This window comes from Bremia lactucae, assembly GCF_004359215.1.
Source record: "Bremia lactucae strain SF5 chromosome Unknown BlacSF5_NotPlaced_200_SHOA01000120.1_2678225bp, whole genome shotgun sequence".
Taxonomy (NCBI): Eukaryota; Oomycota; class Peronosporomycetes; order Peronosporales; family Peronosporaceae; genus Bremia; species Bremia lactucae.
This window is the reverse complement of record NW_027152213.1, coordinates 286,451-340,969: the sequence shown is the minus strand read 5'-3', so window position 1 is coordinate 340,969 and position 54,519 is coordinate 286,451. Positions and strand designations below refer to the sequence as shown.

General features: G+C 45.9%; 2 protein-coding genes across 2 annotated transcripts; one reads left to right on the top strand and one right to left on the bottom strand.

Annotated features, from left to right (window-relative positions):
• Window positions 1-158: 158 nt before the first annotated feature.
• On the top strand, window positions 159-974 carry CCR75_005635 (uncharacterized protein; the record flags this gene model as incomplete). The annotated part of the gene is made up of 3 exons (XM_067963714.1): window positions 159-276; window positions 321-339; window positions 458-974. The coding sequence occupies 3 exons, from the start codon at window positions 159-161 to the stop codon at window positions 972-974; spliced, it is 654 nt and encodes a 217-aa protein (XP_067814406.1).
• A 27,739-nt stretch (window positions 975-28,713) lies between these two features.
• CCR75_005637 (uncharacterized protein) lies at window positions 28,714-29,961 on the bottom strand (the record flags this gene model as incomplete). Its single annotated transcript, XM_067963715.1, has 1 exon — window positions 28,714-29,961. One exon carries the CDS (start codon window positions 29,959-29,961, stop codon window positions 28,714-28,716), a length of 1,248 nt encoding a protein of 415 aa, XP_067814535.1.
• Between the last annotated feature and the right edge of the window lie 24,558 nt (window positions 29,962-54,519).

The window sequence follows — 54,519 nt, the reverse complement described above, 5'->3', positions numbered from 1 at the left end:
ACTGCACGCAAGAGAAGCAGGTGCAAACCGCTTCCTCGCTGTGCTAGGGTGTATGCTAAGTAGAGCGTGGCCGCATTACGACGTGCCCGCCTACATCATGAAGTGGCACGATGCTAGCCTTGGTGAAATGCTGACGTCGCTGCATAAGGACGCTCTTTATGGAGCTGCTGCGTGGAAGAGCGCTGCTGGAAGATCCATCCTTCTCATCCAACAGCGGCTGCGGCGGGAGCACTAGGAGAAACAATTTGTCGGCGACCAGTGTATACAACGCCGAACGTGTGATCTTGAGGCTGCATGAATCGTCATTTTAATATCGGCAGCAAATTCGAGGAGCACAAGGTAATTTACCGCGTGGCTCACAGGGAACTGCGTGCGGATTAAGTCCAGAAGCTGTTCAAGTTTCTTATAAAAAAAGTCGCGGGTGGAGCTGAAATCCAACGTGTTGAATTGAAACCAGCGGCCATCTCACGGTGTTCAACGGGCTCTCGAGGCCGGCGTTCTTTCGGAAGCAAGCGGCAAACAAGCAAGTTGCGAAAGGCTCGGCGAAGATAGCATACTATTTTGCTGCAGTTCACTTACGACACGAAGAGGACAACGAAAATGACGGACTGAAAGAAGGTGAGCAGCCAGAAGAGGAGGAAGACGAGGTCGACGAGGAGACCGAACTTACGGGAAACGATACCCTTGCTGCAATTAAGTGCGACCTTATCGCTGCCCAGAAGGAACACACGGACAACGTGACCCTTCTACGTTTAAAAGCGCTGACATGTTATTTTAACATGATTGGAATGCAGTTTAGGCGCTTGAAGGCCGCTGCCGCCAATTCTGCTAGCTGTGAACTTGGCGTTTTTTTTTGCACGGTGCCTTCGACGATGGGCGGCGGGTTTTGCGAAGTCTTGTGTCGTACCGTACCCGTGAGTCCTAAATTCAAGTCGTTACATATTTGCTACTTCTCCACCTTACAGTACTCTTAGTCAAATCGTTCCAGGTTATTTATCGCGGGAAGCATATCAAAACCAGCTCCTTGATCGAAGACGTGGATATTTTTCTGCAGATAAAGTCCTATCGTCGCCTACACAAGTTGAAGATGTCGTCGAAGAACTTTTCAGATTTTTCAACCCAACCATCGCTCCAGGTAAGCCAAGGTGCAAACGCACAAACTGAGACTGACATTTGCTGCGAAGGTCTAAGATTTGACCCCGCTCCTCAATACCATGTAACGCTGCCGGAAAGTACATGGTCAAGAAATTTAATATTTGCATTCGGGGGTGAAAAAAGGCGTTTACGTCGATGGCTATGAGCGTGTGGATCTGGTGCAATATCGCCGGGACGTCTTCCTCCCAAAAATAGAGGAATTGGAACGGCTTATGCCAGATTACGAAGGTGGTTGTGCAGGATAGTCATCGCACAACAAGAGGTGCTCCTATTCACACACTTCTTGTACTTTTTTTCCTCGAAGGGATTTGCGTGATACTCTTTGGCTCACCGCGCAAGCCTGGGTCGGAATGGTCCGTGGGGATGACCATCTGCTGCAATTTGCCTCCAAAGTTAGTGGCGCGCATTTTAGATTGCTTTCTTGCTGGTTTGATATTCATGCGCGGGGCAACCAGTGCATCTTTCGCAAAGGCTGCGTGGCTGTTTGCATAATCAAACGCAAATACAGCGATAAATTCGGGGTGTCGCGCCTCGATGATGGGGATAGCTCGCTCTCACATCTCCATTTTGTCGAGAAGACTTCCTTGTCCAGAAATGCCAGCTCGAGGAAGTCATTCACGCCGCGAGAGACAAAACGATTTTTTGATCAAAGTTGTTTTGTGAGCTCAACTTCATTGAAAACTTCTGGGGCGCAGCCAAGGTGTACTTGCGGGCAAACTGCAACTATACCTGGGACGTGTAACTACACCTGGGACGGACACGTGAGAGCAGTACCGAAGGCCCTCTAATCGGTGTCGTTGGCCACCATCAGCAGGTTCGCCCGTAAAGCCCTCCGATACATGGATATACCGAAAGAGTAACGGGGTGAATCGCTACATAAAATTAACACTGAAAGGTTGTTAAAAATATATTATCTAAAAGGTAGATAATATTTGGAGAATATTACTTTACATGGTAATACTCTAAAAGCTTATCCATTGGTAGATATAGACCGTTATATCTGATTTCTTCACGGTCCAGTCAGCGCTGAGCGTGCTAAAAGAGAAAGACAGATAAGACTTTTAGTACGTGTTCTGTATTAGTTTATAATTAAGTTACTATTAAGTAGATAGACAAGAAGAACTTATTTATACTAAATACAGTTTTTAATTAACCCTCTTTAAAGCAAGTCTTTTAAAGAGAGTCTTCCACTGCACGTACGAGTGTACGTGAAGTGACGTGAGGCACCACTTGCACTGAGGCAGTGCGAAGTGGACTTGTACTGAAGCAGTACAAGTCGGCAGTGCCCCGTTACACCTGGTAGCACTTTGTAGTCCGTCCAAGGACCACACTTCCATCATCTGACATGGACATGTTAGATGATAATGGATATACGCATCACGTTTCGCGTGATAGCTACACCTTTCTAAGCGACATAGAAAGGAGTGCGGTCGAACGAATGAGTTCGACCGTAGGGAGCGATGCCATCTTGGCCATGCTGTCCGGTTTGGACAGAGATGCTTTCCATTCAGCCATGACCAAGTTCATACAACCTGGACTTGACGAGGCGAAGGAGAAGGTAGCCTTGCCTAATCAGCAAGGCTCTCAACAGGCAGAACTGCTGAGGTTACAACAGATACGGACCTCTGTACCTGGGATGACGCACAAGCGTCGTCCCGAAAGCTTAAAGACTGACATCTCTAAGTATAGGAAAGTCGAAAAAGACTCCCTCTTAAGATGATTTGTCGAGTTGGACGATGCCATAAAGGCTCGTCGCATCGTCGACGAGCAAAATGCAAGTCGCATTTGCTCAGTCAAATTTGGCAGTTCGTGCCAAACCTTGAGCATTGGGCCTTAAGTTGCGCGAACCATCTGTCTTTGGGTCGCTAGAGGCTCTTAAAGCCCGGCTCAAACAGACGTTGAACTACCAAGGGCTGAGTCCAGAGCTCGATTAGAGCTTCTGAAACTTAAGCAAGGCAAGCGTGATGTTCACGCTTATGCCCAGCACATACGACTCTTAGCGAGTTGTATCACAAGCAACCCAGTTCATGAACACACGTTGATTACGGTGTTCATGCAAGGTCTTACGGATGGTCCCGTAAAGACCCACCTGTTCCGCTTGGAATTTGATACGCTTGAAGAAGCAATATCCGTTGCGGGACAGGAGGACTTTAGATTGAGACAGGCTCAAGCAAGTTCGTCATCATAACGTCCACCTAAACGACACGAATTAGGAGGTCCAGAACCCATGGACCTTTCCTACGTCGAAAGCGAGAGACCTCGCTTTTCAAACAATAAGCGATTGCATTTCTGCAATCGCTGTCAAAAGTTAGGACACTATGCTCATGAGTGTAGTGCTGTATTCCCAGTACCGAGAGGTACTGAACGTAATTATGGACCGAATGCCAAAAAGGGCAACGGTCGGGGGTCCGACGTTGTTGCGAAATCGCAACAGCGAGGCGGTCTGCCAAAAAACGGTTGAGGTCAGTAGGGGGCGCAACGCCCCACTGAACCAGCAACCTCAAGAGGGTCTGCAAATCTCTTGACTAAAGTTGCTCCAGACACACAATCATTATGTGTCTCTGCACCTGGTGATAAGGTATCCCTCATCACCTTAAAAAAAGTGACAAATGATTTGTCACTTAGAGCCCTAGTGGACTGTGGAGCGTCGAATAACTTTATTCGTCGCCAGTCGCTAGAGGGTCGTAGGCTCAAATATGTTGAGCGCGACATCCCTCCAACGAGGATGACGGTGCGTCTAGCGACAGGCGCATCGATAACAGTAATGAAACGCGTAGTGAAATTTCACTACACGTTAAAAGATTTACAGTACGATGATGATTTCATCGTACTGGATTTGGATGACAAATTTGATGTCATCCTGGGTTTACCTTGGCTCAGAAAATACGAGCCAAGGATCAGCTGGCAGCATCGATCCGTAAAGATGCCTGCCACTTGTTCATCAGATGGCCATCTGATGAACGTCTTGGAGCGTCCACAAGCGTGTGGATGTACTACGAGTGAGTGCGATGGCCTCACTTGTGGTACGGTCGTTAGTACAACCGCACAAGATCACAGTGTGATTACCAATCACAATGTGGAGTCAGCTGCCGGCGGCTGTGTTAATGCACAGGCAGCGCCGAAGGTCCACCACTCGAAAAGGTCGAGTGGATTGGGACATGAATGTACGCTTAGTGGGCGACATTCAAGGAGTATACCGGTTGCCCAGAAAGGACAACACGATGATCCAAGGTCGAGTAGAGAGTCGACCGTAGTGGACCCGACTGTGATAGCGCAATCACACTCGGAAGACGTTGAGGGAAGAGGTCCCCACGTATTTGAGGAGAAATCCCCTCAAATGGTAGAAGTTACTAGACTTCTAAATCCCGAGGGATTAATCCCCCGGCAGCCTGTGGATAAATCCCATGAAGAAACCGAGACATTAAATGTCTTGGATAATAACGGTTCAAGAGTAGGCGCTTATACTTTTGATCTGTATGCGCCTCCGAAGTTAACTTCGGAGATAACTCAAGTACCAACCCTAGAAGTTAAGCGGTTCTTGAGAGATCTGCATAGTGGTAAAATCAAGCAAATCTGCGTTCTCGTCACAGAGGACGAATACGTGAACGATATTTGGTCAGCGATTATTATTGCAGAGAACGAACGGGTTCTCAGCAGCTCATCGATGGACGAAAGTGTCCCCGATGTGAAGACTCGGATCGAGATATATATTAGTCAATACTGGGAGTATCGTAAGACAAATCCTTTATACACGGATTTGATTGAATTTAAGGATGTATTCCCTGAAACAGTTCCATGCGAGTTCCCTAAGGATAAAGGCACTCGACATGAGATCAAGCTCAATATGGACTCGAAGTACTGTGTCATGAAGCAGTGGTCACTGCCTCGTGAACAAGTACTTGCGATCGATAAAGAATTTATCGATCGATTGAAAGCGGGATATGTGAGGAAGTTAACCTCCCCACATAGCTCTCTGACCTTCTGTGTGCGAAAGGCCACAGGAGGGTGGCGGATAGTCCACGCATTCAATAAACTGAATGCTGCAACGGTACCGGCTTAAACACCGATACCTAGAAAATACGGAATCATAGATGGCATGTCTAAGAGTACCATCTTATCGTTTATGGATCTGATGGATGGATTTTATCAGATCCTTATGCGAGAACAAGACATCCCGTACACAGCAGTGAGCACTCCCAGTGGGATGCTCTGGGAATGGCTAGTAATGCCATATGGGGCTTAGTGCAACATTCGATAGATGCGTAACGAATCTGTTGAGACCGGTGCGAGAATTCGCTCTGAGTTATTAACGGTGTATTCGTCTATAGCCGGACTTATGACGGAAAGACGGACGTGGGAGTTCCTTAAAGTCACGTTTATTCTAAAGCATAAGTTGTACGCAAATCTCAAGAAGTTCATATTCGCTGCAAGCGAAATACCACTTCTTGGGTGCAACGTCGGTAAACACGGCGTGCGCCCTGATCCCGAAAAGATCAAGGCATTTACCGATGGTCAGTTCCAGTCGATGTCAAGGGACTTGGAAAGTTCCTGCGTATTTGCATAAGTACTTCCGCAATTATGCCGAGATGACAGTTCATCTCTCTTGTCTTTGAAAAAAAGACGATAAAACGCTATGGATCGCCGATTGTCGGCATTCCTTCGAAGGTATCAAGCAAAGCTTGATGCAATCGCCCATCTTCGCGATTGCAGATCAAGACAGACCATTCCATGCCGACCCGATTTCGAGCCGGCTGCGCGTTCCAACAGTGAAAATAATCCCACTGTTGCAACACTCATTTCAAGTGTTCTGTCATCAACCTTGTTTGATGACTTAAAAAAAAGCCTACGAAGAAGATAAGGGTCCGTTGCGTTTATTGGATTATCAGATAAATGCATCCGATAATACTTTTTTAATATTTACCGGCTTTATATCGATCGTCATCCGATCGATACACAACACGCAACGGCATATTGTATTTCACAGCCCTTGCAGGCGACACTCCATCCCAAATCCCAATGATTTGCGCTTGCGCATCATGTATGAGCGTCACGATGCACCAATAACTGGGCATCGTGGACGTGAGAAAACTTAACTCACAGTAAGTCGCGACTTTTATTGGCCCCGCCAGTATCAGTTTATGCGCAAGTACGTTCGTGCTTGCGAAGTATGTCAACGGGTGAAGCCCAGCCCTTCATCCCGTGCACCTCTCCAACCTCTACAACTTCCAGCAGAGTGTTGGCAGTCCGTATCTGTGGACTTCGTCTTCGGATTTCCCGAAAACGACCACAAAAATAATGGAATCCTTGTTTTTGTAGACAGATTCAGCAAGATGGTGCACCTTGCTGCGGTACCAGAGTCGATTACGGCTCCGGGTTGTGCCCGTGTCTTTATCGACACGGTATTCAAATTCCACGGTTTACTCCGTGAACTGGTCTCGGATAGAGATCCACCGTTATCGGCGGAGTTTGGCAATCCGTATTCTGATCTCTCGGAACACGGCTGACTATGTCAACATCCGATCACCCAGAAACGGATAATCAAACAGCGTCCTCGAAGAGATACTTCGAGGTTACGTCCAATCGTATCCGAATTGGAGCGAGTTTTTACCGATGGTCGAATTCGCCATCAATAATTCGGTGCATGCGTCTACAACGCATACACCGTTCTTTGTGAATGGCTTACGCCATCCTCGCATACCGACCCAATTAGAGGGATCCTCTAGTCTAAGGGGGGGGGACTCGCAGGAGCAAAACCAATTCTGGCTCATGCTCAACACGCGTCGAAAATAACAACGACGCGAGTGATGTCAATGTCGAAGAAAACGACATCGAAAATGAGATTGATCTCATGGCAGTACGCACTAAGCGTACTGAAAAAGACAAAACAAATGAGTTAGCGGAAGAGTTTCTGCTAACTCGAGAATCAATTATCCGTTTCGTTCAGGATTCTATTGCTAACGCAGTGGACCGACAGAAATGGAATGCAGACAAACATGGAAGAGCAAATGTTAATTCATTCAAATTAATGATCTAGTGCTACTCTCTACGGTAAACTTACCTAAACGATTAGTCACTAATGTGGGTAGCATTAAACTACTACCCAAGTTCATTGGGCCTTTCCGTGTACTGCATCGAAGAGGCAATGCGTACACAATAGAATTGCGACGTAGGATGCGAACGCATCCTACGTTTTACGTTGGTCGGCTCCGGCCGTACCATCAGTACGCGGCTTCTTCCGAGGACGGATTTGACCACTCTTTACAAGAATACCCAAAAGATTATTGTGATCGCGAACCAGATTTTCATGTTGAACCTGAAGTTTCTCAGGCCGGTTTCGAAGATCCTCGAAGCTACGATGAGCTGACGACAGCTCATCGCGGACAGCATGATACTTCCGCTCGTACTCCAACAAGGAGTACGCACTCTTCGAACGGTCTTCCAACCGCTCGATATGGTGAGCCTGCACCGTCTGCTCCAACGAGCGACGCTTACCGCGCTCGTGGTCAAGTCCCTCCTCCAAATCATGGAGGAAGCGATCGAGTTTGTCGACCATCGACACTAGATCCGACACATGGGTCGGATTTAATTTTCACTCCTCCGCCACAACCATTGGTGAATTTCCAAGGCTGTCAACGTTTCCTTGTGGAACGTATACTCCGTGATGTGAAGGGGTAGCGAACAAGTTATCTTGTTCGCTGGTGCGGTTTACAACCTTCACATGACAGCAGGGAGCCTCGTTCCCAGCTGGTTGTTGACGTTGAGAGCCTCGTCCGTCAGTATGACGAGACCCATCCAATGGATCATAAGGTCTATCAGAAAACACGCGCCTCTGGCGCCTGTAAATCGATGGCAAAACGTCAATCTCATCGCGCATCTCGATAGAGATGCGAGCCCTTCCCCTGGATCACTGGTGACCCGGCGAGGACGCCGGAGGAGATCGCTGCCCGCGACGCTCTTCATGAGCATTACCTTACGCCGAAGGTAATGACGCGAAGCCAGTATCTGACGCGTTTACGTGATCAAGCTTGTGGGGCTTCGGTGACCTGCATGAGAAAGATTCTGATCGTTTTGTTTCCAAACGAAACAAGGAGTGAAAACGAAGTCTCATTTGAGAACTGGGTTCACCGGGCCCGCAAACTCCGTAATATCTGGAATATCAGAGAGTCTGCGGATTAAGGTGAAGCTTCGCTTCGACTTCGCTAAGCTTTAGGCCAAAGGCCAGTTACGTTCAGCATTTATGCCACAAAACGAAGTAAGGCTAGCCGATATTTCAGTGCTACGGTTGACCGTACAACCAAGGATCGAAGCCGCACTGAGGCTTTAGATCCACCTAATCCCACGTTTAGTAGTGGGAAGCGACGTTTGACGCGAGTTGACCCTCAGCTTGGAGCTCAAAAATGTCAACGTTGTACGGGCAATCTTGCCGAAGAGGTACCTCGAACTCCCAAGAGTTTTTGGAAGAGGGTTACCCTAGCCACTTCACCAGATACTAGTATTGACCCTCACGACGACGTCGCTTTAAAAGTTTCTCCACATGAAACTGAAGGTTTCCCCGCGCATCAAGCGGTGCGGGAGGGGGCCGAAATTTCGGCGGAAGCATTTGATGCTCAACGACACGAGGTGCAACTTCTTCGTGAGGTCCTTGCTCGGGTTGGGAGCTCTTTTGAGGCGGTTCGGGCGTCTTTCGCCGAAATCGCTTTTACCACGTAAAGAGGGCCAGTTGGATATCCTGGTGAGGATGCAACAATCTGCGGCACGACCGCCTGTCTCGGCGCAAGCGCCTTCAAGTCCAAGTGGGAAGGGTCCCGATATGGCTAAAGCAAGCCAACGTAAAACACTGGATGTGTACGCAGCTTGTTGGGAAGGTTTAGCGTATAAGCTAGGCCCTTCTTGGCCACGAACGTAAATGGTCCAATAAAGCGCGGGCGAAATTTGGTCTTGAAGACCGCGGATACCAAGTTGGTAGGTAGGTTCTTAGCGTTTAGTAAAACTCGGTCTCCGACCATATACGAATTAATACAGTTTCTGCTTTTGGCATCTGCTTCTTGTTTTTGTTTGTCTTGGCTATCAGCCATCGTATCTCTTACATGTCTTAAGATACTAAATCGCGTCGCGAGAAACTCGCTTACTTGTTTCCGAACGGTAACAGGGCTGATATCAGCAAGCCTATCGGCCGATTCTCCCCCACCAAGCCCTTAACCCTGCAGTGGTATCGTTAATGGAACGCGCGGTTGGTAAGACCGTTTACATAGAACACAGTATAGCCTGTAGAGGCATGAACAGCGTCATTGAACGCAAACTCCACTACTGGGAGCATTGAGCTCCAGCGCTTTGGTGTCTGAGCACACACGCTGCGTTAAACGTCTTCAATGACGCGATTGACAAGTTCAGTTCGACCATCGGTCTGTGGATGGTCCGCAGTGGACATCTCCAATCTGGTTATAAGCACTCGGAAAATTGATTTCCAGATTTACCCGTAAAATCGGGGATCCCGATCAGAGATAATTGCCACTGGCAAACCATGTTTTCGAAACACGCGATCGATGAACAGCTTAGCTGTACCGTCTCCATCAATGGAATCTGGCACGGCTGCTTAGTAAGCCATTTTGCTCAAACGGTCAACAAAGACCACTATACCGGAGTTACCGGCTGAATCTTTCGGTAGCCCAAAGACGAAATCCATACTAATGGACTCCCACAATCCTATGGGGACGGGAAGACTCGCCAGTGGCGCAGCAGCATGTGTCGAGGGTTTAATCCGTTGGCACGTTTCGCATGTGCGAATATATGTGCTGACCCATTTTTAAAGTTTGGGCCACCGACTCTGGCCTATGAAGCCGTAGGTCTTTTCTCAAGCGAGATGACCACCAAGGACAGTATCGTGTGCCTCATATTGGATCCGGTACTTCACCTCCTCATCATGAGGAACAATGACACGCGGAGGGTCCGCGATGTTTGTGCAACAGGTTGTTATCGATAGAAATCGATGTAACCTTGCACGCAAACGTGCCGCCAATTTAATACCCAATTTGAGTCCTATAACGCTCGTAGCAGAGCTGCACACTGTTTATCCTTGGCGTAAGCCGAACTGATTAATTCAGGAATAGGTGACGAGATAGTCGTTGAATGAGAATCTCATAATCCGGCCTGCGTGATAACGCGTCGGCCAAAGCATTTTGCTTGCCGGGCTTATACTTCACCACGAAGTTGGATTCCGCAAAAAAAGATAGTTATCGGGCCATTTTCTGTGAGAGATGGGGCGACTTAGTCGCCGTGCGCAATGATGTGTGATCTGTAAAAATCACAAACGGCTTAGAGCCGAGTGGATGACCTCTGAATTTGACGAGAGCATACTTCATAACAAGGAACTCTTTGTCATGAACTGGGTAGTTCTTTTCCGCAGCTTTAAGCTTTTTAGACTCGAACGCAATAACACGTTGATGCCCATCAACATCTGTTTGTAACAGAGCACTGCCAATGGCAAAATCTGATGCGTCAAAGACGATACTGAAAGGCCAATTTGGGTTTGGCAGTACCAGAATCGGGGCATGGATAAGACTACCCTTAACTGCTCGAAAAGCATTATTTTCGGTGCTAGTCCAGCACCATTCTATATCTTTCTTTAGGAGTTTAGATAATGGCCTAGCCATATCAGCGTAATTTTTGCTATATTTGTGTAAATAATTGGCGAGACCCAACCACTTAAGCAAATCCTTTTGGTTTTTAGGAACCGGCCAATCTACTATGGCTTTTACCTTAGCGGAATCGCTCTAAGGCATCGCTTTCCAATGAAGTTTTCTAAAGAAGGAATTTCGTCTGCGCCAAAAATGCATTTAGATGCATTGGCATACAATTTTTTTGTGCGCATGCATTCGAGCACTGCTCGCAAATGGTCTAAATGGTTTTCCATATCCGACCGACCCTGCTCCGCACGACTATGGACAAAAATGTCATCGAAATAAGTCTGTGCATAACCTCGATGAGGGCGAAACAGTTGCGTCACTAGACGATTAAATGTTGCCGGGGCGTTGGAAAGCCATTGTGGAAAACCAGCCACTCCCATTACATGCCGCTTTGGGTGCTAACCGCTGTAAGCGGGATATCACTAGCTCGCATAAGCACTTGGTAGTAACCATTGACTAAGTCCAATGCACTGTACATTGTACATCCCACCATATTGTTCTAAAGAACATCTTTTCTAGGAATGGGGGTTTGGGCTGGTATAGTGGCAGCCTTAAGCTTATTATAAGCATGTACAATGCGCCATTTACCATTTGGCTTTTTGACACAAAAATGTCGGTGTCGAATGAGGAGATTTGTTCTCTCGTAACATTTCAGCCTCGTGCTTTGCATGGAAGAAATCGTCAATGACGTCACACTGCTCCTTTGGTAAAAGCCATTGTTCTTGTGACACAGTATTTGGTTCCCATTACTAAGTCAATTTCATGATGAACACTTCTATCCGGAGCTAAAACAGATGGTGGGTTATTACATACCTTATCTTGGAATTCCTTAATTAAGGAATAAAAAGGATCCGTAGGATCTTCCAGGATCGGTGACCCATTTCGCGCACAAAGTGCACCTTTTGTGTCATCCAGGACAGCTTCGTCTAGAAGTGACGATGAGTTTAACTCAACCATAGGTCGAATGACCATCATTTCAGATAAGTCACCAGTTTTTAAGACTCGACCGCACTCATCAATAGACATTTCGTCTAGCTCTAAAAGAGCATGTAACGAGAGGATTGCCGCAAGGCTTACTTCCCCCTCAATGTTACCGGTTACGCCATTTACAAGCGTATGTACTTGCTCACTCGTATCACTTTGTGAGGGTATACACGCTTCGTGTCCATCCTGTCTTGGAGTGAAGATGAAGACAATACGCCTTTTAGAGGCCGGGACATTCACGTCCCCAGGGTTTTCAGCCTGTATTGGTTCTATACAAGACATGGTGTCTAATTTGACATCCGATAAAGAGTTAAAAAACTCAACTTCCTTATCCAGCGAACGTTTACGTGTCGCCTCACGTGCATTAGGAGGATTTGACCCAAAATGCCCTGGCGAACCGCCAATAGTGTCACTATTGACACTTAGGATGGTGCCACCTCGGCCGACCATACTCGGTGGACTTAGACGTGCCACTCCACGTATCTCAGGGATATTGCACGCTGCTTTCAGCATTTAGTGAATCGTTAGTATAGCGAGTGTTACTCGACGAAGTACGTGCCGTTTTACTTATTTCTGCTCAGTCGGGCTCAAAATTAATGTTTTTAACATTAGAGTTTATTAACTCAGACATGCCAATGTCTAAAACAGTGACAGACTCATTCTTGGTATGGCCTGGCTAGAACATCATGAACCGAATTAGTAATATTTATTGTGAGGAGTAGCTTCTCCAGACAAGCTATTGATAAGCCTTTCTGGCAAAAGCCACGGCTTCTTTTCAGGGGCGAGATGAGACATTTTACTGTCTTCACTCCCCTGACCGTGGATCAATTGGAAGTCTAAGACCTTAGGCGCCACGCGCAATATTCCTAGCAAAGTTTTGGAGAGTCATGGACCCACCTTTGCTAGGCAACAAATGAGATCATATCTCGAATCCAAATCAAGGACGAGACAGCGTTCCATACTGTCAAAGTCCAGAAACTTTATACCTAAGTTCAATGGAACTTTGGGAACAGTGACCCGAGTCCCTGTCCCTAAGCAAACAGTGTTATTGTATTATCTCCATGCGCTCTAAGTACCTCCACGTATTGTTGATTTCCCTCAATAGAAAGGCGTCGAGCATAATTGCAAGACACTCCTGAGTCAATTAAAATTGACCACGGCTTACCAAAGCCCTTTACAATCGAAATGAGCACCAAGCTAATTGGGGCAAGGTTCTATTTATTCTCACCTCCTTGAGGTTTAACCGAGCCTAGGTCTTCCCCAGAAGGGCGCCCCGCATCTACTGGGTATCGACGTTTCCCCGCACCGTACCAGATCTCTGGTATAGGTCGGAGTTGGAGCTCTTTCGGGCTTTACGCAAATTTCGAAGTGGGCAGGCAGGGCGTAAATGTTTCGTGCATTCGCGCACATAACATCTACGGATGGTCTTATGCTGTTCCACAGCTTGAAGAGCCTCTTCTCCTTCCTCAACGAGGCTTATAAACATAGGTTCCGCTCTATTAGACGGAACCCATGTGCTCGAAGAGCTTGTTCGGTAAACAGGCGTGCTAACGCGGGCAGACTTAAAGTCAAAGTCGGCGCGTAGCGCTATGGCAACTGCCTCTTCGAACGTAGCCGGATGAGATCGGAACAATTCCGTCCGGGCAATGCCTTCATTGAGACCCCCCATAAAAAAGGTCACTACAATTGCCTCTTGCACCGGGTCTTGATGCATAGATGCAATGAGAGTTCTCAACTCCTGGACAAAGACCCCCAGGGTTCTTTTACCCTGCCGAGTCGCTAGGAGTCGTGCTCGCATGCAAAAAGCCTGATCAGGCGGTGCAAACATGCTGGTCACTTGCTGTTTCAGCGAATCCCATGAGGGGAAAGCGTCGTTTATGGATGTGCTGCACATTAATGCCCACTCTATGGCTCTACCTCCAAGTTTGGACATGGCCATAGCCACATTTGCCTTTCTGGTAAGAACAAGACGTAATCAATGGACATTTCCATTTGCTCAATTCAAAAAGGGAGATTTTCTCCCTCTTTTCCCTCATTTTTTTTTACATTTACAGTTAGAGGGCGAGCCCTCGGCTCTGAGTCAGGTACGGAGATGTACCGGGTAGGCATAGATGCCGCTAAAGGGTCCTGTACCTGACCGATCAGGGAGGCTTTGTACCGCATGAAAGCTTCAAGCCTTGCATGCAGGACCTCTGGTCCCTGGGAAATAATAAATTCCACGTGCTCAAGCCCGAATAAGATTTTGAGCTTGTCATAAGCGGCGCGTTGCGCTTCTGACAATTCTGGAACCTCTTTCACTGTCGTAAAAAATAAGTCTTGTAAAGACTCAGGCGTAGGTTGACTACGAGTGCTACCAGGTGTAGCGGAGCTATCACGCTCCTAAAGTCAGAGAAAGACTCTCAGACTCAGAGAGTCACTTAGTTCTATTGAGCTTATGGGTTTAACAACTCTGGGAGTCGTACATGCTATTAAAGCTTAAGGAATCCTAGTTCAAGGGATTCAGGGGTTCGTAAAGCCAAGTGGCAACTAGTGCCCAAGAGGATATACCTTAGAAAGGCTTCTATCTCTTACAAATCAATGCGCAAGCCTTAGGAAGGCACTTAACGCTTTAAGATCAATGAGGAACTGCACTTTATTTAATTATTTAAATCTAAAAACCTTACCCTAGCTAATTTAAAATAGATTTCGGCCCCAGATTTATATCTGGCGGCGACCACATAATTATTGCCCATATTTAATGGGATTTAAGCAACTAACTATTTTAAAATTAGATAAAGGGTATTTTACCCATTTAGTAAATGTACCACAACAACGGTTCTCCAACCGATGTGTGCCCCATTACACTATCAGCTTAAAGACATGAACTTTCCCTAGTGACCCTGCCAGTTTAGCAGTGGTCAATAAAACTACGTCCTATGACCGACCTCTCGGCGGTATCATAGGCGAGTTTGATGCTAAAAGCGTGAGCGAGGCTCAACGCTTTTTGATTAAGCGATTAGCCATCACACGAAAAGTCCGTGACGAGATGGCAAGCGCACAGGACAAGCAAAAAGAATATGCTGACCGAAATGGTCTCAAAATTAACGAACGCTTTAAAGTGGGTGAAAAAGTACTATTAAGTATTGCTACCCTACCTAAAAATGCAATTTTTGTACTACCTGGAGGTACTACGAAGTTGTTGCACCGTTTCATTGGGCCCTTTAAGGTGGTAATAGAGGTTGGTGACTCAAATTATAGGCTCACCCTTCCCTCGTATATAAAGACGCGCCGTATTTTAAGTGGGTCGTCTGAAACGGTATGTAGACTCAAATGAGCCTCATACCCCCATTCGTCGAAGAAGACGATGGTGACGCCGACTGTGAGTCTAGCGGCGATCAGATGAGGGAGACGGTGAATTTACTTGGTGACTGCCTATGAAAAGGAGCACCAGCTGAGGCCTCTTCGCTAGTCTCAAATGGACTAGCAGAAGTAGCGTAGTGAGAAGAAACAGGGGGTACAGTACCGCCCATGATTTCTTTCACACGCAAGCGGGCGATATTAATTCGCTGCGACCGCTGTATCATCGCATCGGAATGCGGATGAATGCGGCGCAAGAATTTCGCCTCGTATTGGTCGGGCGTTTCATTTAAACGCAACACGACCGGGTCTTCCATAATTTAATGACACCATAATAGTTTTGAGCATTTAGAAAAGCGCGTTTTTTGAGCGACGCTATTGTCCCGTTTACACGAGGCCATTCAGAGAGAGGGAGCATAAGTGATATGCCACCCGTCACACAGCCACGTTTAATACGGCTGGCTTGTGACAGCGACTAAGCACATTCACGCGTCGTCGGCGGAGCGTTACGCTCAGAATCCTCTATGTCAGAACCATTATGGATAATGGTCTGAGCAAAAGACGGTGTGGTTTTACCCAACGGAGAAGCGGCTGCGCCTTTATGGGCAGCGCTCGCAATAACCGTCGCTGCGCTATCCAGCGCAGACGACGAGACAGCATTCGTAAGTGTTGCTGTCTCCATGTTATGAGCAATGATAGAAGTTTGGATGGGCAATAATGTGCCATCATCCTTCCTCGTGAGATCCTTGTCCGCATCATTACTTTGAGGTGACGGCAACGGTCTCGACTCATTGTAGTCGACAATGAGCGACGGATCAACATCCTCACTGATTAAGTGGGATGAATCCTTAAGCCCCGTTAACGCGACAGCAGCAGTAGCGGTCGGCGTTTCAGCTAAGGCATTGGACGCTGCAGGGCGTGTTAACGCGGCGCGCGCGCTAAATGCAAGAGTTAGTGGGCGTCTTCGCAGACGACCCTCCAACGTTGCCCATGTAGGTGGCACCTTTGGCGCCGTGTATGAAAACAGAGGTCGCTAGAGTGAATCAGAGACTTAGCGGCGCGTCAAGCAGCATAGTTCTTCCTTCCACTTTATCGAAGTTTAAAATGTAACTTCGTTCTTTAAGGGAGTGGATAGTGTAACTGGCTAAAGTTGCCCTAATGTTACACAGTCCCCGTTAAATACACTTGGTGTACTCAAGGGGATGGTCAATTTCTTAAATAAAGTAATTAGACCCACCACTTGAGTGTGGTTCACATTTGTGACCAACCCTTGTGTATGTGATGCACATAGGTGCATTCACATTAGGAGGGATGTCGCCTAGCGTCATCCGTTACGCGAGATATATAGAGATACGCTCGCAAAACATATTAGTGTAATCAATAGAGATGACAGTTCAATTTGGTAAAAATTGGAATTTATATTTAATGCGATTATATTTAAATCGGTCTCAAACTACTTTCTACTTATCAAGTGCGCACGAGGAGTCGAATCACCGCTCCCGTGACGACACGTTTACCAGAGTACCTAGTGCGTTGGATGAGGTCGCTAAGGCGCCCACCACAATTACCTCACGGCACACGAAATTAGACGGTCAAACAGCTTCTCCGCTGCGCTAGGGTGTGTGCTTAAGTAGAGCGTGCCCCCATAAAGACTTGCCCACCTACAACTTTCAACTTAAGAAGTGCGCACGTGAAGACGGATTACCGCTTCCGTGACGACACTTGTACTAAAGTACTTAGCTCGTTGGGTGAGGTCGCTTAGGGGCCCACCAACAATCTCACTGCACGTGTGAGAAGACGGTCAAACCGCCTTCTCACTGTGCCTAAAGGTGTGTGCGTAAGTAGAGCGTGGCTGCTATAGTAGCACCTGTCTACACCCACCCTTGTGTCTTAATGTGCTTTCGCATTTAAGGGGATCAAGACATCATCTGCGATTTAAAAAAGTAAGCTCGCCATGCAGGAATACACATCTACAGATGGCATCCAATCATTGGATAAAGTTTATATTTAATTACATTTGGTTTAAATATATTTCCCTAGTCGAACGTGAATAAAACAGTGTCTAGTTTTAATCTAGCCACATCATTTGTCAAAAGGATCCAAAAAGACGAGTGAAGGTATTCTACTTTCATACTTCACTCCTACTTAGTGGCTTGCACTTCATTTGCTGCATCATTGGGGACAAAATAATACTTTTATTGTTGCCTAAATTGTTTATCGGGCATATAAATCTAAAATTCCCTTGCGGATCTCCAATATCAATGACGCTATTATAGGATACTTCTTGTCCTCAAAACTGCATCTCATGCTTTACGCGCAAGTAAAAATATCGTTTGCCTTGCAAAAGGATATATGGAGCTTTGATTTCTCGTGGTGAAGCGTGTGTCGACACAATATTGGTTAAAACGCAACTTTTTAAAATGGCTGTGTCATCACTCCCGGGGCTAACTATATTTTGGTGTTGTCGCATGGTGTTAAGTCATCTGGTCGCTCAATCGTCGCATGAATACCCAATTTTCTCTTCCAGATGATTTCAATTATCGATGAGCGTGATGTATATATTTGAAATTTCGTTTCTGCAGCTGGTGGTAAAAACATGGTCTTAATTAATCTGAACTTTTTTCCAGCTCAATGCTTGCGATGCGAAATAACGCATGAATGTCGCATCCATTTCCGAACAGTCCAAGAAAGTTGCTGGAAGTTTTTTTTACGGCATCTCGATTAGTTGTCGGCTTGCTTCCGATATTGTGACCACAGCAATTGTTGAGCTTGTACAATGGTTCGATATGACATTACTTTATATCTTAATGGCGCAATGAGTCTATTAAATACCTAAGCACGTGATATTGGCTGCAAAATATTCAATATGTTGTGCTTTGTCTTATTTGTTAAGCAAACGTGTCGTTAATTTTCGTGCAAAAAGAAGCCATCATATTTATATGAATCAGATGCCGGCTCTATTTGTCGCAACGAAAAAGTCAAGATTTCCACGTGTCCTACGCTAAAAGGCTTTATCTCCGTCCAGGAACGGGAGGATGTCGTCCCGCTCACGTCTTGTCCATAAAAGTGGATTCGCGCATGCCAGCGCATCACGTTATCCGCTCGTTCTTTTTTTAAGAAACTTCGGTTGGGGGAGGCACAAATTGCTAAACAGTGACATTCTTGTATGATAAACAGGACTGTCATGTCTACTCTTTATCTATCATAAGATATTTATTGCCCGATAGCCACTGCAAACTAACAAAGCCTATGGTCACCGCACAGTCAGGTCCCCCATTCTATTTCAAGCAAGATAAATGGTATTGGATCTTCCACCTGATCGGAGTTTTTCGAAAGTCTCGTTATATTAGCTCATACTTGCTATTGTTAGCGTCACTATCCCTTACAACTTGCATAAAAAATCTAATCTTTTTCGCATTAGGTCTACTGCGACAAGGCTACCACCACTTCATTGGTGGCAATCGATTGCATGACTCGTCTAATTTTAATTTTTGTTTTCAAGAGACCGCTACAGTTTTAATTGGAGCGAGTCATTATCATTTTGCTTCCGTCTCAGTAAGATCTCTTTCTTTCTTATTTCAACGAGCGACATGGTGCGTATGCTCCTGATTAGCAGTATTTTTGTGTCTGCGATTTCCCTCGGAGATTCGAGTGCTTTCCTCGTAGCCGCTAATATAGAGCAGGAAATGCGTGACACAATCCCAGTCGCGCCAGTTGCTAGATACCTGAAAGCTGGAGAACTGCGCAAATCTGCGAAATCTGAGGAGAGAATGTTTTCCAGCTCCAAACTATTCAAATTCTCCAAAGAAGACGAGAAGTTGTTCCAAGAAGCCGCGAAAGAGATTACTGATACAGCTTCAACCGCAAAAGGAGCTACAAGCAAATCAGAGACTGTAAAAAGAGAGATAGACCCAGTTGAAAAAACAATGGCAGCAAAAAGAAGAAAAAGAGCCGATGCAAGAAAGAGAATAGATCTTGAAAATGGCATGGAAAAGCTCAATACAGATGACAACTAAAAGGATAATACAAACAACAATGATGCTACGTAATTTAATGTTGATGTATTAATTAAATCTGTAAGCGTCAAATTTTACTTGACATTTAAAAGCTATTGAAGTAGTACACTCCGAATTATTTCTGGTTGTCAATTTCGTCAATTTGTTAATTGCGCTGGAGCATATGTTAGGTGAATACGGGGTAATTTCTTAAAGGCATTCAGGTCATATTTAAAAAGCCCTGTAAGTACATTGTAATGGTGTTTCCGTTTCATAAATATTATTTTCGGTAAGAGGAATAATAAATACGATTTCCTTTAAGAGAAAATCAATAGATTTTTTGGTCTTTTATCAAATTCGACTTAACAGTTCCAATATTACCAATTTTGGTAATATTGACGCGATAAGACAGTGATTCTTTTAATTGGTTGATTTTAGTTTGAATCAACCGATCTACACGTGTAACGGGGTGTATCGTTACAAGAAAATTAACACTTTAAGGTTGTTAATTGTATATTATCTAAAAGGTAGAGAATATTTGGAGAATATATCTTTACGTGGTAATTTCCTAAAAGCTTATCTATTGGTAGATATACACCATTATATCTACTTTCTCCGCGGTCCAGTCAGCGCTGGACGCACGCAAAAGAAAAAGACAGATAAGACTTCATTACATGTTTTGTATTAGTTTAAAATTAATTTAGTACTTAATAGACAGAAGCAGAAGAACTTAATTATATTAAATACGGTTTTATCAACCTCTTTTAAGCAAGTGCTATAAAGAGAGTCTTCCTTTGCACGTACTAGGTGCGTGAACTGACGTGAGGCACCACTCGCACCGAGGCAGTGCGAAGTGGACTTTTATTGAAACAGTACAAGTCAGTAGTGCTCCGTTACACCTGGTAGCACTTTGTAGTTCGTCCGTTTCGCGTGATAGCTACTCCTTTCTAAGTGACATAGAAAGGAGTGCGGTCAAACGAATGAGTTCGACCGTAGGGAACGATGCCATCTTGGCCATGCTGTCCGATTTTGACAAAGATGCCCTCTATTTATCATCGCCAAGTTCATACACATGAACATGACGAGGCGAAGGAGAAGGTAGCCTTGCTTAATCCGCAAGGCTCTCAACAGGCAGAATTGTTGAGGTTACAACAAGTACAGAACCCTGTACCTGGGATGACGCACACGCGTCGTCCGGAAACCTGAAAGATTGACATCTCTAAGTATAGGGGAGTCGAAGAAGACTCTCTCTTGAGATGGTTTGTCGAGTTGGACGATGCATTAAGGGCACGTCACATCGTCGACGAGCAAATGCAAGTCGCATTCGCTCAATCAGATTAGGCAGGTCGCTCCAAAACTTGGGCATTGAGCCTTACGTTGCGCGACCCATACGTCTTTGGGTCGCTATAGGCTTTTAAAGCCCGGCTCAAACAGACGTTTGAACCGCCAAGGGCTGAGTTCAGAGCTCGTTCAGAGCTTCTGAAACTTAAGCAAGGCAAGCGTGATGTTCACGCATATTTTCAGCACATACGACTCTTAGCGAGTTGTATAACAAATAACATAGTCCAAGAACACACGTTGATTACGGTGTTCATGCAAGGTCTTACGGATGGTCCCGTAAAGACCCACCTGTTCCGCTTGGGACTGGATACGCTTCAAGAAGCAACATCCGTTGCGGAATAGAAGGATTTTAAGCTTGAGACAGGCTTAAGCTAGTTCGTCATCGTATCGTCCTCCATGACGACACGATTTAGGAAGTCCAGAGCACATGGACCTCTCTTACATCGAAAGCGAGAGACCTCGCTTTTCAAACAACAAGCGATTGCAGAAAAATGCAATCGCTGTCAAAAGTTAGGACACTATGCTAATAATCGTAGTGCTTCACGCCCAGTACCGAGAGGTACTGACCATAAATATGGACCTAATGCAAAAAGGGCAACGGTCACGGGTCCGACGTTGTTGCGAAATCACAGCAGCGAGGCGGACCTTAAAAAAACGGTCGGGCTCAATAGGGGCGCAACGCCCTACTGATCCAGCAACATCAAGAGAATTTGCAAATCTCTTGACTAAAGTTGCTCCAGACACATAATCATTATGTGTCTCTGCACCTGGCGATGAGGTATCCCTCATCACCTTAAAAGTCAAAAGTGACAAATGATTTGTCACTTAAAGCCCTAGTGGACTGCGGAGCGTCGAATAACTTTATTCGTCGCCAGTCACTAGAGGGTAGTAGGCTCAAATATATTGAGCGCGACATCCCTCCAACGAGGATGACGGTGCGTCTAGCGACAGGCGCATCGATAACAGTGATGAAACGCGTAGTGAAATTTCACTACACGTTAAGAAATTTACAGTATGATGATGATTTCATCGTACTGGATTTGGATGACAAATTTGATGTCATCCTGGGTTTACCTTGGCTCAGAAAATACGAGCCAAGGATCAGCTGGCAGCATCGATCCGTAAAGATGCCTGCCACTTGTTCATCAGATGGCCATCTGATGAACGTCTTGGAGCGTCCACAAGCGTGTGGATGTACTACGAGTGAGTGCGATGGCCTCACTTGTGGTACGGTCGTTAGTACAACTGCACAAGATAACAGTGTGATTACCAATCACAATGTGGAGTCAGCTGCCGGCGGCTGTGCGAATGCACAAGCAGCGCCGAAGGTCCACCACTCGAAAAGGTCAAGTGGATTGAGACATAAATGTACGCCTGGCGGGCGACATATAAGGAAGATACAGGTTGTCCAAATGGACAACACGATGATCCTAGGTCGAGTAGAGAGTCGACCGTAGAGGACCCGATTGTGATAGCGCAATCACACTCGGAAGACGTTGAGGGAAGAGGTCTTCACGTACTTGAGGATAAATCTCCTCAAACAGTTAAAGCTGAAATGACTAGACTTCAGCTTCCCTTGTCATGCACTGGGTAATTGCGTTCAGCTGGTTGCAGCTGACGCGATTGATAACAGACGACGCGCTCCGCGCCGTCTGTATCGTATTGCATTGACGCACAGCCGATTGCGAAATCGCTGGCATCACAGAGTACATGAAATGCTCTGTCTTGATCTGTAATCGCAAGATGGGCGATTGCATCAAGCTTTGCTTGATACATTCAAAGGAACGCTGACAATCAGCGTTCCATAGCCATTTCTCGTTTTTTTTACAAGAGAAGAGAGAGATGAACTGTCATCTCGGCATAATTGTGGGAATATATGTGCAAAGTACGCTGCTAACCCAAGGAACTTTCTAAATCCCTTGACATCGACTGGAACTGGCCAGTCGGTAATCGCCTTGATCTTTTCAGGATCAGGGCGCACGCCGTGTTTACCGACGATGCACCCAAGAAGTGGTATCTCGCTTGCAGCGAATATACACTTCTTGAGATTTGCGTACAACTTATGCTTTTGCATAAGTGTAAGAACCTAACGAACGTGAGTTTTATGAACTTCCACGTCCGACTTTCCGTCCATCGCCCGACTATGGACAAATACATCGTCAAAATAACTCGGTGCGAATCTCGCACCGGTCTCAACAGATGCGTAACGAATCTGTTAAATGTTGCAGGGGCGTTACTAAGCCCCTGTGGCATTACTAGCCTTTCTCAGAGCATCTCAGTGCTCACTGCTTTGTACGGGATGTCCCGTTCACGCATAAGGATCTGATAGAATCCATCCATCAGATCCATAGACGAAAAGATGGTACTCTTAGACATAATATTTACGATTACGTCTTTTCTAGGTATCGGTGTTTGAGCCGGTATTGTTGCAGCATTCAGTTTATTAAATGTGTGCACTATCAGCCACCCTCCTGTAGCCTTTCGCACACAGAAGGACGGAGAGCTATGTGGGGAGGTTGATTCCCTCACATGGCCCGCTTTTAATCGATCGATAAAGAATTTGTCGATCGCAAGTACTTGTTCACGAGGCAGTGGCCACTGCTTCATGACACAGTACTTCTAGCCCGGTTTGAGCTCGATCTCATGTCGAGTGCCTTTACCCTTAGGCAACTCGCATGGAACTGGTTCAGGGAATACATCCTTGAACTCAAAAAAATCCTTGTATAAAGGATTTGTCTTAAGTGACTCCCAGGATTGAGTAGTATATATTTCAATCCGAGTCCTTACATCGAGGACACTTTCGTCCATCGATGAGCTGCTGAGAACCCTTTCGTTCTCTGCAAAAATTACCGCTGACCGTATATCGGTTACGTATTCGTCCTCTGTGACGAGTATGCAGATCTGCTTGATTCCACCAGTATCGGATCTCTCAAAAACCGCTTGGATTCTAGGGTTCGTAATTGAGTTATCTCCGAAGTTAACTTCGGAGGCGCATGCAGATCAATAGCATAAGCGCCTACTCTTGATTTGTCATCAACCAAGACATTCAATGTCTCGGTTTCTTCCTGGGATTTATCTACAGGCTGCCGAGGGTCAAACCTCGTAACGATACACCCCGTTACGTAGAGAAATAGTGAAACTGTATTATTTTAACCAATGAACAGAACTGCTACAAATTACCGTGTATAGTACTTTAAAAATGGGGATAATACATGTACAGAAAATTTATTATTTCTCTTATACAGTAGATAGTTTTGCATATTATGCAACGAAGACACACGTCAAGGCATCGAATTGAACCAGTCTTGAAGTTGTGTCGTATTTTGTATCCTTTTTTTAAACGAACCCACCGCCTTGAATTCTTATTTAACAGAAAAAGGCAAGATACTATTTATGTGAATGCTTAAAGTGTTGATGATTTATCCACACCGGCCGCGAATGGGGCAAAATACAACATGCAAAAGGGCTGCTCGTTGCTAGGGACACCGCGAGCTAATTTGCAGCCTTATGGAGTGTGGTAATACTAATCTCGAATTACGCGTAAATGAATAGTTTTCATGCCCTTCTATTCTTCAAACAGGCTCATTTCGCCGAACTGAAAAACCAGTTTTGAGGCTCGTCACAAAAAATAGGTTCGTCTGAAGCCTGTTTATACACTTAAAAAAGGTGGCTTCCGACGGGAAGAATCTCAAGTTGTGACCCACAAATTGAGAAATTCCTTGCCATGAAATATGCACTGGCTAAATTTAGGGTCTATCTCTTCGGAGATAGACCGTTCATCGTATAAACGGACCATGCGTCATTACGCACGGCCGTAAATAGCCCACACCTCTCGCAAAAAATGGCGAGGTGGCTATCCTTCTTCGCGGAGTATAATTTCTCCGTGAAATATAAACCAGGACGGTTTAATGTCGTCGCTGATGCGTTATCACGCCGACCCGATTTCGAGCCGGCTGCGCATTCCAACAATGGAAATTATCCTACCCACTTCAAGTGTTCCGTTATCAACCTTGTTTGAAGACACAAAGAAGGCCTACGCAGAAAAATGACCTTCTGCGTTTAATGAATCATCTGATGAATCCATCCGATAAATCTTTGAAAGCGGCATCAATGAATCATCTGATGAATCCATCCGATAAATCTTTTGAAAGCCGGCGTTATATCGATCGTCATCCGATCGATACACAACACGTAACGACTTATTGTATTACACAGCCGTTACCGGCGACACCCCACGTGTCGTCGTCACAATGATTTGCGCTTGCGCATCATGTATGAGTGTCACGATGCACCAACAAGTGGACATCGTGGACGTGAGAAAACTTATCTCACAGTAAGTCGCGACTTTACTGGCCCCGCCAGTATCAGTTCGTGCGCAAGTAAATTCGTGCTTGCGAGATATGTCGACGGGTGAAGCTTAGCCCTTCATCCCGTGCACCTCTCCAACCCTTACCACTTCCGGCAGAGTGTTGGCAGTCCGCATCTATGGACTTCGTCTTCGGATTTCCCGAAGACGATCACAAAAACGATGGAATCCTTGTTTTTGTAGACAGATTCAGCAAGATGGTACATCTTGCTGCAGTACCGATAACGGTTCCGGGCTTGCCCGTGTCGTTATCGACACGGTATTCAAACTCCAAGGGTTACCCCGTGAACTAATCTCGGATAGAGATCGACGGTTTACGGCGGAGTTTTGGCAATCCGTGTTCCGGTCGCTCGGAACACGGCTGACTATGTCAACTTCTGATCATCCAGAGACAGATGGTCAGACGGAACGCATAAATCGCGTCCTCGAAGAAACACTTCGAGGTTACGTCCAATCGTATACGAATTAGAGCGAGTTTTTACCGATGGTCGAATCGCCATCAATAATTCGGTACATGCGTCTAAAATGCATACACCGTTCTTCGTTAATGGCTTACGCCATCTACGTATACCCACCCAATTAGAGGGATCCTCTAGTTAAAGGGGGTGGTGGACTCGCACGAGCAAAACCATTTCTGGCTCATGCTCATCACGCGTCGAAGTTAACAGCGACGCGAATGATGTCGATGTCGAAGCAATCGACATCGAAGACGAGAAAAATCTTATGGCAGTGCGCACGAAGCGTACTGAAAAAGACAAAACAAATGAGTCAGCAGAGAAAGTTCTGCTTCGCTCGAGAAACAGTAATTCGTTTCGTACAGGATTCTATTGCTAACTCAGTGGACCGTCTGAAACGGAAAGCAGACAAACATGGAAGAGCAAACGTTCTTTCATTTAAAATTAATGACCTAGTACTACTCTCTACGGTAAACTTACCTAAGCGTGTTGTCACTAATGTGGGTAGCAGTAAACTACTACCCAAGTACATTGGGCCTTTCTGTGTACTGCATCGCAGAGGCAATGCATACACAATAGTATTGCCACGTAGGATGCGAACGCATCCTACGTTTTACGTTGGTCGGCTCCGCCCGTACCATCAGTACGCGGTTTCTTCCGAGGACGGATCTGATCACCCTTTTCAAGAATCCCTAAGAGATTCTTGTGGTCACGAACCAGATTCTGATGCTGATTCTGGAGATTCTCATCTCGGGTCCGAAGATCCTCGAAACCGCGATGAGCTGACGACAGCTCATCACGAAGAGCGTGATAATAACGATCGTACTCCAACATGGAGTACGCACTCTTCGAACGGTCTTCCAACCGTTCGATATGATGCGCCTGCACCGTCTGCTTTAACGAGCGACGCCTATCGCGCTCGTGATCCAGTCCTTCCTCCAAATCATGGAGGAAGCGATCGAGTTTGTCGACCTTCGACTCTAGATCCGACACACGGGTCAAATCTATTTTTTTCTCCTCCTCCGCAATCATTGGTGGATTCCCACGGTGGTCAACGTTTCCTTGTGGAACGTATCCAAAACCACTGTGATGTGAAGGGGTGAGGGTAAGCTCCCCTTGGTGAAATAAAAAATACATCTTTGCAAAAAAAGTACTGAAAATTGTCAAACCTAACCTCGATATTCGGATGCGGCATGAAAAAGTACGTGTAGACAGCTGACTTACAAAGACGCCTGTGTAACTTCCGGTATTAATATTGCCTTCTTAATTTACCATCGTAAATTCCCTTTTGACTCGAACGAGGTATCTTGTTTGCTGGCGCGGTTATCCACCTTCACATGACAGCTGGGAGCCTCGTTCCCAGCTGATTTTTGACGTTGAGGGCCTCGTCCGTCAGTATGACGAGACCCATCCGATGGATCAGAAGGTCCATCGGAAAACACGCGCCCCTGACGCATGTTAACCGATTGCAAAACGTCAATCGCATCGCGCATCTCGATAGAGATGCGAGCCCTTCCCAGGGCGAAGAAAGGGAATAGACATCCCCTTTTACTCACTTCGTGTTGTCAACACAACACGGACAGGGATCACCCCACGTGTGGCATTGAAGTCCTGCCTCACGTGACAACCGATTCAATTTATACCTTGCACCGCTTGGAGTTCGTTTATCAAACTTTACGCAAATCGCGTTAAGTCTTTGAAGCCAGGCTTCGCGTCCAATGTCTTTGACATTGCGAATGAACGCGCTCCAGGCTTGCATATGCGAGATTTTATCTCGCTTGTTGTTGCCATTATACCATCGATGCTTGAAAAAAGCATCGAAAACAAAATTTCCTCAGCGCGAAAGTTCGCGCTGGGATCAAGGCCATGTAGCTTTGTCGCAATAAATAAGGGATATTTATTGTGAGGAGTAGTCTCTCCAGACAAGCTATTAATTAACTACTCGGGCAAAAGCCACGGCTTCTTCGCAGGGACAGGACGAGAGATTTTATTGTCTACGATTCCCTGAGTGGTACCCACTGAAGACGGGGTACCACAAGAACTTTTATTACGATGGCTTACGCCATCGTCATCACCACGCATAGAAATATGTGCGGGTGACGGCACGGGAGACGGTGCTGGCGATGAGGAATCATCCTTATCGTCGGAGCCGAACATGCTGTAGCGAATGCTACCAGCACGTCTACTCGAATGAGCCCCCTCATTCGAAGGTTCATTGTCAGCCGCCTGACGATGACCAGGCGACTGTTCTGTTCTCCCTGGACCGGCCATTTCGTCCGACTCGCATTCGAAGTCGACCTCCAATGAGGGGTCGCATTCGCGTGGTGTATAACCACGTGCATTCGCAACATTTAGAGTTGCGAGAGAAGATGACACTACGGCAGACGTTCCGTCTGCCGCAAGAGTCAATAATGCGTGGCACGCGGCTGCATGAACCGCAGCCGAAGGCGCCGCACTATTCGCATACCGCATGGGCTTGTTAACCATGCAATAGAATTAAGAATGATGAATCTGACCAATCAACATCGCTTTTAATGGAGTGGTCTTATAGTGACCACTCTACCCAATGACAGTCAGAGTGATTGTCGTTTTAAGGGAGGGGTGATGTAACGGGTGTATGGTTACATGAAATTAACACTTAAAGGCTGATAATTAATATAATATCTAACAGGTAGATAATATTTGGAGAACGTTACTTTACATGGTAATATATTAAAAGCTTATCCATTGGTAGATATAGACCATTATATATACTTCCTCCGCGGTCCAGTCAGCGCTGGACGCGCGCAAAGAGAAATATAGATAAGACTTTTAGTAAATGTTCTGTATTAGTTTATAATTAAGTTAGTATTCAGTAGATAGACAAGAAGAACTTATATTAATACAGTTTTTAATTAACCCTCTTCAAGGCAAGTTTTTTAAAGAGAGTCTTCCTCTGCACGTACTAGTGTACGTGAAGTGACGTGAGGCACCACTCGCACTGAGGCAGTGCGAAGTGGACTTGAACTAAAGCAGTACAAGTCAGTACTGCCCGTTACATCTATGCTTCCGGCTGTCCGAGCCGTACCTAATGAAATTTGGCTACATTCCAAAGGGTTTCCATTTACTAAATATAAATGATTTCTTAGTGACGATTCACAAAACCTATTTGTTAAATTTAGCAGTTTTACTGTCAAACTCAATAAAATGTGATAAAATTTCGTGTAAAATTCCTGTTACGCCAAATCCGTTATATTTATAAAAAGGCATCCAATGCAAGCAAAATAGCAAATGATTATTAACATTAAGCTAAGTAAGATACGTTTTTTTTCACCATCCAGCTAGTGACAGATTCTCTTCGCAAGTAGCCGCCTCTAAAGCACGTAGCTCCGCTCCTTTTTCGTCTGATATGAGGTACTCTATGATTCGTTAATTCGAGCAAGGCGCTTGATGGCTTCGTCAATGGCTTGATTGGTTTTGCAAAATGCAAAGCGCACCCATCGGCTGCCTTCTGCTTTGTTTTTCGTACAGAAGAATGCAGAGCTGGGAATTGCTGCTACACCTTTAGTTACGGTTAGCCAGCGACAGAAAGCCCAGTCGTACGACATTCCGGGCTCAATGAAATTTTTAGGAACCTTTATAGCAGAAATGTCAGAATACAGAAAAATGCCTCCACTCGGCGTAATTGGAATGATCCCGGCATCAGCAAGTGCGCGGCTTAGGCGGTCACGCTTGTGTTTGTACTGGTTAGCGACGAAGGCATAAAAGTTTGAAAATCCATTGTACGGATGTTCGGCGAGCTCAAGCATGTTGGCGACGGCCTCCTGCAATGGAGAAGCTACACTAAATTGAATCCAATTGTTTGCGAGAAATATGCCTTTAATGAGACTGCTAGGGCCGACAGCCCATCCCACCTTCCAGCCAGTGACAGAAAATGTCTTGCCAGCACTTGAGACAGTCAATGTACGGTCCCACATGCCGTCAATAGTAGCGACCCGTACGTGTGGATTGCCATCAAATAGAATGTGCTCGTAAACTTCATCTGATATAACAATTACACGCGGATACTGACACACGTACTTGGCAATAATTTCCAGCTCTTGTTTGGTGAACACCTTACCCGTGGGATTGTGGGGGTTGTTTAAAAGCACCGCTCGTGTCTTAGAAGAAAAAGCTGCCGCCAACGTGACCTCCTCAATATAAAATGCTTTATTCCCCGTCTCATCGCATGTTCTTATGTGCAGCGGAACATTGCGGCACACACCACCAGCCATCTGCACTTGAGCGGTGTAAATGTCGAAGGCTGGCTCGAACACAATAACTTCGTCATCAGGCTGCACGAAAGAATTGATAGCAGCATACATGGTTTCGGTAGCGCCAACACCCACTGCAACCTCATTCGACCAATTAATGTCACGCTTGAATTCCTTAGCGTATTTTTTAGCGAGCACCTGGACGAGCTTTTTGTGACCCTGCGGGCGCGCATATTGATTATAGTCGGCGTCCAGCGCGTCCTTTGCCGCCTGCTTAACAAAATCCTCGCATGGCCAATCTGGAAAACCTTGGCCTAAGTTAATTGCCTTGTTTTCAAGAGCTAGAGGGGTAAACTCTTGCCAGACTGTTGATTGATCGAAGCCTTCGAGTCGTTTCGATAGCTGATGTGCCATTTAAATTGAATCTTGGATGCAGAGGAAATAATATGGCAAATTAAATAAAGAAAAGCCTAAAAAAACTCAGTTTATCTTGTTCGTCTTATTGGCTTCTATTCGAAGATAGTTGTTGTTGGAATCGGAGGTTACACTAGTGTAACCGCAGTTTCAATCGCGGTTCGGCCGCCCCTCTTAGGATCTTAGGATTAATAGGGCTGAAATGCACGGGTGGTTATATGGAAGGGGGCATGTAAGTAGTTAGCTAGAAAACTACTCACTTCTTAATACACAACGGCATCCTCAAACAACTAACAGGTTATGAGCCCAACAGTTCACACCGTTGCAGAGAGCGAAGCTCCAGACACTCCGAAAGCCAAGGTCGACCAGGAACAGGACGAAGTCCAGTATGAAGGTATAGATGAAGTTAAGAAGCCGGCTAAGCCGGTAGGCACGCAGGATGTAACGGGCTAAAGTTACCCTAATGTTACACAGTCCCCGTTAAGTACACTTGGTATACTTAAGGGGATGGTCAATTACTAAATAATAGTAATTAGACCCAACACTCGGATGTGGTGCACATTTGTGACCAACCCTTGTGTATGTGATGCACATGGGTGCATTCACATTAGGATGGATGACGGCTAGAGTCATCCATTACGCGAGATATTCAGAAAGATACGATCGCAATACATAATAGTGTATGTGACGGGTGGCATATCTCTGTAGCCCCCTTTATCTACAGAGATGACATTTTTGATTGGCAAAATAGGTATTTGTATTTTATACGATTAAATATAAATAAGACTGAAAACTACTTCCAACTTAGTAAGACTCCTTTCTTAGTGACATAAAAAGGAGTGCAGTCGAATGGATGAGTTCGACCGTAGGGAATAATGCCATCTTGGCCATGCTGTCCGGTTTGGACAGAGATGCCCTCCATTCAGCCATCGCCGATTTCACACAACATGAACTTGACGAGGCGGAGGAGAAGGTAGCCTTGCTTAATCAGCAAGGCTCTTAACAGGCAGAACTTTTGAGGTTACATTAGGTGCAGACCTCTGTACCTGGGAGGACGCACAAGCGTCGTCCCGAAACCTTATAGATAGACATCTATAAGTATAGTGGAGTCGAAGAAGACTCCCTCTTAAGATTGTTTGTCGAGTTGGACGATGCCATAAGAGCTCGTCATATCGTCGACGAAGAAATGCAAGTCGCATTTGCTCAGTCAAATTTGGCAGGTCGTGCCAAAACTTGGGTATTAGGCCTTAAGTTGCACGACCCATATGTCTTTGGGTCGCTAGAGGCTTTTAAAGCCGCCTAGCGCTGAGTTCAGAGCTCGATCAGAGCTTCTGAAACTCAAGCAAGGCAAGCGTGATGTTCACGCTTATGCCCAGCACATACGACTCTTAGCAAGTTGTATCACAAATGACCCAGTCCATGAACACACGTTGATACGGTGTTCATGCAAGGTCTTACGGATGGTAAAGACCCGTCTGTTCCGCTTGGAACCGGATACGCTTGAAGAACAATATCCGCTGCGGAACAGGAGGACTCTAGCTTGAAACAGGCTCAAGCTAGTTCGGCATCGTATCGTGCTCCAAGACGACACGAGCTGGGAGGTTCAGAACGTTGGACCTTTCTTGAGTCGAAAGCGAGAGACCTCGCTATTCGAGCAGTAAGCGATTGCAGAAATGCAATCGCTGTCAAAAGTTAGGTCCCTACGCTAATGAGTCTAGTGCCCCACGCCCAGTACTGAGAGGTACTAAACGTAATTATGGACTGAATCCCAGCCAGGGCAACGATCGCGGGTCTAACGCTATTGCGAAATCGCAACAGCGAGGCGGCCCGCCAACAAACGGTCAGGGTCCGCAAGGGGCGCAACACCCTACTGATCGAGCAATCTCAAGAGAATTTGATCTCTTGACGAAAGTTGCTCCAAATAAACAGTCATTATGTGTCTTTGCACCTGGCGATGAGGTACCCTCACCTTGAGTTAAGAGAGACAAATTATTTGTCACTCAAAGTCCTAGTGGACTGTGGGCCATCGATCATTAGAGGGTCGTAGGCTCAAATACGTTGAGCGCGACATCCCTCCAACGAGGATGACGGTGCGTCTAGCGACAGGCGCATCGATAACAGTGATGAAACGCGCAATGAAATTTCTCTACACGTTAAAAGATTTACAGTATGATGATGCTTTTACTGTACTGGATTTCGAATACAAATTTGATGTCATCCGACGTTTACCTTGGCTCAGAAAGTATTAGCCAAGAATCAGCTGGCAGCATCGATCCGTAAAGATGCCTGCCACTTGTTCATCAGATGGCCATCTGATGAACGTCTTGGAGTGTCCACAAGCGTGTTGATGTGCCACGAGTGAGTGCGATGATCTTACTTATGGTACGGTCGTTATTACGACTGCACAAGATCACAATGTGATTACTGATCACCCTGTGGTGTCAGCTGCTGGCGGCTGTGAAATTGCACAGGCAGCGCCGAAGGTCCACCACTCGAAGAAGTCGAGCGGATTGAGACATGAATGTACGCCTAGCGGGCGACATTTAAGGAAGATACCGGTTGCGGAAAAGGGGCAATACGATGATCCTAGGTTGAGAAGAGAGTCGACCGTAGAAGACCCGACTGTGTTAGCGCAATCACAGTCGGAAGACGTTGAGGGAATATGCCTCGACATAATTGAGGAAAAATCTCCTCACTTAGTTAATGCTGAAGTGACTAGACTTCAGCATCCCATAAATGTCTTGGTTAATGACGGATCAAATGTAGGCGCTTATACTCTAGATCTGTATGCGCCTCCGGAGTTAACTTCTGAGATAACTCAATTAACAACCCTAGAACCCGAAGCGGTTCTTGAGAGATCTGCATAGTGGTAGAATCAAGCAAAATCTGCGTACTCGTCACAGAGGACGAATACGTAACCGATATTCGGTTAGCGGTAATTTTGGCAGAGAACGAACGGGTTTTCAGCAGCTCATAGATGGACAAAAGAGTCCTCAATGTGAAGACTCGGATTGTGAGATATACCACTCAGTCCTGAGAGTCGCTTAAGACTAATCCTATTTACAAGGATTTGATTGTATTCAGGGATGTATTCCCTGATACAGTTCTATGCGAGTTGCCTAAGGATAAAGGCACTCGACATGAGACCGGGCTCAAATTGGGTTGAAGTACTGTGTCATGAAGCAGTGACAACTACCTCGTGGTGAATTACTTGCGGTCGATAATTTCTTTGTCGATCGATTAAAAGCGGGTCATGAAAGGGAGTCAACGTTCCCACATAGCTCTCCAACCTTCTGTGTGCGAAAGGACACAGGAGGGTGGCGGATAGCTCACGCGTTCAATAAAGTGAATACTGCAACGGAACCGGCCCAAACGCCGATACCTACAGAATACGTAATCATAGGTAGTATGTTTAAGAGTAGCATATTTTCGTCTGTGGATCTGATGGATGGATTTTATCAGATCCTTGTGCGTGAACGGTACATGCCGTACACAGCAGTGAGCAGTGATATGCTCTAAGAATGACTAGTAATGCCACAGGGGCTTAGTAACGCCCCTGCAACATTCAACAGATGCGTAACAAATCTGTTGAGACCGGTGCGAGGACTCGCAACGAGTTATTTCGACGATGTTTTCGTCCGTAGCCGGGCTATGGACGGAAAGACGGACGTGGAAGTTCATAAAACTCACGTTCGTCAGTTTCTTACACTTATGCGAAAGCATAACTGAATTCAAATATCAAGAAGTGAATATTCGCAGCAAGCGGTTAACCATTTCTTGGGCGCATCGTCGGTAAATACGGCGTGCACCATGATCCCGAAAAGATCAAGGCAATTACCGACTGGCCAGTTTCCAGTCGATGGCAAGGGACTTAGAAATTCTTTGGGCTAGCGGCGTACTTGCACAAGTACTCACGCAATTATTCCGAGATGACAGTTCATCTCTCTCTCTCTTGAAGAAAGACGAGAAAATGGTTATGGAACGCTGGTTGTCAGCGTTCCTTTGAAAATATCAAGCAAAGCTTGATGCAATCGCCGATCTTGGTGATTGCAGATCAAGACAGACCATTACATGTGGTCTATGACGCCAGCGATTTGCAATCGGCTGTGCGTTAATGCAATACGATCCAGACGGCGCGGGGCGCGTCGTCTATTACCAATCGCGTCAGCTGCAAATAGCTGAACGGAATTACCCAGTTTATGACAAGGAACCCCTTGCCATGAAATATGCGCTGGCTAAATTTAGGGTCTAACTCCTCGGATATAGACCGCTCATCGTATATACAGACCATGCGTCATTATGCGCGGCCGTAAACAGCCCACACCTATCGCAAAGAAAGGCGAGGTGGCTATCCTTCTTCCTTCTTCACGAAGTAGAATTTCTCCGTCATAGATGGACCAGGACAACTTAATGTCGTCGCTGATGCGTTTTAATGGCGACCCGATTTCGAGCTGGCTGCGCATTCCAAGAGTGATAATAATCCCACTGTTGCATCACTCATTTCAAGTGTTCCGTCATCAAACTTTAATGATGACATAAAGAAAGCCTACGCAGAAGATAAGGACCTTCTGCGTTTAATGGATCATATGATGAATCCAACCGATAAATCTTTTGAGGATTTACCGGCTTTATATCGATCGTTATCCGATCGATACACATCACGCAACGGCTTATTGTATTACACAGCCGTTGCCGGCACTCCACGTGTCGTCGTCCCAACTCACAATGATTTGCGCTTGCGCATCATATATGAGTGTCACGATGCACCAATAATTGGGCATCGTGGACGTGAGAAAACTTATCTCACAGTAAAAGTCGCGAGTTTTACTGGCCCCGCCAGTATCAGCTCGTGCGCAAGTACGTACCTGCTTGCGAGGTATGTCAACGGATGAAGCCTAGCCCTCCATCCGGTGCACCTCTCAAACCTCTAATACTTCCGGCAGAATGTTGGCAGTCCGTATCTATGGACTTCGTCTTCGGATTTCCGGAAGATGATCACAAAAACAATGGAATCATTGTTCTTGTAGCCAAATTCAGCAAGATGGTACATCTTGCTGCATAATTAAAGTCGATCACGGCTCCGGGCTGTGCCCGTGACTTTATCAACACGGTATTCAAACCCCACGGCTTACCCCGTGAACTAATCTCGGATAGAGATCGACGGTTTACGGCGGAGTTTTGGCAATCCGTGTTCCGGTCGCTCGGAACACGGCTGACTATGTCAACTTCTGATCATCCAGAGACAGATGGTCAGACGGAACGCATAAATCGCGTCCTCGAAGAAACACTTCGAGGTTACGTCCAATCGTATACGAATTAGAGCGAGTTTTTACCGATGGTCGAATCGCCATCAATAATTCGGTACATGCGTCTAAAATGCATACACCGTTCTTCGTTAATGGCTTACGCCATCTACGTATACCCACCCAATTAGAGGGATCCTCTAGTTAAAGGGGGTGGTGGACTCGCACGAGCAAAACCATTTCTGGCTCATGCTCATCACGCGTCGAAGTTAACAGCGACGCGAATGATGTCGATGTCGAAGCAATCGACATCGAAGACGAGAAAAATCTTATGGCAGTGCGCACGAAGCGTACTGAAAAAGACAAAACAAATGAGTCAGCAGAGAAAGTTCTGCTTCGCTCGAGAAACAGTAATTCGTTTCGTACAGGATTCTATTGCTAACTCAGTGGACCGTCTGAAACGGAAAGCAGACAAACATGGAAGAGCAAACGTTCTTTCATTTAAAATTAATGACCTAGTACTACTCTCTACGGTAAACTTACCTAAGCGTGTTGTCACTAATGTGGGTAGCAGTAAACTACTACCCAAGTACATTGGGCCTTTCTGTGTACTGCATCGCAGAGGCAATGCATACACAATAGTATTGCCACGTAGGATGCGAACGCATCCTACGTTTTACGTTGGTCGGCTCCGCCCGTACCATCAGTACGCGGTTTCTTCCGAGGACGGATCTGATCACCCTTTTCAAGAATCCCTAAGAGATTCTTGTGGTCACGAACCAGATTCTGATGCTGATTCTGGAGATTCTCATCTCGGGTCCGAAGATCCTCGAAACCGCGATGAGCTGACGACAGCTCATCACGAAGAGCGTGATAATAACGATCGTACTCCAACATGGAGTACGCACTCTTCGAACGGTCTTCCAACCGTTCGATATGATGCGCCTGCACCGTCTGCTTTAACGAGCGACGCCTACCGCGCTCGTGATCCAGTCCTTCCTCCAAATCATGGAGGAAGCGATCGAGTTTGTCGACCTTCGACTCTAGATCCGACACATGGGTCAAATCTATTTTTTTCCTCCTCCTCCGCAACCATTGGTGGATTCCCACGGTGGTCATCGTTTCCTTGTGGAACGTATCCAAAACCACTGTGATGTGAAGGGGCAGCGAACGAGGTATCTTGTTTGCTTGCGCGGTTATCCACCTTCACATGACAGCTGGGAGCCTCGTTCCCAGCTGATTGTTGACGTTGAGGGCCTTGTCCGTCAGTATGACGAGACCCATCCGATGGATCAGAAGGTCCATCGGAAAACACGCGCCCCTGACGCTTGTTAACCGATTGCAAAACGTCAATCGCATCGCGCATCTCGATAGAGATGCGAGCCCTTCCCAGGACGAAGAAAGGGAATAGACATCCCCTTTTACTCGCTTCGTGTTGTCAACACAACACGGACAGGGATCACCCCACGTGAGGCATTGAAGTCCTGCCTCACATGACAACCGATTCAATTTATACCTTGTACCGCTTGGAGTTCGTTTATCAAACTTTACGCAAATCGCGTTAAGTCTTTGAAGCCAGGCTTCGCGTCCAATGTCTTTGACATTGCGAATGAACGCGCTCCAGGCTTGCATATGCGAGATTTTATCTCGCTTGTTGTTGCCATTATACCATCGATGATTGAAAAAAGCATCGAAAACAAAATTTCCTCAGCGCGAAAGTTCGCGCTGGGATCAAGGCCATGTAGCTTTGTCGCAATAAATAAGGGATATTTATTGTGAGGAGTAGTCTCTCCAGACAAGCTATTAATAAACTACTCGGGCAAAAGCCACGGCTTCTTCGCAGGGACAGGACGAGAGATTTTATTGTCTACGATTCCCTGAGTGGTACCCACCGAAGACGGGGTACCACAAGAACTTTTATTACGATGGCTCACGCCATCGTCATCACCACGCATAGAAATATGTGCGGGTGACGGCACGGGAGACGGTGCTGGCGATGAGGAATCATCCTTATCGTCGGAGCCGAACATGCTGTAGCGAATGCTACCAGCACGTCTACTCGAATGAGCCCCCTCATTCGAAGGTTCATTGTCAGCCGCCTGACGATGACCAGGCGACTGTTCTGTTCTCCCTGGGCCGGCCATTTTGTCCGACTCGCATTCGTAGTAGACCTCCAATGAGGGGTCGCATTCGCGTGGTGTATAACCACGTGCATTCGCAACATTTAGAGTTGCGGGAGAAGATGACACTACGGCAGACGGAACGTCTGCCGCAAGAGACAATAATGCGTGGCATGCGGCTGCATGAACCGCAGCCGAAGGCGCCGCACTATTCGCATACCGCATGGACTTGTTAACCATGCAATAGAATTAAAAATGATGAATCTGACCAATCAACATCGTTTTTAATGGAGTGGTCTTATAGTGACCACTCTACCCAATGACAGTCAGAGTGATTGTCGCTTAAGGGAGGGGTGATATAACGGGGTGTATCGTTACATGAAATTAACACTTCTAGGTTGTTGATAATTAATATATTATCTAAAAGGTAGATAATTTTTGGAAAACATTACTTTACATGGTAATATTTTAAAGCTTATTCATTGGTAGATATAGACCATTATATATACTTCCTCCGCGGTCCAGTCAGTGCTAAACGCGCGCAAAGAGAAAGATAGATAAGACTTTTAGTACATGTTCTGTGTTAGTTTATAGTTAAGTTAGTATTGAGTAGATAGACAAGAAGAACTTTATTATATTAATACAGTTTATAATTAACCCTCTTTAAAGCAAGTGTTTTAAAGAGAGTCTTCCTCTGCACGTACTAGTGTACGTGAAGTGACGTGAGGCACCACTCGCACTGAGGCAGTGCGAAGTGGACTTGAACTGAAGCAGTACAAGTCGGCAGTACCCCGTTACAGAAAGGGGCTGTCAGAAATTATGCCGAGTACGCAAACAAAAGATATGGATCCCAGCGCCGTGTTCCTGGCAGCTTTTTAAATAAATTTGACGACATAGAATAGCAAATTTTTGCAGGAAATTGGACATAATATGAGCACTCGTTGCTCCTGTTGGATGAAACTAGGTTGTTGTGCATCGTATCACATTCGAAAGTGAAGCGTCCAATGCAAACAATTGTTAATTTGTATCTTAGTAGTTCTATTAGAAAAATAGCTGATACTGAAAGTGACGCGATGCGAAATCATTTTCTGGAAAACACTTATGTTGTCAATTATGATTGCCACATTTGCTTTCAGGAAATGCTTCCCTTGATCCTGCAAAATCTGGGCACAGCAAAAGATATCAATATTTAAGCGTGCTATATTCTTAGCCGAACCATTAATTTGGTAACGGTCACAAGGCACCGCTCGAATCTAACGCTGCGCAGTCAGTTTGCTGGCTATGACTATAAATAAAATACGCTTAAATTTTGATATTTTTCGCCGTGCCTAACATTTTGCAGGATCAAGACAAGCATTCCCGAAAGAAAGTAGTGGCAATCATTGTTGACAGTTTAAGCGTTTTTAAGAAAGAGGTTTTGTATCTTGTCACTTTCAAAATCAGCATTTTTTTTATTGAACTGCCAATGGCGACTAAGATAACAATATTGCAAGCAACAAGACAGTGATGCGCCATCTCTAAGCGAAAAAATGCACCATGCAATATGAAAAGCACATTTTTAGAAATGTGTATGTACTTTAACGGATCTTCAAATTCCTTATAGTTTCACTTTTATACGCCTTGTATTCTTCTACGTAAAAGTAAGTTGAGCGCATTGTTTTTTTTTCGGCACTTGGTCCACCGTAGTGCCCTTGACGAAGCGCAGGCAGTTGTGGTGGCCGAACGACATGACTCCTTCCGCAGTTAGACGCGTCAGAGCGCTGGACGGTATCATCTTCATTGTAGTGGAGCTATTTATCCCCGCAAGCCAAATGAATGCTTATAGGCTCAAAGACCCACTAAGATCTACGAAAAAAAGAGAATAAATTAGAGAACTGTACAAGCTCGTAAGCTGTCTATCTCTGGTTCAAGGGACCAACGATTCGTAAAATCACACGCCAATTCGTGTCAAAGATTAAATGACGTTAGAAGGGTTGCAAGCTCTAAGCGTTCATAGCGTAAGCCTTTTTAAAGGCACCGAGTGCTTTAGATCAAAAGAAAAACTGAACTTTCTTAAGTTCTTATATGTAAAATATATCTTATCTGCAGTTGGCCTAATATAGACCCTATTTTTCTAAATTAGCGCTACCAAAAGATCTTCATCTAGTGTCTGATACGTGTCAGTATTAAGGAAGCACCTTACGCTAGGGCTGATGTCAGTACTAGCCAGCCTACACTGATAACAGTGAAGGTGAGGTGTCTCGATACTTCACGTACGCTAACGTGCAAAGAGGAAGGTATAAGTAGCTAACAAGTCTTATCTACTCCAGAGGCTTTATTATATGGAAAAAAGTAAAACTGTGTTAACATAATAAGATCCTACGTAACGATCTTATATTTTCTGATAAATATACTAACAATGCATAGAGCCTCCTTGGATACCGCTCAATCGTGTGTAGTAACGATTTGCGGGTCGATTTAGATTTAAACCAACCAATCAACAGACGTATTGTTTTATCCCTCTCTATTACTAAATTTGGAAATATTAATAATATATAGCAAAACTAATAAATGTAGCAATTTTAGGAATTACTATATTCACACAACTTTTTTTATCTTGAATTCACACCTTTTATATATTGAATATGCAGTGCGAGGAGGGGGGTCACGTGATAGGGGGCTAATTAGCGTAATACGTTGTCCTTATGTATGTAGGAGCTATAATTGGTCGCATGGGATATTGTCGGCGGTGAAACAAGGGGTGAAACAACGTCATTTCTGAGGGCAGCCATCTGCATACCAGTACTGACCACTTTCCGCTTACTACATCGTTTTTATTCTATAACAATAAAACTACCCTTTCATAACCTATATCATGTTCTCTTCTCCCGCGCAATTCACGTCTGCTTTGTAATTACCTGTGCCGTCCCTATCCACACAATAGCATGCCCCCCAGAGGTTAAGTTTCCAGCCGCGAGCAGCTTGAGGATACTGTGCAGTGGTCAAGACTACGCTATTTCGATAAAATTTTAAATATCAGGAAAGCGGCTATACCTCAAATGTGACCGAGGTGCCGTAAATGCACAAAAGCTGGAGAATCACGCTAGCGTCAGACCAGTTTACGCCGGATCGATTGCCCTTTCCTCTTGAGGAGAGATTTCGCACAAAAAACGTGGCAATTGGAAGCTAAACTTTGCTATAATCACGAGCCCTCACTCCATCCATCTGGCCGTTCAACTCACCGGAAGTTAACAGGCGGGCAGTTTTTACTGTTAAAAAATTCGCCCTTGTTGTTAATAAGGGTGTGCGTGAATCCAAGAAAACAGGTGTGAAATTAGCTATATGCAGAAAGGGTGCGGACTAGGAAAGGGAGGTGCGATTATAAAAATTTGCGGAAAGGGCGTGCATTTAAGAAAAAAGGGTGTGAATATAACATTCCACTTCTTTAATATTTTCCTCTATAGAAATAACATTTTTTATTCCTTATAGGTAATAATATCTATTATTCCTATCATAGAAAGATAATGTCTTTTATTTCTTTTATAGGTAAGTAAATCTATTACTTCTGTCATAGAAAATAAAATTCATGTAACGGGACACCTCCTTACATCACACCCTTAATAAAAGTCACTAGAGTGACTGATGTGGAGTGACAGAGAATAATGTTGTGCGTTTCTCTGTAAGTTAGCACTTGTTAGGTTTTATTTTAATTCCAACTTTCGTTTGCGCAGGGTAGCAAAGCCCGTGCGCGTAGCCTGCAAGGCCGCAAAGCTGACAGCTTAACGACTCAAAGTAGCTGCTAGTAATGCAAATGTTTTAGTAGACGCTCATGAGTCTACTGCGGAGACTCCAATTGGAGGTGACTGGTACGATTCGGCGGCATCATCCGACTCGGTGACCACGATCAAGGGGCTTCCGGTTCGCATGGGGCAGAGTATGTCAACCGTAATGGTTCTGACGTGACAACGAAAGCGGCAATGGCGACATTTTTTTACTCGTCAGATTCTTTTGGTGTGGAATCATCTTGTAATGACCTCGTCGACGGCGATAACACTGGTGATGATAAAATTACATCACCAGGTACGGAGTGGTTGTAAAGGTCACTTCGAAAAGGATGCTACTGTTTGTCTTATTTGGATCACAAGGACGAAGTGATTGCCCTCTAGCGGACACGTAATTCGTTTGTCTGGTATGAACAAGAACGATACAAAATTCCGTTCTTCGACTCATCCGAGCTTCACAAGCTTTGTGAGGACGAAACAAAATTCTTTATCGATTCCCTTTTCCGGCTTTGATAGTGCACTTGCAAGCGTGCAAAGGATGTAACTCCTTTGTTTCATGCTTGAGAAACATTCATTTAGAATGTGCAAAGCATAGGCCGCGAGGCCTAACTTGAGAATCTACTTGCTTTTTGTGACCTGTTTGACAGACGGACTGTAGTCGGTGCACGCTTAAAGCTGCATAGTTTCTCTAGAGAGGCCAACTTTCCTTGCCTCTCGCGGGGAAACTCATGTCCCTGCTGCTTCAAGGGTGCAGTCCGTGTCCCTGAGGAGGCACATTCCCTTAAAGACCCTCATTGGAGGACGTGTATCTCTTCCGAGATGCGCGAAGGGATTAAAAATTAGCAACCCTTTTACAAGCGCGCAAAGTACTCATTTTACGATGGGCCTTCTAAGGAAGAGGAACGGGTCTCGTCATTCTGTCGAACGAGACCCGGAACGTCCATTATTAGTTGAAAACAAAAATCCCAGCTATCATGCAAGGGTGGATACCCTCGCCAACGTACGAGTTAATTCGTATATAACCCTCCACCTCACAGTGATTAAGAAGTGTTCGACTAGAAACTCTTCTCACCACTTGAGTCTACCAATCGATGTGGTGGGAAAGGATAAATTGGGTTCGACGTAATCGTCGGGTCCGACTGTTAATCAAGATGATCAAAGTCGCGTCCTTCGGCACTTGCAGGCGGCAGTACTAATAAACGTTCCCGTCGTCGTAACTTAATGTCGACGGGCGACAACGTTTGTCGCGAACAATTGGAAAATTGAGCGCAAGTTGCGGTCGATCAAATGACGAACGAATGGGCGCAGAAACCTTTCGCGAGCTGGCGACAGCTTTTCACGAGACTTCATCCTCAAAAGATGAAGTGAAACGTTTTTTCGTGAGAATCAGACTCTGTCCCGGGACCATCAGTCTTTCGCGGATGCTTGGACGGTGCCGGTCAGATTCGGAATCGGAAGAGGCCTCGTACTGATGGTACGCGCGGAGACGTCCAACGTAAAACGTAGGATGCGCACGCATTCTAAGAGGCAGCTCGATCGTGCACGCATTGCCGTGAGGATGTAGTGCACAAGACGGGCCGATATACCGGGGCAGTGATTTATTACTGCCTACATTCGTCACTACTGGTTTACCGTAGGCAGGAGGTTGAGGTCATGAACGTTAAATGAAAGTATGTTTGCTCTTTCATTTTCGTCAGAGTTCCGTAGCAGGTAAATTCTGTCGCGGTCCGTTTCGAACAGGAATTCACCTGCTCACTCGGTTTAGCGATGGAATCCTGTACGAAACGGACCGCTGCTTCTCTATCCAGCAGGAATTCACCTGCTCACTCGGTTTGTTTTTGTCTTCAGTACGACCGGTGCGCACTTCGGAGATGTCATTCTCCTCATTAGAGAGAGCATTATTGTTCTCACTAATAATAATGTTTTTGATGTTGAGTCTTTCAGTATCATTATCAAAGTCAGTAATAGCATTATTGCCATTACTGAGTATATCCACTTCAATGTTGATTAAATCAACACTGTATCCTCACATTGACCGTAGAGTCGATGCTTGATGAGCAAGAGCTAAAAAGGTTTTGCTCGAGCGAGTCCTTGAATAAAAATCCGCAAACAAGTTGGGTTTACGTGGATGAAGTAAGCACTCACGTAATACGGTGTATGCTTTGTAGACATGCACTGAATTGTTGAAAGCAAATTCTGCCATCAGCAAGAAATCGCTCCAACTCGCGAAAGAGTGGACGTATCCGCGAAGTATCTATCCGAGAATGCGATTTCAACGTTCTGTCATACCATCTGTTTCAGGATGGTCAGAAGTTGATATTTACAACTGCGTTCCAAGTGATTGAAACATAGATTGCCGAAACTCTGCCTTGAATCTAGGGTCTCGATCTGAAACCATTTCACAGGGTGACCCATATAGTCGAAATTTGCTGTCAACAAAGACACAAGGACAGCCTTGGCTGTGATCGACTCCGGGACTGCAGCAAGATGTATCATCTTGCTGAAACGATCAACGAACATAGGAATACAATTATTCTTGTGATCATCTTCGGGTTTTCCGAAGACGAGACCCATAAATCCGGATTGCTAACAATCTGCCGGAACAGGCAGTGGTTGTTACGGAGCACGGAATGAAACACTAGGCTTCACCCGTTGACAAACTTTGCAAGCACGTATGTACTTGCCGACAAGTTTATACTGGCGTGGCCAGTAGAAGTCGCGACTTATCGTAAGACAAGTCTTTTTCACGTCCACGATGACCACTTATTGGTGTATCGTGGTTCTCGCACATGATGCGTAAACTCAAATCATTATGGGTAGGGTCGACGACACGAGATGTGTCGCCAGCAATGGCTATATAGTACAGTTATCCATTGCGTGTTGTGTATCGATCCTCAACGGATCCATACAATTTCGATAATCCTTTTAAGGATTGTTTAGATGGGTTATTAAGGTAATCATCAAACTTTAAGAGCCTTATCTTCTTGGCAAGTTCTTCAAACATCAAGTAATGTTGGCGACGGAACACTTACTATTGATACAGTGGCCTAATACTCACTGTTGATTGTTGCAAGAGTGGCCTTATCCTCACTGTTGATTTGCGCTGCTGGCTCAAAATCGGGTCGGCGCGAAAGGCCATCAGCGACAGCTTTGAGTCGTCCTGGTTAGTATTCAACGGAGAAGTTATTCTCCGCGATGAAAGACAATCATCTCGCCTTTCTTTGCGAGAGGTGTGGACTGTTTACGGCCGTGTGTATGGTCCGTATAAACAATGAACGGTCTATCTCCCAAGAGATAGACCCTCAACCTAGCCAGTGCATATTTCATGGCAAGTAGTTTTTTGTCATGCTTTGGGTAATTGAGTTCAGCTAATTGAAGCTGATGCGATTGATAAGACGACGCGCTCTGCGGCGTCTGTGTCATATTGCATTAACGCACAGCCCATTGCAAAATAGCTGGCGTCACAGAAGTCCCTAGTCGATTGTGGGGTGTCGAAATATTTTAATAGACACCAATCGCTAGAATGTCGCAGACTCAAATTTATTGAACGAGGATGACAGGGCGCCTAGCAACAGGCGCATCCGTAACGGTTAAGAGACGTATAGTTGGTATCCAATACATGTTAAAGGGTAAACAGTTCAATGATGATTTCATCGTACTAGATTTATATAACAAGTTTGATGCCCACATGAACTGGTCTGTCTTTGTCCGCAATCGTTAGGATTGGCGGTTGCATCATGCTTTTCTTGATACCCCCAAAGAAACGTTACAATTAGCGTTCCATTGCCACTTTACATTTTCTTCAACAAAGAAGAAAGATGTACTGTCATTTCCGCATAGTTGCGTGAGTGTTTGCGCAGTTACGCCGATAAACCGAGATAATTCTGAGTCCCTTACACCGACTGGCAAACAGGCTAATAGGTGATCGCCTTGATCTTTTCTAGATCCCGGCGTACACCGTGTTTACCCACGATGAACCCAAGAAGTGGTATTTCGCTTGCAGCGAATATACACTTCTTGAGATTTGCATACAACTTGTGCTTACGCAAAAGTGTAAGAACCTTTCGGACGTGGGTACGATCAACTTCAACATCCGGCTTTCCCTTTATGGCTCTGCTATGAACGAAGGCGACTCGGTGCGAAATCCAGCACCGATATTAACAGATTGATTACACATCTGTTAAATGTCGCAGGGGCATAGCTAAGTCCCTGTGGCATAACTAGCGACACCAATAGCATTCCGCTTCGGGTGCTAACTGCTGTGAGCGGGTTATCATGCTCACGCGTAAGGATCTGATAGAATCCAACTATCAGATCCATTGACGAGAAAATAGTACTCTTTAAAATGCCATCAATGATTACGTCAATTCTAGGTATCGGCATTTGAGCCGGTACCGTTGCAGTGTTCAATTTATTGAATGCATGCACAATCCGCCACCCTCGTGTTGATTTACGAACACAGAAGGTCGGAGAGCTATATGGGAAGGTCGACTCGACGGCCACGTACTTATCATCTATGACAAGTACGCTGATCTGTTTAACTTTGCAACTACTCAGATCACGCAACAACCGTTTCGGTTGTAGCGTTGGCAATTGAGTTATCTCCATAGCTAACTTCGGAGGCACTATCAGGTGAAGTGTACACTTGATCTGGAGTTGACTAAGACATTCAATGTCTCAGGTTCCACTTTGGAATTTATTTCTAAAGGTACCTGGAAATCTTTGACCACAGGTTTCTCGGGATTTATTCCCGCTGATTCTCGGGGTCTTATTCCCTCAAGTTTTATTTGGGAAGTATCCCCGGTAGCGCAACCACAGCGAGATCCTCTACGATCGACTCTTCAGTCGATCAAGGACTTTCGCACTGTCTCTTATAGACAGGCGTTAAAGATTTTCTTGGATGTTGCTTTCGAAGCAACCATCCTTGTTTCGTACCACTCAACTTATTGTAGTGGTCGAACTTCGACGCTGCCTGTGCTTGTGCGCAGCCTTCGGGTTCTATTCCATAGTACGATGGGTATTCACACAGGTCTTTTGCAGTCGTGCAAACGACAGAACCACAAGTGAGGGCATCGCACTCACTCGTAGGACATCCACATGCTTGTGGACGCTCCAAGACGTTCATCAGATGACCCTCGGATGAACAAGAGACAGGCATCTTCACGGCTTGATGCTGTCAATTAATACCTGGCTCGTACTTTCTTAGCCATGGTAATCCAAGGATGTAAGTGGCGACTTAGTTGAGACTTTATTTTCATAGTGATGAGGTTTTCCTCATTCCCGAGGCAGTTACACACAATGTTTGTGTGTGAGGAGCAACTGTCGTCAAAAAGCCAGCAAATTCTTTTGACATTGCTGGATCAGTAGGGCACTCCGCACCTACTGAACCCAACCAATTCGGACGATCCGCCTCGCCATCGCGATTTCGTACCAGCGTCGGGTCCGCAGTTCCTAGCGGAGGTCGATCGTTTTGCTGAGTGTTTCTAGGCACTACACTCATAGGCGTAGTGGCCCGTCTTTTGACAACAATTGCATTTTTACAATTCAGAATTGAGAAGTCCATAGGTTCTGAACTTCCGTTTTTTTGTCGTCTGAGAGGACGATAATCTCCAGAGTGGACAAAAGCCTGTCTAAGACTAAAGTCATCCTGTTTCGCTCTAGAGATCACTTGGTCGAGCGACTCTTGTTCAAGCCGGACAGGTAAGACTTAACAGGACCGTCTGCGAGAGCTTTGATAAACACTGTTACGTGTGTTTGTTCGTCCATTAATTGAATCACGATACCACTGACCAGGTATTATGTATGCAGGGCATATGCGTGAAGGTCACATTTGTCCTGCTTCAAAGCCAGGAGCTCGTGGGTCGTGAAGCTTGAGCCCTAAAGCCCAAGATTTGGCACGTCCGGCTAAGTTGGACATGCCAAATTTCACTTTTGTCGCAAAATCATTGATGCAGCGAATTTCAATGGCGTCGTCAATTCGACGAGCCATTTTAAAAGGGAGTCGCCTTCGACTGCCTTAAACTTAGAGATTTTTATCCTTCCGCTTTCGGGACGACAGGGAAGCGTCGGCCCGCTAGCAGCAAGTAAATGCTGCTGTCTCAGCAGTTCCAACTGTTGAGCACCCTGTTCTCTCAACTTATTCGTGTGTTGAGAGCCTTGCTGGTGAAGCAAGGCTACTTTTCCTTGGGCCCCGTCGAGTTCATGTTATATGACTTCGGCTGTTGCCGAATGTTGTTCATCTGTGCCGAGAGTGAATACATGGCGCCAACGGCTGGCCCGCCTACGACCGAACTGATTTGTTCAATCGCTCTCCATTCAAGGTCACTCAAATGAGTGGACTTTTCACGTTAGCGTTGCGTGATAGCCTTCTTGAGTGGCTCGAAAGCTCCCTCCTTCATCATTCAACATGTCTATGTTGGATGGAACGTACGTGGGACGTTGAACGGACTACAAAGTGCTACCAATTGTAACGGGGCACCCTTTGCTAGTACTGTTCAGATTCATAGACACCTACACTGATTACAGTGAAGGTGGGGCGCCTCGATTACTTCACGTACACTAACGTGCAGAGGAAGATTACAGGTAGCAAAGAAGTCTAGCTACCAAAGGTTTATTCTAAGGCTTTAAAATTGAGAAATAGTAAAACTGTATTAATATATTAAGTTCCTACGTAATCTACTACTGACTTAATTATATTAATAATCAACTATGTATGGCGTCTACTTGCGCACCGCACAATCGTGTCTTATAACGATTGGCGGGGTTAAATAACCTTAAATCAACCAATTAATAGAAGTTATGTCTTATTTGCATCAAAATCACCGAATTTGGTAATATTGGAACAATTAGCTCAACACAGCACATACCATTATTTGTGATTGGCTTACGCCATCCACGTATACCAACGTAATTTGCTCGGACCTGAAAGGTCCAATGACTCCGCGCGATAGACTGGGAAACCGGTACATGATCAACTGCATCGATCATTGCACAAACTACTTCAGAGCCTTCTTGGCGAAGGCTAAAGACGCGGCAGCACAAAAGTTCAAGCACTTTATGGCTTTCTTTGAGAGGCGTTTTAATGTCCGCATTCTCGTGCTGCGCACGGACGGCTGAGGAGAAAACCAGACACTTGACTTTTTATAAAAGGATACCGGTATCGCAAGGCAAATATGCGAACCGAGAAATTAAGCAAGCAACGGTAAGGCTGAGAGAATGCACCGTACTGTAATAAACATGGTACGCAGCATGCTGTTTGCGTGTGGTCTGCCATTGAGTTCTGGAGGGACGCTGCTGAGTACGCGGTCTATATTCTGGACAGTTGTCCAAGTAAAGGTAACCTGGGAGGTAAGTCACCGCTGCATATGCTCACGAAGAACACCCCCGATTCGGGTGACATTCTGGTGTTTGGATCACCGTGCACTGTGCACAGAGACGCAAAAAATAAGTCCTCAGGCGAGCGCGGCAAGCCCGCACTAATCATTGGTCGGAGCGACGAGATGAAGGGATATATAGTAAACATCCCGAAAGACAAAGTGGTAGTCGTTACACAGCATGTTAGGAGCGTGGAGACTTTCACGACCGTGCAGAATGAGCAGTTGAGGCTCGTACACCTCGAAGACTCGGATGAGGCGAAATATGATGCCGAAGGCGCGGCTGCCGGCGGTGAAACGACGACTCGGAAGAAGAAACCCAAAAAGAAGAGCAGCTGGACGCGAGAAAGACATCAGACGAGGTCAGCGTCCAAAAAGGAACCTGCTACTGCAGTACAGCCATCAGCCAATGAGAATCTGAGAGGTCCCACCCCGGACATAGTGAACAGTGTACGGGAGCCGGACCCGAAAAACTACGGGCAAGCTATGAAGAGCGGATTAAAGGAAAGTGGACCGTGGTGATGCTCGACAAGCTGACGGCACTTGAAGAGAATGAAGTATGGACATTAGTGACCCCGCCAATTGGGAGTCACGTACTGCATACAAAGTGGGTGTTCAAGACTAAAACGGACGCCGACGGAGCTATTGAACGTTACAAGGCCAGGCTCGTGGCCTGTGATAACGAGCAGTTGGTTGGCTTGGATTACAGTCTGACTTTCGAAGCAGTGATGGAATTGAGCACCGTAAAGGTGGTATTGGTACTCGCGAGGCGATGGTGCGTGCCCGCTAGACACGGCGATATTCCTAATGCCTACGTGAAGGCAGATAAGGAAAAGCACTTGCAAATTTATCTGGCGGTCCCGAAGGGAATGGTAATTCCAAAAGGTGTGCTGACTGCATTTGGCGTAGACAGTTGCACTAAACTGGCACTCAGATTAAAAAAATCACTATATGGCTTAAAGCAAGCGGGAAGGCTATGGAGGTAATTGCTGCAAGCTAAGCTCGTTGAAACTAGTTTTACGCGCAGTGTAACGGATATGTGTCTATACTACAAGCGACAAGAAGGCAAGATGACTGTTGTAGGCGTCTACGTCGACGACCTTCTGGTCACTGCGTCTAATTGCTGCTTAATGGAAGCGTTTTTCGAAAAAATAAGTGTTTTATCCATCAAGGACCTAGGCGAAGTACGGAAATCTTGGGAATGCGTGTGAAACACGACAAGTTGGGTAACTACACGCTAGATTAGCAGGCTGCTATCGAGGAGCTTCTGGAACAGTACGGTCTCGAGAGTGTTAATGGCGTGAGAACCCCGATTGGGGAAGATAGCAACAAAGTAGAGCCTCAGGAAACGCAACTATTGCAGAATACGGGAATTCGTGGAGAGCCTACGATACGGCTTTTTCAGTCACTTGTGGGGGGTTTGCTATGGTTTGCCAGGTGCACGAGGCCCGACATTAGTTTCGCCGTCCACAAAGCGACACGACACACTCATCAGCCATCGATGGCGGACTGGAAGATGGCGAGGCGAATAGCAAAGTATTTAAAGACCACTAAGGGCCTCAAGCTTGATATGAGTATCAAGGAAACTAAGAAGAGCCAGGTCCGTATTGAAAGTTGGAGTGATGCGGACTTCGCGGCAGACAAAAGCGATAGGAAGTCTGTCACCGGCGGAGTAATCACGATGGACGGGGCGATTATGCAGTGGATGTGCAAGAAGCAGACTGGAGTATCACTTTCTACAATGGAAGCAGAGTTTACATCTGCTTCACACGTCGGTCGAGAGTTACTCGGACTGCGGGAGCTTTTGCGGGAGCTGCAATTTGAGGTAGCGGAGCCAATGCCAATGTTCATGGACAACCAAGCTGCTATAGGGCTGCTGGAGTCAGAGGATAGCATGGCGAGCGCTAAGCGCGTTGACATTCGTGTCAAATTCATCTGCGACTTTGCGAGAAAGGGCATAGTAAAGCCCGAGTACGTGGAATCACGCCTGATGATGGCAGACCTTCTTACGAAGGCAATGCCGGCGCCCAGGATGGCCGGGCTGCGCGAAATTTTGAAGTTATTGGAAGGCTTAGGAGGCGACGACCGAGGAAGAGTATCGGAATCGGAGGTTACACTAGTGTGACCGCAGTTTCAATCGCGGTTCGGCCGACCCTCTTAAAATATTGGGATGGGAAGCGCTGAATTGCAAGGGTGGTTATAAGGAAGGATGCATGTAAGTAGTTAGCTAGAGAACTACTCACATCTTATACACAATGGCATCCTCACACAACTAACAGTTGTCACAGACGTTAATCATTGTGCTTGTAAATAATTGCGACAAACATTGAAGTAAGCGATTCGAAATCCTTCCTCGGTTCTTGGCCTACAGTACTTTTAAGGAGGCAAATGTAGTCGACAAGGCAACTCCCACGATCAATTTAAAGGGATTGCACGTTGGCTGTTAAGCTTTAATGTTGTGCTGTACACAATAGTGATAATATTTTTTACAGCGTTGATATCGGTAACACCTTTACGGTTCATGTAACGGGGTGTATCGCTACATCAATATTATATCCTATTGTAGGTTATATTACATATTATTTCCTATCAAAAGTAAAATAATGAAGAAGCTTAAAATTAGGCCATTGTTATATGTACAGTCACCCCGCCTTTGCTAGTTGTCCCCCCCCCCGACTGTAACGGGGTGTCCCGTTACATAAATATTGTTATCTATAAGAGGAATAATTATATTATTATGAATTATTATTCTGTTGAGAGGAAATAAATAAAGAAAAAAAGCGCCGTTCTAAGATTCACACCGAGTTATTTTTACGATGTATTCGTCAATAGCCGGGCCATGAACGGAAGGACGAACGTGAGTGTTATGAACTTCCACGTCCGTCATTCCGTTCATGGCCCGCTATTGACGAATACATCGTAAAAATAACTCGGTGCGAATCTTAAAACGGCGCTTTTTGCGACGCTCTTCCATACTTTCAGGAGCACTTGCTTGTTCCAATGTAGCTCCAAGATGCTCATCTCACTGCCAGGGAGATCACGCCATTCACCCAAAATCTGTTTGGTGTTGGATTTGGACGAGACTCTGGTCCCGTTAGTAAATTTCCTTTTTAACCTCCCATACTAAATATTGCCCCACTAATATTGCCGAATTATCTTTCTACCTATGTTATGCTTTGATTGACAAAGGATTTCAATTTAATTAGAGCTAAAACAGTTGCGTGCTTGATTGATATTTGCTCGAGCGTATTCTGCCCATTTGAATAAGAGTCACTTTCAAGCAATGTGGGATTTCTCTAACTGATGAGAAGCGTGCTAATTGTCTGGCCTGTGCTCAGGGCAAGCAGACCAAGAATAAGCAAGCTCAAGAAGATAGTGGCAAAAAAAAAATTCGCCTATAGACGTCGTCGGGGAGAAATCAAGTCCTTAGCCATCTTGAGTATGGTGTCGTAATTCAGGTGCCCTAGCCGACGATGAAATTGCATAAATAATGTTCCTGTCTGTACGTCTGATCCGACATCGTCCTGGTCTTCTGCCAGCACCGACATCAGCACGTTCCTCGCGTGCCTCGCATTCTTCGCATTCTTTTGTCCATCTGCACGAATCATCAGTACATTGTTGCGTCTCTCCACCTCAAAAACTGCGGGTCCTTCAGCCATAGGTGCAATTACGCGGTGCGAGCCTATATACTCAATATTAAACCCCTTTTTTTCTAAAATGCCATAGGAGATAATGTTCCTCTCCAAATTATCTGCGTACTGCACGTCCAGCAGTCGCACTTTAATCCTTTTTCCCAAAACCGTAATTTCCAGCGTCACGCTGCCACGATTGGTCACTCGCAGTGCTCCGCCGTCCGCGGCCACGCACTGACTTTCAAAATCCTCCGGGCTTTCCAGCAGCTGCTCATCGTTTACCAGATGACGACTGGATCCCGTATCCAAGATCCACACTCCTTTTCTGCTGCTTCATCGCCTATAGTGAGTACAAAATCCGCATCACCACCCTGGCTCCTTTCCTTTTTCTTTCCCTTGCACGCCGCTTTTAGATGCCCTTGTTGGCCGCATCTAAAGCACTTTCGCGTGTCCACCTTTCCTTCGTGAACGTCATTTACAACGTCACGCCCGAGTTGTTTCCCGCGAAGCTCGATTTCCGTTGACTGGGCGAAATGCGCCAGTTCTTCCGCTTGGCCCAAGTAATCCGTGCGTCCCAAATTAAGCCGCGATAACATCGATACACGCATCGCTGGTTCTGCATAGTGCGCAATGTTGTCCAGCACCAAATTATCCGTGCCACCACACGCTTCGCTGACCGCTACCAAGTATAGGTAGTGCTCGGTCCAACTACGTTTCACGCCCTTCGGGGCCGTGAACATCTTCATACTCTGCGCAGGAGTAATCGTGGTTGCGAAGGTATGCAGCAAGCGCTGCATGGCGTGCTCTAGTGTAGGCTCCTCCAACCACCAGGCCTCAACTTGTTGATTGTCAGTATCTCTCCGCCATTCCGGCGAGATGGTGTCCGAGGATATCCACCTTCACTTCCTCTGTCCATTGAAATCCGCACGCACGTTCCGCGAACTAGATTTGCCGTACAAACTTCTTTCCCCACAATAAAAAACCGCTGCCAAGTCCCTGGTAGAGCTCTTTGCCATCGAAATGGTGTATCCCGAACTTACGCTGACGCGTATCTGAAACACGTAGAAAGTTGTTTACAGGTGCCTGCGTGCCCTGTGTGCCCTGAGGTATAGTGGGTGCCCTGACAGGCTGCTGCTAGACAGGATGCGTACGTAGTGCTGCGGCAGCTCTGGCTGAGGTGCTTGGGCCATTTCCACATTCATCGCAGCATTCCCGAACCCGTGCTCACGTTGCTTCACGCCGAAATACGTAGCCGGTGAAATTGGCTGCTGTTGCCGTGGTGGAAGCGTCTGGTCAAATGTCATCCGATCCATAGCCCTCCCAAGTCACAGGGCTGACTCATACACGCTTAATTCACGTCCCGTGAAACGCTCCTTCTCCTCTTGTCGCTGCTGCGACGCCTCCAGGCGCTCCATGCGTTCTGCAAGGCCCGTGAGAAGATCCAGGAGTTTGTCCTGTGTAGGCGGGCACGTCGTAATGCGGCCACGCTCTAATTAGACACACACGCCAGCACAGCGAGGAAGCGGTTTAACCTGCTTCTCTTGCGTGCAGTGAGGTAGTTGTGGTGGGCGCCAAAGCGACCTCACCCAACACACTAAGTACTCTGGTTAAGTTTCGTCACGGGAGCGGTAATTCGTCTCCTCGTGCCACTTACCAAGTAGGTAGTAATTTTCAGACTGATTTATATTTATTAGAATTAAATATAAATACCTATTTTTACCTATCAAAATGGCATCTCTGTAGATACTACTTAATATGTATTGCGATCATATCTTACCAGATTATTATCGGAAAAAAAGGATTTGAACTTTTGATCTTCATCTCGCGAAATGGATGACGCTTGGCGTCATCCCTCCTAATGTGAATGCACCCATGTGCATCACATACACAAGGGTTGGTCACAAATGTGCACCACACCCGAGTGCTGGGTCTAATTACTAATATTTAGTAATTGACCATCCCCTTAAGTACGCCAAGTGTACTTAACGGGGACTGTGTAACATTAGGGCAACTTTATCCCGTTACACCATCCCCCTCTTTAAGAACGAATTTACATTTTTAAATTCGTCAAAGAGGAGAGAGGAACTGCGAGCAGCTTTACGCGCCGCTAGTTCACTCAATCGCTCTAGCGCACGTGTTTCCATACACGGCGCCAAAGATGCCACCTAAACGGGGCCACGTTGGTGGGTCGTCTGCGAAGACGCCCACTTAACCTCACACTATACGCACGCGCCGCGTGAAATCGCCAGCCGCGTCTAATGCCTTAGTCGGAACGCCGACAGCCACTGCGGCTGTCGCGTTAACAGGGCTAAAGGATACATCCCACTTTAACAGTGAGGATGTTGATCCGTCGCTCATTGTCGACTACAATGAGTCGACACCGTTGCCGTCACCTCATAGTAGTGATGCGGACAACGAGCTCATGAGGA